The 72,089-nt window shown below is 38.0% G+C and overlaps 1 protein-coding gene across 1 annotated transcript; it reads left to right on the top strand.

Moving 5' to 3' along the window:
* The first annotated feature begins 40,869 nt into the window (after positions 1-40,869).
* On the top strand, positions 40,870-71,578 carry LOC149298443 (protein naked cuticle homolog 1-like). The gene is made up of 11 exons (XM_089487279.1): positions 40,870-40,894; positions 41,020-41,052; positions 43,860-43,975; positions 62,042-62,122; positions 62,191-62,248; positions 65,125-65,225; positions 67,294-67,389; positions 68,507-68,654; positions 69,134-69,218; positions 70,688-70,818; positions 71,001-71,578. The coding sequence occupies exons 1-11, from the start codon at positions 40,870-40,872 to the stop codon at positions 71,576-71,578; spliced, it is 1,452 nt and encodes a 483-aa protein (XP_089343405.1).
* The last annotated feature ends 511 nt before the right edge of the window (positions 71,579-72,089 follow it).

Genomic DNA, 72,089 nt, shown 5'->3' with positions numbered 1-72,089 from the left:
GGCATTTTTTTCTTGGAATTGGATGATCTAAGATATTAGTCATCTTATTTGTACATTAAAGTCATTCATACAGTATCACAATGTCACCATTGATAACAGTCCTGTGCTTTCCTCTACAGGAAAACATCCATATGTAACAATATATACTACTATGTCTGGCTGCATGATGTATGACCAAACATCTACAGGATAAAAAACTTTAACATAATTTGAGGTAAACTAGATCATTTTAATAACATTTTACATATTTGTAAAAATAAATTAATAATTTGTAAATAGAAGAAAATATATTAATTGCGTGCTTAGTCTTATGCTATTATTTTTCCCTACTGCCTTTTCTGGGTTAACACAATAGAGATGAAGAAGAATTGGATGCGCTGCCATATTGCCCTCAGTTTAAGGTAGAGGAAATTGACGGTACTTTCAGTGATTTCCTCTCCCCCAATTGGAGGCTCGGGGAAAATACATCATTGCAGGCGCTGCCATTTTAGTGGACGTTCCAGCCAGGTTATGTCTGCGGACAGGGCCGGCCCGACAATGGAGCCAAGCGAAAGAGAGAAAGGGGCGCCGAGTGGTTTTCGCTTACCAAGCTGTCAGTACCCGCTTGGCGCCCCTCTCTCCTCTGCGGCGAGTCTCCCTGTTCGGTCTCGGTGCCGGCTTGTAATGCTGAGTGCCGGAAGATTTCCCGCGCTCAGCATTACAAGCCGGCACCGAGACCGAACAGGGAGACTCGCCGCAGGACTGCTGAAAGGTAAGTACAAGGGGGGGGGGGGAGGAAGGGTAGATAATGGGGGGGGGGGCGGCAGGGACGGAGGGAGAGGAAGGGTAGATAAGGGGGGGGGCGGCATTTTGCCTTGGGCCGGCCCTGTCTGCGGAGATAGGGACCCAGATATCAGATTGAAGATTGAAGAGAAGGGAGAAGATAAAAGATAGAAGATGAATATGTGGAAGCGGAAGTGGTCAACAGAAACAGAAGTGGTCGGCAGAGAAGGTAGGGAAACATTTGTAGAGAGTAAGAGAGTGAACAAGAATGAGAGAATTTGCCCCATCACACGGAAGCTCAGGGATAAAACCCTGATAGTTCACAGGTATGCTTAAAGCAATTTTGTGCAGTTTGAAAACAAACAGATGGGTCACTTTTTCCTCCTGTTCATAAATAAGCAGCGTGCAAATATGTTAAAATGCCAGTTCTGCTACAGATACAATAACTTTTATTGGAATTTTTTTATTGTTCCTTTGAATACAGGTTATAAGTTCTTACCCTTGCTCAAGTTACAAATGTCTCATTTAGATGTTATTGGCTAGCATTACATGTTTATTTAAAGAAAAAATTGCATGAAGAATTTTGATTTTGTTTCTCCATATGACAACGATCATTTACTCTAGACCTTGTGTTGTTTTTTTTTTTTAAGAGGAAAAAGTATTTAAAGCATGGTAATAAAAAATGCAATAACATTGATGTGGTGAACTCCATGTTTTTTATTTTAAATCTGTTCTCCACCTGTTCTTGTCATTTATTTATAAGGTGCCAAAATAATTTTGTGCTGCATGTAGACAAAATATTTGACCCCTTACTGCCCATGGAAGTCATTGTGTACAAAGAAGGCTTAGAATGTCAGTTTACATAGCGTTAAAAGTGTTAATATATTCTTGGTTTGGAATGCAAGATGAAAAATGTTTTTGTGTATTTATTTTGACATTATTTGATTGTTAGAATATCTAGATGCATTATATATATTCCTTTTGGGGGGTATGATGCTTTTATGAGAGTTTTCATTATACATTTCAAAGTTAAAAGTCGATATATGGCGTGCTTGCTACACCTTTAACCAAACTCTTTTCTAAAATCCCTTTACAGAGAAGGATTTTGGAATTGTAGATACCATACCACTTCATCAAAACGTAGACTGAACCTAGAAGCTAATTATTAAAAAAAATAGAAAGACCTGCTGTATAAAGCTTACAAATTATTTGGTCGTTGTCCTAGAAGGCCAGTCTGGCCTGTCAACTCTCATGCTGAAATGTTGGCCAACAATAGTTCTGACATTTAGAACCAGCGTTGCCTTCTGATGACCTTGGACTGATTCATCCTTAAGTGTAGCACAGGCATGGAACAGGCATAAAGCTACCCTGAATAGAAGACAAGATCAAGGAGGGATGTAAATTATATGGTTTACATCATACTTCTGCTGTACTAATGACTGATGGCTACTGCATGTAATTATATTTCATTGTGACTAGAGACATAGTTGCATGTAGCATATGGACTGAGTAACTGGTTTTCCCAGTAAGGGGAGTGGATTGCACATTATTATTATTAACCATACAAGTAGTATGACCACAAAAGACTGTTGACCTCCATCATAGCACAAAATTATCTCTTACACACCCTGCTTAGCTAATACACAACAGAGCGTGTGTACTAGTCCCAAACTGTTTAACTTTGAGGCTGGCAAGACCTATATATACCATATTGGATCGAGTATAGGCCGCACCCTAAAAGTAAGGTGCTTTTTTAAAGAAAAAATGTAATTTAAAGTGTAATAGATATGCTGCCACTCTGCCCCCCCGAGACATGCTGCCACTCTGTGTCCCAACGAGACATGCTGCCACTCTGTGTGTGTGTCCCTCGAAATATGCTGCCACTCTGTGTCCCCCCTCGAGATATGCTGCCACTCTGTGTCCCCCCCGAGATGTGCCCCCCTCCCCTAGACTTACCAGTGCAGACTCCCGAGATATGCTGCCACTCTGTGTCCCCCCGAGATGTGCCCCTCTCCCATAGACTTACCAGTGCAGACTCCCGGAAGTGCAGGCACCGGAAGTTGTATACCGGTCTGCGTAGAATAGATGTCCCCCGCCGGCCCCGCAAGACACCCGGGACTCCGCACTGGTAAGGAGGATTGTTAAAGCTTACCGCGCAGACGTTCACCGGCGAGCGTAAATAACCTCCGCTGCCGGCACGTCTGCACGATGTGCTTTAACAATCTCCCTTGCCGGGACTCCCCCCGTGGGAATTCCCGGCAAGGGAGATTGTTAAAGCACACAGAGCAGACGTGCCGGCAGCGGAGGTTGTTTACGCGCATCGCCTCTGCCGGTGAATGTCTGCGCGATGCGCTTACACAACCTCCCATGCCGGCACTCCCCCCGTGGAAAGTGCCGGCAGGGGAGGCTGTCTGAGCGTATCAGAGAGTAGGATGCCGGTCCCCTGCACCGCTGTGGGGGATCTGTATCCTAACCCCGCTGCCTGCCCGGCGCCCGGAACTGCATGCCCCGGGCGTTGGGCGCTAGACCCCGAATATAGGCTGCACCCCCACTTTTTGAATAAAGGCTGCAAAAAGTGCGGCCTATATTCGGGAAAATACGGTATATATATATATATATATATATATATACATGTTTTCAGACAGATATAAAAAGTTCCTACAAATGTGTCCTTTTTTGATAGCCAGGCTATTCAAACTTACAATATGCCATCACTGTTTCCAAATCACGTCTTTGGAAGTCATTAGTTACAATTGTAACATTTCTGAGAATTATGTAAAACTCTCTGATTCTATCTTTTCACAATTTGACATATGATTGTCTTTCTCCCGCAACTTCAAAGCCAAAGGACAACTTTTATTTTCTATTTATATTCTATGTCTTGGATTTCTAGAGATAAGCAATATAGGACACTGCTGGATATTGGATATGTAAAGCTATTATGTTTGGAAAAGACAATAGGAGCTAATGAAATATTCAAATACTACAACAAATAATGCTTCTTTCCTTTCCTTGGATATTATTCTGCACGGTCGGGGAGCAAATTAATGATGGTGGCATAGCAAGGCACAGGTCGGGGAAAGAAACTTGCAATTTTGAGATCAAAATTTTCCTTCTTGAGTCTACCTAATGACATGCATCTTAAAAGTTCAGTAAATTCCAAAACAGAACACACACACGGCATCACTTCAAAGCCTAGAGAAAAGATGAAAGTAATAATCTGTCTCTATGGGGATTTTAGTATCATTACTGACATGTCAGGGGTTTGTAGACATATTTTATTTCCGCACGCTTTTGAGATGTGTGGGCGCATTGACCAAACACTATTGTATTACTGGAGCACTGAAGGTCATGAACAAGTTACCGAAGCAGTGACTGTGAAGGGCAAGTGACTCTTATTTTATGTGTCTATTGATGTATTTTTCATAACTAATTTGCAGAAAGAACATATGTTGCAATGTTTCTTGGCCTAGATGATTAACATCAATATGGAAACTAAAATTGATTTGTTGGCTCAAATCAGATGTGAGGAGGACACACGAGTAATCCAGCTCAATACAAGAGGTTCTATTGAGCTGATGACTATTGAGCCAGGAACACTGAAAAAACAGCCTCAGTGAAATAAATAATATGTTTTAGAATTGCCAAAGGTAACTAGAGATAACATGATGTAAACATGCAGACATTAAATGAATGAGAAGATGGCAGAAATAAAAGTGGAAAACCACAAGTGAAGGACAAGGAAAATTACCATCAGATGGGATAAAAATTAGTAAGTGATACTGATGAAAATGAATGGACTAAAATCACATGTCCTTGATACCCCAGCTAAACTATGACTTTGGACTATATGTTTATATGTGTATAGGTGTTTAGAAAACAATTATAATCTCTAGTATACTTAACAAGGAAATCATAACTGATCTGCCATTTTCTTCTTTTTTTCTTATGGTTTACTCGTATACAAACATCACAACGTCAGTTTTTATGGCAACAACCTATGAGTGCCTCCTTTTGTGTGACATGACATTTAAGTACACCCCTGAAGCAATATGAATGATAGAAACTTTTAGCTGGTTAAATAATTAGGGAATCATGGAAGTATTTGGAAATTCGGTTGAACAATGAATGTTTCTAATGCTGCATATAGTTTGAAATTCAAGACGGTAGGTGGAAAAGCATCCTTATGAAGAAACGTGAATCAACACAGCAAAAGCCGTAAAGTCAAATGAAACAAACAGAAAGCCCAGGGTTAAGTGGTGACATTTCTTCTGTCGGAACCTAAAGAGTTAACTGCTAATAATTAAAACACATGGGTTTATATATTTTTTTTTTTATTTTTTTTTAAACTTCAGTGGTTTCATTACAGTCTTTGTTGACTTGATGAAAATATCAGTTCAAAGCAGAAATCACAGGATTATGCGAACAGTTTGTCTGCGTTCCCATGGTCACTTCCTGTGACTTTTCTATCATCTGAATATATTTCCTTTGTGCCGGGGAATCAAAGCATTTTGCGTTTTGACTGTTGATTGTTTTTTTTTTTGAAGCTCCTTAAGAGGAAAAAGAATATGCTATGCACACATGCCTACCTTGGAGTCTGCACACATCCTGTCCCTTTCAACATTCGAGGACACGTTTCCGTATGCTAAATAACAATAAAGTAAGATCAAAGCTTAAGAACTGAATAATACACGAGGTACATCCACATGTACAATATCTCCTTACGGTAAAAATTGGACAGGACTAAAGCTACTTGTGATCTCATTTGTTTTTATGGATCCTTAATGTGCCTACACATTCTACAACTTTTTTTAAGATATATATTATTTCAGACAACCGTGGATCTGAATACCAGAGCACTTGTGTTCTTGCTATGTTACATTGGTGACATCAAAGATGCATAAAAAGCCATGCAATTCCCATGCATTAAGTATGCAATTACCATGCATTAAGTATGCAATTATCATGCATTGCTGAATCTCCTTAGTTCTTAACATCTTAAGAAGCGTTTTCAGTGGTCTGTTATCCTTCAGAGTCAGTAGGCACCTGTCTGCTATATCACAAGAGAAATGCACATATGACTAAGCACCAGACCCAGACTGGCAATCACGAGGCAGCACTTGCACTGTAAGGCCAGCGACTGCCTGATGATGTAAGTACGGCCGGCGGCTGGATATGCACTGCCATGCCAATATTGTAGGTGTTCCTCTTGTGGTGGAAAGGGCACTTGTATTAGGTGTAATTAAAATCACCAGATATCTAAACCTGGGCGGTTCTGATCTAGAATGTGTTCTTGGTGTCTAGACTCACACTCATTATACTGTGCAATCAATAAGTATGTCTAGAAGCTTATACACTGGTATATATATATGTGTAAATATTTATTCTAGAATAAACATATATTGTAGGGGTGTTTCTAATGCGTTACTTCAGCCAACCCATAAAAACAATTCCAAATGGCTGTAGATGGCACTGTTGGTAGTAGTTATGAATGGGCCCCTCGTGTGCCCCCAAAGCCCAAAAAGATAAGGGTATAACTATAAAGCATTGGTTATTAATGGAGGACCTAACGTTATAGTAATCTTTGTATATATAAATATATATATATATATGTTTGAAAACAAGTTTTATAAAATAGCAGCTTACATTTATTGAAGATTTATTATTAATCATAGGGAACTTGGCAATGCATTGCTGGTCTTTCCATATGAACACTGATTTAGTCGATTCGGTTAAATATCCATGTTCTACAAGTTATTTAGGGATAACTGTTTGACAGTCAGAGCTACAGTCCCACTCTAATATGAATTACTTCTGGACAGTGTGCCTAAATATACAATTCATGCTGATACTAAAGCCAGAATAAATAACGTAATGCAGTATAAGTGCTCAGCAACCACTAGATATACATATGGAACTCAACAAAAGATAAGGCCCGCTACTTTGATCTTCGCAGACCACTAGTAGACCAGGGCGGAACCACAGATTTTGAGGCCTACAAACATTTCATGTCTTGTGATCATTAAAAGTTGCAAGACACAGATGTGTACTGTGTACCTACTGAAGTTCCCTTATGTATGCTGGGAAATTACTCAGAAGTTTAAAGAAAGCCGCAGCAGACGTTCTTGGCAACATGGCTTTCTGGCAAAGTGCCCAGAGTTAGCAACATGAGTTTCAAAGAATATGAAAAGGAATCAGGCACAATTCTGCAAAAGAATAAAGACTAAGGGTTATAAATCCTTAAAAAAGTTCATCAACTCCAGGCACAAGCTTGTGGGAGTTTTAAACGGTCGCTGTGTTAGCAGAAACATAGTTTTTTCTTTGATGCCGAAATATAGTTTGTCACGGACACATTAAAAGTGAGAACATTTCTGGCTAGAAGATTTTTTGGCAATCTACTGATGGTAAAATTCCATGTTGATTTCTTTTTGCTTAGACTAACTAATTAGTTTTACATAAACACACAAAAAAAGATATGTTTATTTTGGGTTTATATCTAATCCTTTTCTGATCTACACCGTGGGGATATTTTATAAAGATTGCAGAAATATTTAGCCCTCTTCAATGTTTTCACTTCTTCTTTTCAGCGTACACCATGGGTACACTCATATAACACCTTTTTGTGAAGAATGAACAGGAAATGTATAAATCAGAAGAAACTCATCTAAAATACTTCAAATTAGTTTTGAGAAAGCTGTGTGCATTTTCATTAAACCTACACGGTTAATCACGTACAAATCCACGGTGGAATGTCTGTGAATGGAAAGCAGCCTATATATGTGTTGTGCTAGAACTGTGTAATGTCCATGGATTGACTCTGAGAACCTCTATATATTTGACGTATTTCAAAGTTACTGAAAGTCAAGGTAAGGCTTGAACCTTATGGCCCAGTGATCAGGTAAAGCTCCCAGCATCTTGCCCCTTTTGGTAGCTAACATATGCACCAGCACACACATTCTCACTAATACTTATTTACACATACACTCACTAACACACATTTACATATATATACACTCACACTTACACATGGGCACTAACACTAAAACATACTCAGTCATCTCTATAATCTAAACTACAAGATCCAAGGTATGTAATTAATAATGTAAAGAAAAGCTAGATATTTAGATTTAACTTATGTTCTTTCTGTACTTGCTGTCATTTTTCTTGTTCTTTTTGTTATGTTAAATGTTTCATGCCATGTAATGTTGCAACATATTGTTTATTGTAACTAAGATACATTGTGATTAAGGATGTAATGGGAGAGAAGTGTGGATGTCTTTTCTGTACAGTTGAGATCTGTTTTCCTTTTTTCACTCTGAATTTCAGGAGGTGGCCCCCCCCTTGGAATCAGTCTGGAAAAAAAGGGGGGAAAAGGAACTAATCTTTGCCACATGTGCTGTTCCTAGCTGTTTCATTGTGATAACAACCATAGAAGATTTACAATCACTATTTAGTTAGTGTAATTTGAGTCAGATGTTGTGAAATCATTTTTGGAAATTAACCCTTGAGTATGCTAAAAGTATTGGCAGTATATTATGTCTATTGTTATTTGAACTATTTTGCTTGCATCTCCTTTCAAACTGTTGCACATCATCATATACTTCTACATCAATGATACAAAGAGACAACTCAACAACTGAACTCTGCATTAGACAGAGCCCCCTCAGGCCTTATTCAGAAGAATTTTCCAGGGTTGACCCACGCTAATGCATAGTGTTGGAGGATTGAAACTGCAGGTGAATTTAAATACATTTTTAGGTATAGGCACAAACCGAGACAAAATAATCATATTCATATGTGATGGAGCAGGACTGTAATACAGCCTCCTGCCAGCTATGTATTTATTGGAGTTGCTGCCGTAGTCTGCCTCTTCCAGCCCTACCATAGTCCTTAATCTCTGCTGCTGATCTTGTGCAGAAGGACAGGATATGATGCCATATCCAGACATTAATTTACTAGCAAATGATGCCACGGAGTTCTGCCAATACAGTTGGCCTACAAAAAGTTAGTGTCCTCTAGAGATTGGCACATGATGAAGAGGCTCAGGGGCTGCCGCTCCCAGATCTGCCTCTCTAGGTCTAGGCAAAAATATGTTACTGGCTCCTGTGGCGCAGGAGCCCCAGGCTTGGGGGATCGAAGGCTTCTTTTAGCAAAGATTGGCCCTTTGACATGTTAAACGATATGCATGGATACATACATGAGAGAAACCTCCTTAACACAGGATGCAGGGGGGGGGGTCGTTGCTATGCCAGGAGATAGTTGGCCTTTGGAACATATTGTTTATGGACAATTGCATCAATGGACGCCATTTTTAGATTGTCTCGGTCATGCATCCCTCTCTTCTAGTGATTAAAGTGATTAAAGCCTATGACCCCCCCCTTCAAAACTTAAATATGTGATGTTATTCAAAATCTTATTGGTTGAAAGTGATGAAAGAAGCACTGGATGGAATATTTATTATTCTAGAAATAGCATAACACCCAATATCTCCCTGTCCAACTTCACAGAGATGATCATCAGTTGAATGTTTACAAGGAACAACTAGAATCGATCTAACTGTGAAGAAGATGTCCGTAATAATTATCTTTTTGTTTCTTCACAGCTGGAGTAACATCGTGTTGCATCTCATTCCAAAAGGTTGAAAAGATGAGAACAATTTGATCCATGGAACATATTCGGCTGTGTCAGATTCCTACTAGAAAAAATATATTTCAAGATATAGAAATGAATTTACAGCAACCTAAAGGATTTTTAAATTATGATTAGCTTCAAGAATGAACTTTACTGATGATTAAACTGTGAATGGTGATCAGTCGAAACACGGGAAACATTTAAAATCACACCACGTGTAGAAATTTATTTTTTCCCCAGTGCCAGTGCCAGTGCCAGTGCCCAGAACAGCACCAAAGTTGGCCCTAAGTCAACAATGCTCTTTGCCTCCTCCATGTGCTTGTAACTATAGATAATAACCTAAAGGTGGCACCCTCTACCAGGTGAGACCCCTAGGCAGCGGTCTACTTTGTTTAAAAAGTAGGCAGGGCCTGGATATGTTGGGCTTTTATCTCCTGCTTAGTCTCTAGTAGGCACATACCTTACGAGGGATAGAAAGTTTTATGTCCTTGATTCTCAAATCTTCCTAAATGTGATGGTAACAAAAGGCTATGTAGTGGGATAGCAGTCATTTCAAAAAGGCCTACAAACCTGTTTTCCTTTTCAACCTGTGACCTATAGTTCCATAGGTGGCCACAATCAAGATTCTAGACATAAACCAGTTGTCTTCTACCTAGAGTTTAGTCATATTATAGGTTATTATTCTGACCGGTTCCAGATTACTCCAGTTCCATAGCTTATCAGTGGATGTGGACATCTACACATGGTGCTCCACAACCATAAAGATGCATAAAGTGCCCCTACGCCCACAAATGTATAATAGTACATCTTGTAATATTGTCGTTGATGCAGCCCAAAACAAAGAAACAACAGAATCATTGCTTAGAATATTGTGACCAGGTACCCTCTTTACTTAAAAAAGCAGATCCAGTTGCTAAAATATTCAGATATATTCAAAGGTTGTGGGTGACATGTTTAATAAATTAATATGGTATTGACCTGCTTAATCCCTGTTTGACAAGCATAAAGTACTTGGATACATTTGGCTGTTAAAAGTACCCTTGAAACTAGGCAAATATAGTAAGATGTTTATTAATTCGTTATAATAAGAATGTGCGTTTCTAATATGCTAGTCTATGCAAAATGCTTGGTTCATTCTTTGAAAGTCTTCCAAGACACGTTTTGGCACACACTTGAAGTTAAATCATAACACAAAGGCCTTTGATAATGAAGGGCTAAACTTTCAAGCGTCATTAAATGCAAATGAGGTACGTTTAGCGGCAAATTATTGTTAATTAGAAGCAGTAGCGGAGAAAAGATGGAGTCTGATTTGTATTCAGTTCTCAAATAGTTGATGTTGCAAAACATCTAACAATACAACAGAAATTATCAAAAACTACCAGCAAGCAGTGGGAAAACTAATTAACACATTCAGTTGCAGACACGCAAGAGCAAATATTATATTTCCTTTTTCTTTAAAGGAAATGTCACACTATGACACATGCTACCTTTTTGTGTTCTAGAATTTTAATCTTTGCTATTTCCCTGCACTGTGGCAAAAGTTTCAAATAATATTTATATATGATGATTTATGGTTTAAAATCTATTAGAACATTTTAACTGTGAACGTTTCAGATGAAAACACAATTTCATTCCATATTCATGCTAGTCATGGGCCCTATATTGATAGCAGTATCAGAATTCACGGAAGGGTCTGGGGTTCTACATGCTATCATTTTTTCTCCCATCCTATGGGATAGGAACTGCTACTTTCTGCTTTTTTTGGATATGGGCAAAGTGGAACAGCCTTGCAGTAGGGGAAGTGGGGGCTAATACAGTGAGAAAACGTAAACACACTGTCCTGAATCTAAGCCGAGAATAAGGAAAAATCAGGAAAAATGGATAGACCAGAAGGATGGAATGGCTCTTCTCTGTCATCAAATTTTTATTTCTATTTTTTCCAGGACACACATATATTTCACATATACTGACAACTGGCACATAAAAATTGCTGCTCTGCAGTATATACCAGATATGTAATCTCACAGACAGAAAAGAATGAGTAGATCATTTGTCCTCGTCAGCAAAGAACGACCTAAGATACACTTTGAACATCTCTTGGAGCCACAAGCGATTTTGTAATATATGCAATTCTATTTTATCATTGTGAGAGAATGTTGAGTATCTGGTCCTCATTTCCTTTCTGGCTATTCTTCTAAAACACTAATTACTATTGAGTTTCAATTGTGTCTCGTTAGAACTTCTGTAAAAACTACTGTCAAGTCAATAGAATCTCCAAATTTCAAACCAACTAATGCACTTCCAGATGTTTGGGAGATTATACATTATTAATGGTTAAAATAAAAAGAAGGTGGTATATTCTTTCTCAATCTCTAACATTTTAGGAAGTTTGAGTAATCAGTTATGATAATTGACATATACATACAATTTTCTGGTATTATTATTATTTATTGTTTTATATAGCACCATTATATCCTGCAGCGCTGTACAATGGATAAACAGGACATAACATGTAGTGCATAACAATTCGACTTACAGAAACAAGAGGTAAGGAGGTCAATGACAATCTTTGATAAAAAAAACTCCCAAAAACCTTGTATGGGGAAAAAGGATTTTGATGGCCAATTGGGGGGGAATTCTAAGACTTCTTAAAGAGTATTCCTTGGTATATTTAGAACCTACATATCATAAACCATAGAAGGTATAACTATCTCTCAACAGGTTGAAAGAACATCAGTGTCATGTCACAGTGGCCATGTTCATCTCCCATTAGTCGGGCAAAGTGTATCCATTGTCAAGGTTTGAAGATCAAAGTAAAAGTGAATTAGAAAAATGTATTCTTTTCATGTTTAATGTAGTAAGAAACAAGAAGGTAAAAAATAAGGATTTATAGAATGTCGCAGGCATCTAATCCAAAAATATGCACAAATACATATAACGCTGTATAAGTTAAATTATTGTTTTCACTTCCAAAGTTTTTTGTTTTGTTTTTGTTTAAAGCTTTGCTTGAAATTCTAGACATTTGCTCCTAACCGCTCATTTGCATGTACGCCAACATGTTTAAATGGAATCCAACCTTGGGCAAATTTCAAAGCGAGGCATAATTCCTCTGAAAGAGGTCTTTTGAATGCTTTATTGTGCCCTTTCTCTTTCTGTTAATCCTGGAGCCCCTTAGTCACGTCAAAGCAATCTTTCTAATGTCACATCTTCCAGACATTAGCATGAAAGGGCTTTAAAAGATGATTTGAGGGAAAAATAAATGTTGAATGAAACATTTATTATAGACCCATTTACAGCATATTTGCATTTTGACTATATTATTGGTGTGTGCTGTTTTGGAAACCAGGATAATTTGAAAGTCAATACTCTTAGAACAATATGCAGTACAAGACTATTTACATTGAGCTGCCTCCTTTGTTCATTAATTTGCAGAAATACAATTTATCACACTTATTGCATTTAGGGGAAACTAATAAATTGGTCTTGTTGTTACTTTTACACTCTTAAGGCATTCCTTTTAGACATCATCAAATGTTTCAATTTAAGATGTTCTTCAGAGGGTCGACTATCAGATATGTGTTTTGAATTTTATCTTCAAGTACTTTTCCAGATTCCAAAACCCTTATGGTTTGCTTATCGCAGTTATTAGGATGTATCCTAAAGAACATATTTGCAATTATCATGCAATTGCGTGACCAGGGTTCTCTTTGACTAATACTAGACAAATCCAAGAAGTCAGGTAGCCATGGCTTCTAAACGCTAAATGTATGTGATATTTTATGTTAATCTCTATGCACCTCATAAAATCAAAAGCTGTCTTTTCTCTGGCGTCTAAATTTGACCCAAAATTTGGTATTGCTGAAAGCTAACTTAACTATACGAAAGTTACACCTACTTACATCAGGTGACAAATGCAATTGTCTATGGTACAAAAGGGAGCGCCAAGGTATCCGATTATTTTATGAGCAACATATACAAAACAAAGAACACAGAGGTCTATTCAGTGGTAGGAGTACACCAGCTTCTTGCTATGTAATAAGGCGTAAAAGTATTTTGCCACCTGTTTGAATAAGCTGTTGATGTGTATATTAGTAGTTTTATGAGTTCCATAATATGTTCCTACCATACACAGTTGGCATCCTTTATTCCTACATTGTGGTACATTTTATTTACAGCGCAGCCACACATTCTGTAGCACTATTACAAGGGGAAAATATACATTAAAGAGATATTGCTCTAGAAGTATAAGAGAGCCAAACTCTTGAAAGATTATAATCTACAAGGACATTGTCAGGTAGTATTGCACCTGAGGAAAGTTCAATAAAAAACAGCCAACGGAAAGCAAAGTGAACCTACCACGGATCAGGGATGTAGGAGGACAAGAAGAGATGGATAGAAGTTGTCCCTTAACCAAAAGTAGCTGATCTATCAAAGTCAACGCACTGACTTCACAAAGCTAGTTAGATACCCTCTTCTTTGCTTCCCCAACATGATTCAGTATATTGGTGTCTGAGATTAACGTATTCAGGCCTCAACATGCCAACAAAACATCTATATAACAGGTAACATTTTGTTATCTTAAAAATGGGTTAATAGCTTTGCAACACAAAATGAACCTCAGATTAGTTACATCAAAGAATTTGTTTCAATTCCTATATGTCATATAATTCCAGAGCTCTGCTCTCTAATGGTGTTTTTGCCACATTTAGACCTTTCTAAAAATGCCCCCCTGGTGTTTTAATAAGAAAATAAAAGCCAAAAGCAAATTAATGTATTCTTAAATGACATTTCCAAGGAGGGTTTGATTCATAAACATGGACAACAGTGAGGAAGAAGAAAAGTCAGACATCAAAGCATTTCATCTCTTTAGAAATCTTTGCTGGAATAATATAAAAAGCGAAAAGATTTGCCTTCTAACAAACTATGCTGTTCAAACCGCTTTGAAAGTTTGGTATCCTTTTCTATACAGTTAGAGCTACAAACATAATGAAGACCACAGGTAAAGAAAAAGACAATACCTATAGGCCAATATTTCTGATTTTTCGCTAACTTTGAAGAACGTTACAATCTGACCACATGCTGCGTTCAAAAGGTTTCCTTTGTTGGTTGATCGAAAGATGCCATAACATACGGCAGAAAAGCAAGCGGCGGGAATCTGCCCAATAAGAAAAGATAAAATAACACATCTAGCATTTTTACTCTGTGTGCCGCTCCGTCTTTCATCCAAAGTCTATTTTGGTGTTCCAGACAACGATGGGTGGGTGGTGGTGTGATAAAAAAGTCTATGGTTTCTAAAAGACATACATCTGCTCCATGTTCCACTGCCAAGAAGCAAACGATTGGTGAAACAAGTTCGGAATTTCTGATACAAATGAAAAAAAAACGAAATAAAAAGTATGGTGCTAAAAAAAAACCAGACAAAGTGACTAAAGGACATACATGGTTATGTGGTTGGAGAGATTAGGAACCTATGCAGGTAGTCTGCATCTAGCACTGCCCACTAGTAGAAAACACGACTAGTGGTAGGGTGCACAGGGAGCAGTAACCAGGTAGACAGTAGAGTGCTGAATGCTGGTAGATGGCTGGCAGTCAGGTGGATACTGGACGACTGGGTACAGGACAGATGGTAGGAACCTAGACATAGGCGGATGAACAAGAAAATGAGCTCAAAAGACAAGCTGCAGTCAAACAAGGAGCGCAAAGAGTATCGTGGTTGAGGACAAGTCCAGGGTCAATGCTGAAGGATCAGGTTGGAGGTCACAGGAACAGGGCACGAGAGGAAGGCTGGGAAGGAGGCTGGACACAGAAGCAGATATGGGTACAGGTTAAGGTCTAGGTTCGGGAGGAATCCCAACACCAAGTTGCAGCAGGAACAGCCAAACAACTGAGCATCTAGAGAATATGTGCCAGTTATTTAAATAGGACAGACCAGCCCCCCAGGTAACGTATAAGTAAGGGGAACACGGAGAGATAACCTAGCACACATAAACATAAATGCCAATAAACATACATGCAAATATGTCATTCTGTTATGGATGAGTATTTGAGGGCTGCATGATGATATTGCTATCCAGTATGGTATTGCAACTACAATACTATGGGTAATTCTGGCTACTGATGCACAGGATGCATTCATGGCCATCGTTATTCTCATCAACCTCAAAAAATACATTATATATACATTATTCCTCATTAAAGTGTGTCCCCACGCCAGTTTTGCTAAAACTATCATGGTATTGAAATTCTTCAAACAGTAAACCATTTGGGCCATTTGACATTTTTTCATCTGATTAATGTAAGACATTGTTTAGATGATAAGTCCACTTTAAGAAACAGCTTTTAACAGCAAAGTTCTCCCATCGTACAGGATGCATTAAAGGTCAGGATACCCCATTGCTTTTAAACAGTGAAGAACTAAGTGCTTTTAGGGACTATGCCCAAAACATGTTTTTTTGTGCCTTTTTCAATGTTATTCTTCACCTAAATATTTAATTAGCTGAGTTTACAGGACAATTATTATTACTCAGCAATAAATAAATATGTCTGCCACATTTAACTTAACAAACAGTTTTCTCATATTCATTCCCTTTCTAGAGGAACTGCTTTGCAAATGACAGACACGCAGAGGAGTTCAATAACATGATAAGCTACTTTTCTTTTTGTACTGTTCTTCATCCAAGAACCCCTTGCTGCTCCTCCCAGCATGCAGTGCAGCTCACGTCTTCACATCCAGGAGTAATTAATTGTCTTAGTGTCACAACATTCCCTTTGCTGTCTCTGATCTTGCTTTGCTTTGTTCTGTCTTTAAAGTCGGCTTGCTGGAACCTTTTCCTATCGCCTTTTACATCTGTCCAGTGCACAGGGTACTGTCTCCACACTGTGCCTGAAGTTAAAAGGAACTGGAACAGTCAGATGTCTGCCCCTAAGAGAAACAGAGGGCTCTTTGCTCACCGAAGGAGTTTATGTTGAAATCAGATAGTTAGTGACATACATTTCCTTGCAACAGATTTGTGCCTACATTCATTCTCATTAGTGGTGCTGCCGGACTTGTACAGAAGGGATGCTGATGTTCTACTGACCGTCAATGACACCAAGGCCCAGTCTACAGAAGGGATGTTTCCTGGGTATAGAAAGACTTTTTATGGTCACGAGCTTGGTTAAGAGCAAGGGTTTATGATCTCAATGCATTAAAGTGCCAAGCCCACCAGCAAGATGTGTGGATAAATTCTTGGTAAAGTTGGGTAGTAAATCTCCCTAGTTATAACGCAGAAGACATCTGTGATATCCTTCAGTAAATGGTTATCTTCAATTAGTAATTACTAATGCAGCTAATGGAGCTATGCATCAATGGGGGTATTGACTTCTATCAAGCCCATTATTTCTATTTTGAAGTTTTCCCAGCAAGTATTGCTCCATTTTACATCCTGGATAAACGACACTCTCTCCCAAGAGGCAGCAGAAGTGATCTGTACCACTTGCACAACTACTACAAAAAGAGCACACTAATAGACCGTGATATTGGTTTCCTATCTACGGGAGGCTGCATTATTCCATTGTGTGCATGTAGTCAGGGATATTAGACGACACTGATTAGTGCAATCTTAGCTGTTTACATAGCATTCCATTTCACTGACATATGTTTCAAAGCTCACATGCTTCCTAATTAAGCTGTTTTCCAGATTGCTTTCCTTCTAGGCTGACAGCTCTTTTGATTTTAAAAGATCTCGGACGCTCAAAGACTAAATTACACTTGACCTTATTAAAAGATGAAACAGACACATAAAACGATGCATGACAAAAACATTAATGCTATTAGAATATTCCAAAGTACCCAATATGCAACAATTCACTTTGAAGTCTTGGGCTCTTCTACAGACATTGAGTAATTCTACACGCGTATGTGCAGTATATGTATGGTTTAATCTCCCAAGTCAAAAATATACAATGCTGATATTCTTTGGTTAAAAAAGATCTGGAGATGTTCCAAATGATTACTCAGTAGAAAACTGTCCTCAAATGTCTGAAAGTGTCCTGGTGTAGCAGGATTGTCCTGATATGATCTTGGATTTCTACTTACAATCATAGACTGTGTCTCTTGTGTCCTGGGTCTTCAGGTTACAGAAGAGTTCCTAGCTTTGAAATACACAAGTATGGCTGCATTATGAACAGCTGATGTGTTGTGATAATGGAAAGTGAGCTTGTGCAAAGCAGGCTCACAAAGTCCCCAGGCAATGCAATCGTCCCACATTAAAACTCTGAAGGTTATGAAAGTATTTTCTGAGGATGGAGGGACTCCCTTTTGTAGACTAGGGGAAAATCTAAATAACATATGGAGACAGGGATGTTTGGGGACTAAACATACAATCTTGGTATTGGTATACTAAATAATAAAATCTAGAGTTTTTTATATGGGTCAACTAGATGATCCATTGTTTATTATTAGTTGACAAATTCTGTATATTTCAATATCTTATTAAAAGTGTAACTGCTGAACTTTTTAAAGACCAAACAGATGAACCATGGGACCAATGGTCCAAGAGTCCCAGTTTGAGAACCTCTATGAATAGAAGTATAAAAGCACACTCCACAGTGTCTGCAGTTTCTTCTATGCAGTTCAGCTGATAGTAGCAGCATAATTTATAGCACAAAATTCCTGTGTATGATACATTGAGACTACATATCTAAATAACTTGAAGCCCAATAAATTTTGTGTGGAATTTGGGGTCCCAAGTAATAGATTAGCCATGCACCGCATTTACTAAATGTTTGCTATTCAGATAAGTGTGACATGTGTTGAGTCTTATCTGCTAAGAGAAGCCTTGCCTAATGCAAGCAATAGAACCGATAACCTTTATGTGATGTACAGTCCAGGGATCACATTCCACTATAAATTTTGCTTCTACTCAACAGTTTTGTTAGATTAGCATCCTGTCATCCAGCTTTACATATTTGTAGAAATGCGTGAAAAAAAGCCAAATAGGTAGAACCAAGCACACATTGTATATGGGGGAAAAAGTGTCTTGTGGATGTTTGGCTGGCAAGATGTCATTTAGTTCAGCCTACACACAGCAAGTACTAAACTGACCCTTGCTCTAAAGCCATGTGCTCTCAGTCCCCACTGGGAGCTATGAAATCAGTCCTCTATTTGCCAGTTTGTCTTCACTTCACAAGTATTAAAACACAGCCCGACAGGCGATGCAAAGTGGCCCTGGTACTTTAAGGCCAAAGGCCCCTAAATGACTTATGCACAGCCCTCACCTATACAGATGCAGCTGTGCAACATAGACAAAGCCGCCATCAGAGCGGTACAACTAATATAGTTATAAGGAGACTGGCTGTCCTGGGGGGCTTGCTTGGGTTCTTCGTTTTTGTTTAAAAGAAAAAGCTGCAAACCAGGTAAAGCAAAAAAGAGCTTGTGATGCCATACTACCGGGGCACCAATTAGCGGGAACGGAAGGAGGTACAGTCATTGGAAGAGGTGTCGTTAGTCATGCAATGCTTCAATGATGTTTGCATGCAGGGATCTTACATGATCTTGTGGATGGGATCCACAAGCAGCAGAAAGGTAGTTGAAAAATTGCAATTCAAAAAAGGGAGTGCATTCTGATAACAAATTATAACAATATGTCTGTACCATCTTTGCCTCCAAGCAGCTTGTCTGTTCCATCTTTGTACCAAGAAAGCTTGTCTGTGCCATCTTTGTCCCAGATTGTCTGTGCCATTTTTGCCCCCAAACTGCTTGCTAGTGTCATCTGTGCCCCCAAACAACTTCCCTGTACCATATTTCCCCAAAAATCTAGCATGTGCCATCTTGGACCCCAAATAGATTGTAAGTGCCCCCAAAAGGTTTGTGCCATCTTTTGCCCCAAACAGCTTGTCAGTGCCTCACACTGATGGTCTAGCAGTAAAGGTAACTGTGGCCTGATTAAAAATTGTGGAATTGTAAGTTTGGAGTTTGGTTACAGTGGCTTTAGCTTTGTAATTTTACAGATATGTAGATAATTTTTATGTATACTTTAGCCATTTCATTAGTTTGTTTGCCTTATGTTTCCAGCTAAAGCGGAATATACTTTTAAACAAGTGGCAAAAAAATAATTCTGGCATTTTTTTCCTAATTTCGTTGAGGGTTTTGTGTGCACGGATTCCAGGACTAAATAACTGGATGTGAAATCATTTTATCATGTTAAACAGAGGGTTACCTTCAGATGAGAAGCATTTTCCCATGGATAAGTGGGCAGCGAAAGGCTGGACCTGAGCCAGATGACATCAGTGTGTCCGTATTATAACAAAAGACTTAAGCTGTGTCCTTTTAACTGCAGAGTGAATTTAACAGCAGGTCTGGGAGAAGGGAAATTGTGGGGTATTGCAATAGCTTGCTCTTGCCATTTAACCATTTACTCATTATAAAGACTTGCAATGGATAAAAAGGAACCGCACTGATTAAAAAATGTCTAAATACATATGGTGAGATCATAATGTTCTCACCCTTATCCCTTTTTCAAGCTTTACTTCTCCTGTCTTTAAAGAACAGGAGACCCTCCATTTAATCAGATATCTTATGAAAAGGTCAATCGAGGTTTTTAATATAAACCAAATATAATCAAAATGGATTTCTTGTCAATTAGCTGAAATGTTTACTGAAGATTCTGTGTTAATCCTGCATTTGCTGCCAAGTATAGAGAGAGAGGCCAACCTTTATTTGTGCCCAGGCAGAGTCAAACTGCCCATCAGGCCATATAGACAGAAGGTCGGTTCACTACAGTGGTCTTGCTATAATGCCCCCAATGATGTACATTTTCTGCCAGCTGTTCTAGGTCTTCTTACCTGATTGGTTGCCTTTGCATATTTTGTCACTGGACATTTAAGAATATCAAAGCAAAGGGGGTATGTAGTATGAAGTCAGAATATAAACCATACCATGAGCAAACAGCGTAACCAGATTCCATATTAGAAGGGGCAAATTCTGCGAGACAAGATGTAGGAATCTACTCTGGCGCCTGTGCCCGATGCCTTTCCTGTTGAGTTTGTAGAATGCGGGTGAAATAACTTCTAGAAGGTTTTCTTATTCTGGAAAGCCTTTATAGTAGGTATGAGTGTACATGTTTACTCTTCTGTGAAGAAGTCTGGCAAGAGGAAGTTTGCCGTTTGAGAAAAAATTTTTTTTCACTTTGAACATAGCCTGTTTTCCCACTTGGTCGGCTGATGTGGTAATTGCAACCGTGTGTGGGAAAAAACTGTGTGATGAGAAAAGAAAAACCTCCAACAGCAACATATTTTTGTGGGATCTAAAGCTGCCTTTCACAGGCTCTTCATGTGTGCTTCTTGTTATCATCAGCTTGTCATGAAAAGACACTGACCTATTTTGAAGAAGATATCAAAAAAAAATGGCCACTAATTAGGCCCTTCCCTGCTAACCTAGAACACTGTGTAATAAGTGTGGGTTACACAAATCAGAATATATCCTTGCACTTTCAAGCTGTCTTTAGACAAATGGACACCTAGCACAACTAAAAGGTAAAGTGTCAACTATTATAACTGATGATTAAAAATGAAGGCAAGAAGACATTTTATGATCATATTACAAATCATGACATGGACAGTTAATATCTCCCTGTTCAAATAGAAAATCTGGCTGCACTAAAAAAGTTCAATTAATATATTCTCATAATTTTATAATGGCTTAATTTACATTATGTTAGCCAACTACCTCAAATACATAAGTTTGTTTGTGGAAATAATTATTTATAACATTAAAAATAAGTTAGTCGTACCTAGGAGTGTCTGGCCATTTAAAAAAATATATTTACTCATTAAAAGTACATATTAAAAAAGTTTGCTAAAATGAAGGGCTTTAGACTTGAGGTCTGGCAAAGAAGAGCTTCTAAACAGTTTATGGCTGGGGCTTGTTCCGTACCATGAACCACTGAATGTTGAGCAGGTGGGAGGGGGGGTAGCTTGCATGTAATGATATAGGGTCCAGGAAAAATGTATGCTTCTAGACTTACATGTTGTACATGCCAGACATAGGTAGAAACCTATTAGTAGTGAACATTTCCTCACCAGCTTAAACATCTCTCATTTAAAGGTGATATTTAAAGTGGATCTGTCACGTTTTCCAAGTGTTACATTTAACAGTGCGGTAAACAACACAATATTACGTAATGGTACTTATAGGTAAAAATTATTTATACTTATGCATTGAAAACCCAACTTTACCAGTTGAGCAGCCTTCATAACTTCTTAGGCTCTGCATTATTATTACTCATTATCTACTGCCCCTTGTAGTGGACAGTAGATAATGCTACGTTGCCAGCCTTGTGCCACAGATCTCAGTTTGTCTTTTGTATATAACCCTTTATTAAGTATGCTAATATATTTGTAAATGTTTTCACAATTCTACAGTACATGGCACTGTCAACTCTTCCATTGTAAAGGATATATATATATATATATATATATATATATATATATATATATATATATATATATATAGCCAGACTACTAATTTAATTTATTGTACCACTACAAGCAATGAACCGCTATTTAAATGTTCTTGCTTGGGGCCCCTTTTGGAATGCCATAACAAATCCACAAATATTATTTTATGAAGCTCGGGTATCAAAGTACTTACTAATCCTCCCAGCCTGATCCCAGCCTGATAAGTATGCACTTCATAATGCAGTAAGAATTAAAGAGCATTTCTAAATGGAGAGTTTTCTCACCACATGATAAATTTAGTCCTTGGTTGGTAACCTAATTCCAGCCCTCTGGGGAACAGGCAAAAACGTAGCACTGATTGGCCAGGTACCTGTGGCTAAGGTCCAAAATAAACCAAGCATACTCAGTTTGGTTATAAAACTGCAGTAGATTATGTTACAGTGAGAATGTACAGCTTACTTGGTCTTCTAGAAAGGAAGTATGTTAAAATAGAATTCCAAATCCACCAAACTAAAGCTTGGGTCTCTTTCTAAACCCATGTTGTTCCCTTGTATCATTGATGGAGATCAAAGTGCCAACAAAAGTCCTTATTTCCCCATCTACTGCATTGTATATTGTAATATATTCCTAGTGGTGAAACATTTTTATGCTGTGCTATTTACTAAAGTGCACAAATCTCTCCATGCATCTACCATGCCATACTGTGTATTTTAAGAGCATTTTAAGTTAAAACCAGGATTTAAAAAAAAAAACCCTTTATGTTGATTTGCGTTTATAGGTGGTCTACAGCACTCATGTGTTACTCCACTCTTTATTTACTTAAATTAGTGGAAATTTTCATTAGATTAAATAGCAGTAGTTTACAGTATAATCATGTTTTACAGAAATGTATACTTTTTTTTATTTTACTATTTATATAGTACCAACACTGGTGTAGCTGAGGGGACAGTGACCTTGTCAAAGACAAGAAGATATAAGGGATCAAAAATACTTTTAAAATCATGGTGTTTTTAAAAAAAAAAATCAAGATAATAGTACAAATTTTGTAAAGTTATAGCAAACGCTGGAATGGTCCAATCAGCAGAAGCCTTCCCCCGTGGTTACGATGGACACAGATTTATAAACTGCCTTTTTAAACATTATCCCCAATGTAGTTGGCTTAATGATATTGTGAATATTATTCTATACATATTTCTTTACAAATGTCTTGCCCCAATGCAATATGTGGCATTCAATTTATGCAACATAGGCCTATGTGACATAAAACATCAGGATTACCTCAAAGCTAACATAGACTTTCATTAACAATGTTTCTATGGGTATGGGGGCAATCTATGTTAATTGTAATGTTGGATTGTTGCCACGGCTTGTTCTTTGAGTGATCAGTATGTTGATACATATATTGATACACCCAAAGTAAACACCATTATCCCTTTCATTGTATCACACATAGTCTAAACAAAGACTTGTTGATATAGTAAGTGGCCCATTTACACATGCATAAATATACACATAGTCACTTAGTATTCATTACACACAGACCCAAGCATTTCAAATATGTTTTATGTAGATACACGCAAGCCAAAGAGGACCATAGAAGCCCTGAAATGTTGAATGAGGGGGAATTTGGTTTCCCATTGTGGATTTGAAACTATGGTCTTACTATTGTGAAAGAAAATCTGTTAGAAACAATTATTACTGCAGCAAAGCAGTAATATTTTATTCCTAATGGAATATTTTATAAAACAACGTTATTCATGGAATATAGAGTGTGACAAACCCTATAGCATGAGGGCCATACATGTCACTTTTAGGGGTCCTAAGCACAGTCCTCTAGGGCAATCAGGAACACCAGCTTTGAACAAAACAGCACTTTATTTTACCCGCTTAAACCTCAAAAACCAAATCATAAAAATAAAACCTAGCTCCCAATTGGAGCCCTCTCTAACTGAACTATGCTGGTCCAGACTGACCAGCCTAATCACCCACTGACTCAACCTCCCAGCCAGACCCAGCTACCCCAGGCTCTGGAAAACCTCCCCCAGACAGCACACAAAATGTCCAGGCAGGTATTGCCTCACTTGGCTCAGGGATGGTCTTCTTCAGGGCCTCTCCTTGCCCTGGGAGCACAGGGAACTTCCTCTTCCCCCAACAGTCTCCCTGACTATCAGGCTCCAGGGGTTTTTAATGCTCAGCACCTGTGTCTGATGCCGGCCCCATAGAAATCCCGGACCGGATCCTGTGGACTTCTTGCCTCCTGGAAAACCCGGCATGGAATTTCCACAAAATGGGGAAACGGAGAATTGGCCCACCCTGCTCTCCAATTGCTCCACCCCAGGGACCCATATTTACGATCTGGATAGCACCTGTACCCAAATGCCACACTAAGCATCTCCCTGGGGTTTACACTGTCACAAGAGTTATTTTTATGCCTCTCACTTAAAAGTCCAGGTAAGCGGTACTAAAGATGATTGTTGGAGAACAACAGAGAAGATGCAGAGAACATTGGTCGATGCATAACATTAAGATTACAGTATGTATTTCATTTCCTTTAGGCAGTCTGTTCTTTCCGCTCAGATCTCATTATTACTGGGACCAGGTGCTCTGTGAAGCTTTCAACTTCTGGTCCAAAAAAAGGGAAATTCACGTAAAAATATCGAGCATATGTAAAGACCATTCCAGCTATTCCTTCAAATGAAGTAGCTAAAACTATTTTATGCGGTAGTTGGATAAATGTCTACTTAAATATCGAGTGGGTTTGCAGTCTGACCAAAGGGCACAATATAACCCTTTAAACATTTTACGTAATCTTACTCGTTAGTTTGCAGACGGTGAGTATTATAATTTATATTATCTGACAAATAGCTCAAGACATTATGAGGAATTGTACAGCATACAAAAATCTTCGATTTCAGATAAATCAATTTTTTTCAGGTCAAATATAATCATCAAGTACCATTGTTGGAAATGGTATTCCCATTTCGAATTATATGTGTTAAATATATAGTAAATGTTTGTTATTCTGCATTATTCCAAAACCACAGGATAATTCTTTTTGAATGTAGTATTGATCTGTAATTATTGCTCTGAGAGGTTTGGTTTGCTTAGAGTCATTGCATTGCTTATCTCTTGTGAAAGCACCACACTTGGGATAAAACATTCTCAACACTCAACACTATGAGCTGTAGATAGTGTGTTATCATGCCTTCTTTGCAACACAAATTAAAATGTGAAACTCAAACAAGATTATATTTTGAAAGGGGTAGTAAAGAGATAAGAGAATTATGTGTAAAAATCTAAAGAATAAAAAATTATATAAAACGTATTATTATAAAACCAGATTAAAAGTAATTCCAGACCTTATAAAATACAAGAATCCAGAATATCGACCACCTATAAAGTTACAAGGTGTATGGAAAAATGCCAACCTTTTTGGGTAAAATGTTTAAAGGACAAATGTTTGCAATTGCACACAAAAAGAACGATGTCCCAAATAGGGGCCAAGGATGACAAACTCAACATAATACAAAAATATCACATATGGCAAAAAAGATTAAATACTGCACCAAACTCCTAATCAGTTGTGTAGATGGTATGACACTGGTCACAATAAGAACTCACAGGCCACGTATGTAAAGTGATTATATTTTCATTAATCAGACTGTCTGTGTGGCAGTGCGGATGAAGCAAAGAATAATGAGAACTTTGTGATAGAGTTTTCTGGAAATTTATTTCAGACGCATTGGCAGTATTGAAAAAAAACAAACAAAGTTAACCTTCTTACAGGTTCAACCATCAAGGCAACCTTTACTAGTAACATTTGTAACAATTGCTTTTTTTCTTTCAAACCTGTGAAGGTCAAATTTCTAAGGCTATAAATCGGCTACTGGATTACCATTTTGACACAAAAGGTGAAATGGTTGTTATTCAAAGGCCAGTGAAATGGAATCAGTTGCATGTACTTGTAGCGAGAGTACTGGTCTACCTAAGGGCCAGTAAACGGACTGTCGTAATAATAATGAAGAGATACTGAAGTGTTTGGATGCACAATGGCAATGTCTACCTGCTCTAGGCCTGCAATTCTCAACATTCACGGTGTGTATTTACTTAACCGAGAAGTTGATTGATCTTTTGATTGATACACTTGGCACTTGGATAAGCTTTGTTAGAGTCAAAATCACAATATTTTCATAACAAGAAGAATAAGAAACATAATCAAAAAAAAGGGGTGTGCGTATGGTATGAGTGGCATACAGTAGTTTTATATACTAGTCTAGGTCCAAACACAATCCGTAAGAGACAACGTGAACTGTCTGATCACAAGATTACATTCTCTGAATTCTTTATGAGTGAGATGTAAATCTAACCTCGTATAAAGGCTCCACAAGGAATATATAAAAGGAGGTACCTCTACTCTTAGTGGTGTATAGCACATGGAGAGTCGCAGAGCCGGCCATTCTGCACATTGGCACAACCACCAGATTCAAATTTCTGCCTTTAGGTTGGAGAGAGAAAGAAAATGATGCTTATAGTCAAATCCAGAAGGTTTTCAGGTATGATAACATGCCAGATATGCGATATTAGGGCAAAAAGAAACTAAGCTCGTAAACAAATATGTTATAAATAACATGTTAACAATGTCTATTTCATTATATTATATAATCTGTGTGCTGCAGACCTCTAAGGCTTAGGAGAAATTGGTAAATTGTGGTGGTTCCCAATTATTTTTGTTCATTTGCGTTGTAGAAGCTTATCAGTGCTTCATTGTATTAGGTGGAATTTTTCTAATGCATTCTTGCAGAGTTCAGAATCTTGGCACAAACAGGATTACAACTTTAAATACTCATTTGCCAACCCTGTGTCTACGTGAATTCTTCTGTCGAAAAATATCCTCAGTAAATAAATCTCATTCAAGTGCTTTTGGCAAATAAAGGTTTAATCCTGAAGCATTTACCTATCCTTGTCCTGGCTCATCGTGTTTCTTTGCCGTACGTAATTGTTCATAGACACTTTGATCCTAAACGCTTTTGAACATTTGGAGAAAAAAATAAATATTGTGTTAGATAAAGCCACTTACGCCTCAGGTAGGACAATGAAGATCACTGGTGCGCAAATAATTATCAAACAGGTGCTAAGAACCTCTGACTCGTGCTTTGATGGAAGAAACTGTTTCATTACAAGAATTTAGCACAAAAAAAACCCTGCTGTGTATAATTTTTTTATGTTTTATTGACTATACAATAAATCACAAAGAACATAGTTGTCAACTAGGATCGCAGACAGGTCTCCAATTTCTCCAATTAACAGCTCCAGTTAACTTTGTTTTCTGTAACACTTAGAGATATTTTTAAAGGGGCAGCCATGCGTACATTTTTATTTCAGGGATCAGTAAGACCGGCTGATTTTAGTGAAACCCTCGCAGTGAAATCTGAGCGGAATTTATGCTCATGTATAGTCTTTGGGTGTGGATGTTCACACCAGTGATGAATCTAGCGTTGCTCAATCATGCATCCAGGGTGAGCGAAGAAACATAGTGTGCAAGGATACTAGTTGTTATTATTATTATTATATTTTATTTATATAGCGCCAACAATTTATGTAGCTCTTCTTACAATACATATATTCAAGGGGTCTGACAAGACGAGAATTGACAGACTAAGACAAACCGATACATTAGGTGGAGAGAGCCCGGCTCGCAAGCTTACAATCTTGACATGAAGTGCCAAAAATAGCTGTAAAATTACTGTTTAATGCGTGTTTTTCCTTAACTTTACAACAGGTCTGCATAGTAAGATGGGCATTTATATGATTACTGTACAACGGTCTTAGACAGTAAAGTTGGTGGCTTTACATTTATTTTTGTAAATAAGGTCAAATCACCCAAGTAGAAAGGACTACATGCTTGTTGTTGCCCAGACTCTTTATCTGCTGATATGTAACTTACACAATACCTTCGGATGCATTGAATTGCTTAAAAGTTATTCCCATGTGGATAAATCTGACTAAATCCATGCTTTTTTAAATAATTTTTCTTGAAAATATCAGTTTGGGCGTCCAAAAAAAAAGAATTTATCAGTTCCCTGCGGATTACGACATATGTTATCAAACCATCACTATATGGCTGATATTTGGAGCATTAGGTATAGATTTACCCAATAATTGATTGCCCATGTTAACTCATATACACAACGCAGCCCATGCAATGAAAAGATAGGAAATTGTAGGACGTTCTACAGACATGTCTGATATCAGCACTAAAAGGGTTGCTTCAACTGTTAAACCAGCTCTGCTAGTTTGGGACAACTTTATTTCACAGCAGAGTATAGGGAAGAGGTGACTTATCTCTGATAACACATAGAACTTCGATGGCCACCGCAGTGATAAAACCCGCAATGCAAGTTTAGGACGGGATCAGATATCAGAAGCACTTAATGACAATTAACAACAGACAGAGCCCATCACAGAACAATGAAGGTGGTCCTTAAGGAGAGGATATTCACCAACGTTCTGAGTGCAACTCACCAGCAAAGAGCATGTTTCGAACTGCAAATAAAATAAAAAGATCAGAGACTTTGAGAGAATGTACTATTATACCTGAAAGGGATGTGAGGCGACACCAATCATATGTAGAAACATGACAGAATATAAGATGAAACACTGGATTTTAATTTCAAGTCATGCACTACATCAACGGCAAACTGAATTAATTATAACTCAAATAAAATGTAAGTTCTGGAAAGTGTCTGATCTAGAACCATTATTTTTTAGATAAGCTAGATGCCGTACAGATATCCATGAAGAAATCTCTGGCTTCCAGTCGGGCATGATGCTCGAGGATGTTGGCTTCTCCCAGCGATGTATTGACCTTGGGCTCTGTCCTTAGGTCTGACCCAGGCCAGTGGCCTCTAGTGTCCCCTCTACGGCCGCCATCTTCTCTGCAGAGTGCCAAAGTATGAGGTCATATTCCGGCACTCTGTGACTTAAAGACTTAAAAGGCGCAAAGCAGAGATCTCTCTTGTAACCAACCCACTCAGCATCAGCACACCAGCAGGCCTCATCACCCAAGAGCACAATAAGCCCCACAGTTTTGCTGCGAGGGGACTGTAGTTGTAGGCTGATAGTTACAGTGATTAATTTATGAAACCGGAGCTAACTTCCTTGGACACATGACTAAGCTGGCCCATGTATGAGAGCCCGTTGCTACATACTTACACATAATCTACTTTGCTCAGGTGAGGAGGCATCATCTAGCCTATTAGTGTAGAAGAAAAAACCTTATAGATGTTTCAATACAAATGAACAATCGCACTCCTTCCCAAAAGCCTCTGACGTTGGAATGTCAACACATGACTCCTTTTGGAGCCATGAGGCTGGTTTTACCACGGAGTTCCGGCAACTTATTTTTCTTTTTGTTTTAGCTACAATGGTTAAAAAAAACAGTTGTCTTGTGTCCAAAAGTGTCTTCATGGGTGGCCAGAACCCACAAATTGTAGTGCCTAATTTAGTATATAGAAAGAGTATTCAATTCCATGGTAATCTGAAGCCACAGAGTATAAAGTGCATAGCCATAATTACAGCCTAAGATTTGGGAAACAATAACTTCCAAAGGAATATTGTAGTTTAAGGCAACTATTCTTGGATGAACTGCTTGTAACACAGCACAACTTCGAATAGCCTACAAATCTAAGACCAGAAAGTACTGATAGGAAAGTATTTTATCTTCCTTAAAAGATAAATAAAGGACTTAGATAAAAGGCCAATCTAAATAGTAAAAGGCCATAGTAAAGTCATCCTTCTGATGATTATATAGAAAGGTAGAACTTTTGAGTATTGGCTTACTACCAAATAACTGACGTCAGGGTGGCAGATTTAATTGGCTTTTGATTACCACCCACCAATAAAACTGAAGTTAACTCAACAATTGGTGATCTCAAAAAGACATGGACAATGTTAACACTAACTCTAGTTACAAGCCTGGGGCCAGCGTAAGGGTGTCTGTTTTCTTACTGGTTTGGGTAACTCATTATTTTTATTTTATCCTACAACCATTATTTGTTAGTGCTGGTAGGGCATTTTTTCTCTGATGAGTACATCTTATTTTGGAAGATCCTATAGTTACCTAATACTCTGTGTGTGAATGAGTTCTTTGTGGGTAGAGGTTGAGGCTAAAGAGTTGGGACACAATAATGGTATCCTGTTAAAAACAAGAATAACAGAACCTCTACTAAAAACGTATTCAACCCATGCCACTGAAACCCATTCATGCATAATCAGCACCGATAATACATACAGTATCTCTACCAGAATGGACACTCCTCGTATCCCCCCTTCTTTTTTATCCGCCGTCTAAATATTTGCCGAATGTAGCAGAGTGAGAACAAAACCCAGCAACATATGTACAGTCACACCTATCGAGTGTATTCATGAACCAAAAATTGTGTTAAACCTCCTTCGGTTTTGTAGCCAGTATGAATGTGATTATTGGCAGCAGCTACTATGACAGAATACTCAAATGCAGCTTTGATTTATGCAGTGCTCAGCAAATATGAGTGCGCCCAAGTTATTGTCACCTTTGGCGTGGTCTATTATTGATTGTTTTATTTATGAAATATTTCAAATATGTTCAATTACCAAACCAAAACATAAATGCCAAAAATGTGATTAGCCAAAAACGAAGTGCTCATTTTATTTGTACATATTGAAAAATGAATGAATAAAGATAAAACTTGAGAGATTCAGCCAGTGTTTTAGGATAAATGTACACCATTTTCAAAAATATATTATATATGTATATGGCTCAACAAAGGAGAATTCTGCGAGCCATTTGTGAGTCCAAGGATGATTTTTTCCCCCTTTTTGGGGAAAGACTAGTGATTTTAAAAAAAAAAACAATCAAAGGTAGCAGCAGGGATGTGTGATTGTGTGTCTCTTTTTGCAATGTAACTATGATTTATGTGACTGTTCAAATGTTCCTGACTTACAAAAAAATTCCAGTCTTTGCATTGTTTTCAAACTAGAATTTGATATAATCGTATATATAGTTCTAGATTCTACAAAAAAGAGTGATTTGGGAAAGAAATGGTAGGCTAGAGGGTCTCCTCAAGAAGTGTCTGGAAGTTGTACTGTCATCAGGCAATATCTCTACCACCGGTAACCTCAGGGTGAATTGGCTGGACATTGGTGGATCAGGATTGCAGTCACACAAGTAGCGTGATTTATGTCTTTAATAATCACAAACCCATATATAATTTGTTGGGACGCTTAATGTGGGTAAACGGCAGGACGTGTAGGTGCTGTTGCAGATGTTAAGTAGATTAGGCACAATGAGCTCTTGTAGCAAAACACCTTCATCATCGTTGTCCTCCTTTACTTCAGAAAAGGCTATTTACTCCTCACATACATACACATAGGGTCAAGACTTAGATGGCCACTGGTCCTGGGGCTATTTTTTTTAATTATAGAGAATATTTACTTAACTAATGGGATGATGTGTGTTAACCGACTGGGGCTTTTTTGGGTTTCAGTCTAGCTTTACACATGTACTCACACACTGTATATAAGCTGCTTTTTGTAGTATCGTTTAACTAAATACAACATGCATCATTACTGTATTATTTCAACTCTTCTAAAGTAATCTGACTGTGATCCAAACGTTACAATGGTCCCATCACCAAAATAAGCTTGACCTTAATTACGAGGATATCAAAAATTGCTATTTCATCACAAAAAATGTGAAGGTAAAGTTGTTTCATTTGTGATGCAGGATGTCATTTTAGCCTAAGAGTCAAAGATATCTTTTCTTGGGCCAACACAGAAAAAGATGTAAAGTATGTTTTTACATGTTAGACCATAAGACAGCAAAAAATTGTTGGAAAACCTTGAATAGGAGAGTTTAAGGAAATATAAGGTAACAATGTAACATAGTATAAGGGTTGGAAAGTTTGATATGTTAAAGGACAAAGTAAATACATAATGGGGAGAAGTCAAGTTCAATATGTTCTAAGTGGATTGGGGTAATAATATGTTAACCTTCCTTTCTGTCCACATCTCCAAATCTCTTCCATCTCCTGCTGTTTCCTTCCTTCCCTGTACTCAAAAAAATAAACTTTGGTACCCAGAGTACTGATGTCTGATGTTATCGCCAATGGCTTCTATTTCCTCTGAAAATTTGAAACAGTCATGGAATACGTATGTGTGCCCTCTGTTTAGTCCAGTATGCCATCCACAGAAATAGTGGAAAGGGATTCTGACCACTCCAATCTGAATCTTCCACTGTGACCTTCAACCAAAGCACCTAAGGATAACAAATGAAATGCTCATTCTATATTCACTAATCCCCACACCACAGCCCTCACAATTTCCACTATTAAGAAACCAGAGAACATATTGAACGCATTATGTTTTTCTTATAGTACATTTTGGAACTAGATAGTGCTATAAATCCGGACTTAGGGCTGGGTTTTAATTGAACACTTCTGTGAACACCCATATTGAGTGTAACGCATGCTAACGGCCGCTTATTAGGCATTGTCTTTAGCTAAAAGTGTAATTCAATCGATGACCCTTTTTAACAAATGTAGGACAGGAAGTCTTTGGTCACACAGATGTACTTCATGTTGGTCTTTTTCACTGTAATTAGTTCTGTATCATATCTATGTACATTGCTAAAAACATCTTATTTCCCTAGAGCCCTGCAAATCGCAAATGTATGGTCAGCTCGAATCTCTAATTGAATCTGGACCAAGGCTTCAAATTTGAATCTAACTTTGAATTGAATCTGCCATTAAAAAAATTCATTAAAATATTAGAAAATATAGAATATTGAAGATGTTTACATGCTTCTTTAACATAAGCTACATATCTGTAGATATATCTGTAGATAGGTGTAGGTTTGTGTTCTTTGTTACTGATTGTGACCCCATGCAGTTTATCTCTTTTCACAAAAGTCTTTCCTCGTCGCTTATCAGTTCTTCCTTTTCCCGCTTGCAAGACGTCACTCGTGCTGCCCCTTACCGCTAGGACTCGCTTCCACCGATCCCCAGCTTTCAATCTCCCTCTCAATATTCAAGAAAAACCTCAAAACCCACTTCTTCGGAGAAGCCGTCAAATCTCTGTAGCTAGAACCTACTGACCCCTAATACACCACTAACACTACCTCTCGCCTCCCTCCTACCTTATGTTTCTCCTCACCCCACTCCCTCTAGACTTTAAGCTCGAGCAGGACCTTCTTTATCGGTTTGTCTTAGTCTCTCCCAAATTGATGAAGCTATATAAATAAAAGACAATAATAATAACTATTGTATGCACTATGTATATTCTTTCACAATATCTAGAGGCATATAGGGTCTTCTCATTTGGAAGCGCTGCAAAAAAACATCAAGCCATCCTTTCTGAAGTCTGTAGACACCCAGGAGTTTGTATCGCAGTAGCACGGACCAAGTAACCAAACCTTCATAAACTCCACGGAAACAAGTGTGCGATATGCTATCAACTGCGCACTTTTGATAAGAAGGGTTTCCATTTACATAGCCTTTTTTGAGGGTGTCTGCATTTCCCATATGGGATAACTTCACCCCAGACATTTTGCCTTCCATTACAGTACATATCACATATAATAGTAAAATAAAAAGAAAACCTCTATCCTGGTTCTGTCTTTTTGATCTAACATTTTCTGACACATATTTCAAATCCCTTTAAAAAAAATCACATTTAATAAAAGCCATGTGTCTGGATATTGTCTTTTATTATATAATTGTTTCTGGCATTGAATTAACATTCGGAGAACAATTGTGTTCCCTTTCATGCAATTAAAAACATGTGCAACTTTTAAAAAGATTAAAACTGCCTGAAATGTTTTACAGCATTAAAACTGCGCCCAACATTCTGTGGCTTGAAAACCGTACACGCTATTTCTTGTAAAACCACATGTGCATCTCTCACTGCGATCCCACATCCCGATCTGGCCTTTTCGTCACAGTATTAAAACGTCTCCTCTCCCTGCTGTTAAAACCTGCTGGGTTTGTGTCTTTATATACCGTGAACGGTAAAAATTTGCTTTTTTATGATATCAAATGGCATGCAAGCCCAAGGCTGGATTAACGTGCCACAAACCCACAGATTGCAAATGATGTAAAGAGACCAGCGTGGCTATAAAAAGGTGGAACAACTTGCCACAATTTGTTTTTTTCGCGGTATGGGGTGTATACGCGATACAGCCCTATGCGTAACTTTTTATGATATTACATTTTTATCCAGTGTATCCGATTAGTGACTTTTCATGGCGTCACCTTGTATGCAACATTTCATGGAATTAAAATAACTGCAATTCTTACTGGATAAGAGAATTTGTCTGTCTTTTTTTACAGGATTAAAACGTGTGTTGTGCATTTACATATTCCCCTAAGGGATATCTCAAAGATTTTTAATCCAAATGTAAACTGTATCGTACAGCTTCAGAGAAGCCGCGCACGTGGATTAAAAATATTACATATATTTAATAGTCACTTAAACTTGGATCAGCGAACACAACGTGCCATTGGAACGCAGGAGTGATGGGACAAAGGAGTGATGGGAGAGACAAAGGACCTCTGTACGCCTATGAAGATATTCTTTTAATTCCGTTTCCGGCTACAATAGTCATATATATATATATATATATATATATATAAATATCTCAGTGACCCCAGTCAGTGACTTTTGAATGCTGGTGTAACTCGTGTCCAGTTTGGATTCGGCTCAGTCCACAAGGTGTCCTAAATCAAGGAGAATTGAGCCATGGCCGATTCCAGTTCTAGGTGGGACATACTCTTTCAATGTCCTTCTTTTCCTGCTATTAGAACAACGGTCAGTGTCACAAAGACTCCGTTCTTGTAATTTGGTCCGGTAATACTGTGCGGCTTTGCAGGCAGAATCTCCCCGGGGACAGGTTGGAGAACCCTTTGAAGTCCTTTGTGGAAGCTTCCTAATCTACAGGGAAGGATTAAGTCGCTCTGCCAGAAGCACATGACACTTTGGTAATTAATGAGCATCATAAAATTCTCTTTTTCTATTAGATACCCATTAGTAAACCTGCTCTGCTTGTCATTTTAGACAAAACCATGCATATCCTTTTATATTCCTACATGAAAGGGGATCACTATCTGACTCATCCTCGCTGTCCTAATTGCGTTTGCATTTAGCAGTCGTGTTAAAACCATCTTTAGCCCAAAACTCTTGATCTTTCTTAGAAGAAGCAGATAAAATAATTGACCGGCGATGTATATTATGTTAACCCTTTGATTAATAAATAAATAAACCCAAAACACTGCAGATAAGTAGAGGAAGGAGGGTAAACCTTTGGGGATTCTTCATTAGACCAAGAGTTGTAGGTAAGTTGAAACACTGTATCCCACCGTTTTAAATATGCATTACGAAGGGACCGTCTTGAGGGTTTACACTGGTGGCGAGTTATTCAACTGGATTGGTAAAATTATTTAACCAAATAATGTCAGCTCATCTAGAGCCAGAACCTGTGTTTAGCTCATCCAGCTCATTGAGTAGCATAGGAGTATGTAGTATGCACGTATGTAGTAAAAAGAATACTAAGGATTAATATAAATCCTCTTTATATTAAGCTGGTGCCTCTTTTCTTGGGCCCAACTGGTTTTCTACATCAGCACAAATAAAGCAAAATTAACATAAAACAAAAGTGTTTATTGCAGATTCCTCCACGTTCCTTCGTTGCGTCGAACCCTGTTTATATTAGTAAAATTAATAATAAAATATTACTAAATTAAAGGGCCCAACATAATATTACCACACAACACAGGGGTGGAAAAACTAGGCACTTAACTGACCTCTCAGCGATTCCATTCCATGACTGTCAGCAGCAGGGTACGAGCTCCCGCGCAGCCTGTGACTGGAAACACAAGTCTATTAACAAAATGGCGGGAAAAGAAAGGAACAGCAAATCAGAACACACTCTGTGAGCTAAGTCCCTCCAACAACTTCCTGCCTGGGTCTAGATGGACGCTAGGACAGAGGAGCCGGCTCCTTGTGTCAGTCACGTGGGTTGCTGGGCAACAGCTTCCTGAAAAATATTGCAGTAAGCATATAGATATGGTCACAGCTAAAGGTGCTGTTCCACTTATACATGCATTTCACTCTTTTGTATTAACTTTTAAGAATGTTTCCTCTTTCTAGGGCAACAACCTTACACTGTCTGCTTTTGAGTCACATGACAATTAAGCATTCCTGGTAAAAACACAACGAATGAGGCAATATTTTACAAATTAGGAATAACATATCCCATGATATGCTTAATTACACAATTGTTAAACACAAAATTTTAGTAATGTATTTTTTTTCTCTCACAGTGGGCTTTCTTTTGGAGCTTTGTAGGGTGAGCAAATGTACCCCAGAACATTTTAAATTTACCCCTCAGATATGCACCACCCTCAAGGCTGCTTTTGTTTCCACAAAACCACCTTTATACATCTTCCCCGTCGATATAAACATTGCAACCTGATATAACCATAAAAATATTATTATTTCCTGAGAGAACTGCAATAAAATGCCCATAAATACATACCTGACTGTGTCTAAATTAATTAAAAAAGCAAATTATTTCCAAATGCCATATGGTTCAGCACAGAACAACTTTTCCATAACTATCAAAAAATACTTTAATATTTTGGACCTAAAATGTAAGTTCTCTGCACCGGGGCCAAATGGTTCTTATCTACCATTAAGTTCTGTTTCTATATTTGTTATGTTCTATTGCATGTGGGCACATTTTCATACAATAAAGTAGTCCCTGTTACATTGAGGGAGAACACAGCAAGGTCCATCTCAGCCCATTTTGCCAGAAGTTCACTGGGTTTGATGCCATGAGTTGAAATGTTTATCCCACCTGGAAACTCCTGGTTCTCTGAACGGAATTACTGATTTTTTTTTGTGTTTGGTCCAAGGAGAAATCTGCCTTTTGGAGTCAAGAAGGATTTTTTTCTCCCTAGTTGTCAAAATCGGAAAAACAGGTTTTTTTTTGCCCTTTGGATCAAAACAGACTTTCTTCAACCTAAGTTACTATGTATTACTATGATGCCTCTTAAAAAAGGGGCCAGAATACCCTTAGGCTATATAAACATCAGCAAAAAGCAAAATCATACAAAGTTTCCTTTTGAGTGATTTATCATGGACTTTGTCTTAGATTTAACCCCACCAGCTACCCCATCCTCGTTGCCGTCCTTACTACTGGGCGTCACTGGGTGGAAGAAAACTATGGACTTGGCATAGCCCTCCATGATGTTAATGGGCCAATTGGGGAGATCAAGGGTCTCCCTTTTAACTAGCCCATTCAGAAGTGGCATTAGGGCAACTGGCTTCCTGTTATGCTGCCGGCCCCTGTATCTGCCACCCTAGGCCTGAATGAGCTACTGTCTTGTGAAATTTTGAGTTTTCTTGGCCACTGCTACACCCAAGACTATCCCAATTGAGTTGAAGGTGCATGGCTACACGTGATGAACGTCTGGCTGTGGCACCGCTGTCACTTCCGAGACATGAGAACCTAAAGTATAATTTACACTTTGTCTCTGTCACTCATTGATCCAGCGCAGCATAAGAAAAAGATAATACGAAGGAGGAAAGTCGGCTTGTGATGTGGGCTCACCAGCTGCGTCTTTCCTTTTATCTTTTATTGTTATGTACTGCTATACTGAATATATATATATATATATATATATATACCGGTATATAAAACCTTTCTCCGAAAACCCCTTTTCTAACATCTAAGTGCGTCTGCCCTTTTAAGAAACTCCTATCTTTTTTGTTGTTTTAGAAGCTTTTTAGAGAGAGAGTTTGAATTGGAAAGGTGTGAAACCAGATGATTTTTGAAGAAGCCTCACCCTACAATGAAGGGCTGCTTTTTTAAAATGTGATTCAACATGGATTTACCGTCTCCTTGTCTAGAATTTCAAAGTTGTTTTGTAAAAGGTCAGTGTGCGAGAGCACATACTTGAAATCATTACATGTTATGATATATAGGAACATTCTTTGGATAATCTAACAGGAAGCTAACCAGTTCTAGACGTTATCTCTATTAAAGCTGCAGTAATGTTTTTGTTTTATTATTATTTTTTGGAATTTCTTCCCAACACTGTATGAGCGATTTATTGTTGAGCAATGCTATGGTTTGTTTTATTTCTAAAGACTGGACTTAAAACCCAGATTAATGTGGTCATCACATCACATTAAGGGCATGTTAGGCTGTCTACTAGATTATAGTGCCACTGTCATGGGCCAGAGTGGCAGGGTTCAATTCTAGACCATGGTGGCCTGGAGAGAAACCCTAATGCTTTAGCGCCTGTGCAGAGCAGTGTGTGAGCATGGGCAGTAAGGCCTGCGATAGGTATAGAAAAAGCGAAAATAAATTCGGTAAAGAGGATACATTTATAGCCTAACTGACCTATGATGGATTGCAAGCTCTCCAGGGCATCAGGGCAGAAACACTGAATTAAAAGTGGTCTGCAAACCAGATGCTCTGGATGAAGCATGAATGACGATGCCATTGATGTCTTTCAGTAAAGTATGAAAACTATGTTTCAGTCCAGACATATTAGGAAATCTGGGAACTTGAGGGCTCCGGCTACTCAGAGTATACCCTTGCGGGACGCAGCCAGGACTGCCAACTGATGTCAATGGGCGTTCCCGCTGGCATTAGTGGGCGTTACCACCGATGTCAGTGGGCGTTTCTGCCAATATCATAGGAAACACCCCCCTTTAAAGGTTAAATGGGCGAAGAGGGGGGTGTGCCAGAATCTCTTTCCCCCGAGAGTTCCCAGGTATGCTTATAAATGAACTCCAAATGCCCAAATTAAACAATGATCTTAATTTGAAAAGATAAAAAAATAACAAACCAACAATTAAAATGTTACCTTTTAGTAATATTCCTAAGTAAGAAAATTTTAGAAAGTAAACTTTCTTTTAATTTGATAATATTTAGGCATTTTATACGATTCTACATAAGCACGCAGCAAGACTATATATAGGCAAAATTAATCTGTAACATATTTGTAGGAAACCTACGGAATCTATTAAGTAATCTCTCTCGCGCACACAGCGAGGGTACATATTCAATTCAAAACTCCAGTATTTAAAGAGTTAAGCATGAGGTGTATATAGTATTTAAGAAATAGCCGACAAACGGGTAGATTTGATGTTTTTTTTACAGCTCCCCTTGTTAGCGAATCTGGTTTTCTGCTGGAGCAATGTAAATACATTTTTCTCTGCTAATTTAAATCCATAATTTAAGATCATTATTAGCTGCCTCTTTATTCTCGTCATTGTAGCCCTAATCTTCAGCATCAAAGGAATTTTTCCCCGTCCCTGCCGTGTGTTAGCCACAGTTTACACAACTGAATGCAGTTTAACGGTTTCCCCCTCTCTCCCTCTTTTTTTTTGGTTGTCCCTCCTTGGGTTGATTGCCTGCGAGCATTGTTTTTAGATGCAGACATACACAACTTATTAGAACTGAACATCAAAGCCGATATCCCACAGTCTTTGCTGTCAAAGGCTCCATTGTGTTTCTGTGCAGGAAAAAGCTGCTGGAGAAGAAAAATACTCTGTTCAAAGAGACATCCAGAGGGGGCAGGAAGAGGAGTAGATGAGGTGGGGGGCTTCTGTTGGCAGAGGAGGGGTGCTTAACGTGTACCCCTGAACCTGTTTCTAGATCTACTCTAATAAGGAATGCATCACAGCATTCATGAGTATTCCTTTCAATTTACACTTACAAAGTGCCACTCATTGCCTTTATTTATGTAACAACCTACTACTTATATTCATTTACATACCCAAAGAACCACTTTGCATTCTTTATTAACTCATTTGATGCCAGTAACCTGGGACCGATCAGGGAAAGAAGTAGAAAAGTATTTATTTTCCCTAGTAAAGTTTATTTTGAAAGTGAATTTTCGTTACGCTGTTTTGTGTTTATAATATAAATATTGTTGTGAACTAGAGTACGGCACTTTTTGGTTACATTCATAGACGTAAAGTGAACGCTTATTTTTTTTTAAGGGTGTTGTCTAACTGGCGACCATTGATGCAGTTGTTACCCCGGTTTCTGATTTGTATTGAGTAAAAGGCTAAAGTCTAAAATGTTAAAACAATAATAAAGGGCTGACTTGGCTATGCGTGCCATGAGCTAGTTGGGGTACTGGCCACCCAAGACCCCAATGAGTTCCACTGAAAAGCATTATACTTTCTTTTCTCTAAATTCCGCAGCTATTCCCAATGTCTCCATACCCATCGTTCCCTGATCTTAATCTATGAGTATTGCACTTCTTATACAGTTGCGCTTACTGTACTCAAGTGGCCTCTGTCTACCTCAAAATGCCATAGTTACTGTTTTATGTCACTGATTTCATAGGTGTGATCCATATCTATAGCTATACACCATTTATCTATCAAGTTGTACCATTGTACAGGGTGCCAAATGTCACTTAAGTTATACACCAGACAGCAATAGCTAAGAATTATATATATGAGAGAGAGAGAGAGAGAGAGAGAGAGAGAGAGAGAGAGAGAGAGAGAGAGAGAGAGAGAGAGATAGCACCCATACTTTTTACTCCTCTCTATTATTCATTCTTTTCCCCAACTCCACTGTCTCCACGCTCTTTCTGGATCCCCCACCCCACACACACTTCTGTTACTCTACCCCCTCTCCTCTCTCTCCCCACCCTCTCTGCTCTCCCTGGCTCCTCCTCACTCTCCCCAGCCTCTGTGTGTGTGTCTGCTTGTAGCAGTATGAGCTTCTCCTCTCTGTACTGGATATCACAGGGGACTGTCCTCTGTCCATGAGGTGTCACTTTCTCCAGGGATCTCTCTTCTGCTCACCCTGGTCTCTGGATTTCTTTGGGAGGGCAGACTCATATACTATACTCGCTAAGGAGGATCTGTGGGGTCACAGTCGAATTTATTGGGGTTTACACACATGGAATTTTAAGTAGACACTGGATTGTAATGTATCTCTGATGTCCTGGATCTGGGATCTCCTGCAGAGAGATGGGCAAACTTTATTCCAAACACGGTATGTGTTTTATTCTTCCTCACTATGTTTCTGATCTGTTATTTAGTCATCCTTATTCTTTGTAATCTAATCATGTTTTTTTTTTCTTTTTCTATACTTTTTGGTTATTTTCTCCTGTCTGGCAGCTGCAGTTTGCAAAACCAGAGAGAGCCCTGAAGGTAGGAAATGAAATCCCTTCCAAACATATTTTCCTAGAACTTTCCTGTGCTGGACTTCTGTCTGGAGAAGTTCTTGTCCCAGTCTGTCTTGTTGTGTCCTGAATATTCCAAGCTCTGGTACATATTCATATGTCTGTTATAAATATCTGGTTACATGTCCCCAGTGTGTCATGAAGTCTTGGTCCCATCATTCCTGTGTGTCTTATTGATCTCAGTTTCCAGGCTTCCCTTTATTTCCCATGTGCGTTGTGAAGCTTTGGTGACTTTGTCTGATGTCTCATAAACTTTCAAACACTTGATCTCTCTTGTGTGCTTTAAAGCTGTGGACCTCTGATCCTTCCCACCCCCTTTTTTGGCTGTTGTGTCTAATGCACTTAGTGTGTTTTGTGTATGTTATAAAGCTTTGATCACCTTCTGTCACCTGGGAGTGTTATGGAGCTGTAGTCAAAGTTTGCCACCTCTGTGTTTTGATGGTCCTGGTCACTGATTCCCTTGTTTGTTATGAAATTGTGTTCATAGTTTTTTTTCTCAGTGTCCAGCTTTGATCACAACCTGTCACCTGTGAATGTTGTGAAACACTGGATTAAGTTTTGTCACCTCTGTGTATGAAGTTATGGGGGTAGTTTTTAACATCTACAGCTTACAAGATGTGATCCCAAAATGTTGCTTTCTCATATGGCGAACAGAACACATTTTCGGGTCTGTGTTTGGGTAATGTTTTGTGGCATGCTTGCCACAACATGTACTTTCTGGGTTACTAAACCTGGCTCTCTATTGAGTCTACTGTGTTTTCAAAAGCGACATTTGCATATTGGACCATTCATATGCTACCCCTATGGCCACTTTATCAGGGTGTTTTGGGTAACCTTCATCACAACTTGTGCGAAGTACAAGACTTAATAGTGTTCTGAAACTTCTTATTCCTTCTTTGGGTTTGTGGAGATGAGATGGGTTTGCATGTTTTTTCTTTGGACGGGAAAGTTTTACCAGTTACGCTTAAACTGTGGAGCATTAATGAAATTTAAAAGAAATGTTTTCTATTAGATTTGGATTTCATCTTGTATGTTGGAATGGACCTAGTTGTAGATTTTACTTTGTGTCAGGCAGAATGTGAAATCTATTGGTGTATCAATGAATTTAAGAACAAAAAGGGTCCCTGTGCCCTAATAAATATATAAGCTAATATGTGCAGTGCTTTGGTGTAATGGCTGTAAGTTATGGTGATAAACGTAGTAAACTCTGCTTTTAGAAGGTTGCCTTTAGTAATGTTGGTTGGTAATGGAATGGTTTGACGATTGGACAATATTATCTTAATTGATGTTACTGAGGTCTGGTTTCTTGTTTGTAAATGTATAAAGGGAACATTAATTAAGTGATGGGATATATTTCATTTTGGTAATATTATTGTGCATTTACATCGTTACCTTGAGATTCTCAGTTTTACTTTTGATCTACCAAAGAAATGGTAGACTAAAAAAATCATTGAGTTCCTGGTTATACTGTGGCAGTAAAAAAAAAGGCTTGCTTAAATTGGGTACTGATCAGCCATTATCTCCCAATAATGAATATAAAAAATAAGTTGTGTAAAAAAATCATGTTTTTTCAGCTTGTTTGAGCTGAGAGCCAAAATAACACTTTTATACAAATGCCAAAAAGATTTTGCTTTAAGTTAATAGTTTCTTTGGTGATAATATCTAGGATCTTGGACCTGCCTGTGACCACTGTTTGATATTGTTGTCAGCATGTCAGCATGCACCAACATGTCTTTTGACTTCAAAACTGTTCTGTAAAAAAACACAAAATTCATAACCTTACAATTGTTTATGTTGAATTCCATTTGCAATTGAGTAGCTCGTGTTCAAATTCTATGCAAGACCACTGGAGTCAGCTTGGATTCTGGGAATAATTCAATCCAGTTACTTAGCTACGAAGAACAATTATCTCAGAAACCTTTACATATTTTCTGTGATCATTTTGTTACACACGTTATGTTGGGCTTGTAACCCCTTATATTTACTCATCAAATATTACATTATCTTTCTCTGAGGAACACCAAATTAACAAAAACTCAATTGAAATTTAATTGAGAACATCATTCAAGCACACATGGGGTCAACATAGAACCCATACTGATATCATTATAGACCAAGAATTTTGTGCAACTAGCAAAGAATAAGACCGTTTTCCTTGGAGTCATGGATGACTTTCCGTTTGTTCTGAGTGAGTTTAATAGGCTTTATAGGTGAATGGAGACAGAGACAGAGATTCATGTCTTTCTTGAAAATCACCTTGTAGCCATTGTGAACTTAATAGCTATTTATAAACATATCACCGGTCCATTGCATTCATGTCACAGGCCCTGTTGCAGTTGATCTTCTTGGTTTTGTTTGTTTGATGAAAAATTGACGTATGTATCTGCTAGTACCGCCGGATTTAGTTGGATAAGAGATATTCCTTGGATTGGGTGACATCTAAACTGGCATTTTTGACTATGGGCTCCAAATTGTTGAAAGTAACTTCAACACAAAGTCTATGTGCTTCCTTTTGGGATTCATTGTCATTTAGTATACAAAAGCAGTTTGACTGATATGTAGTAACCCGTTGGCTGTCATATTTCAACTAGTGAAAGATGATTCCCTTTATCTAGTAGTGCCATGCATATGATGTTATGTGACCTTTGTAACAGATGTGGCTGGTGGACCCCCATACAGAAGCGCTCAGGCATCTGTCAGGCTTTGAGTTATGTTTTGTGACCTCTGGTGATCTCCATTTGCACAACCTCACAGCTTGTCTGTCTCTTTTTGTAGGTGACAGCTTTGCAGTCAATGCCTGTTTGGCTCGAAAGGGCATTGAAGACTGGATTGCAAAGCAAAAGTCTCCCACTGCCCCCAATCACAAGGGTGGGTGCAGATTCGCGCAGAGGGTAAGTGACCCGCTCCTACTTTCACAGTTTTTAACACCTGCCACATTTGTGCTGGATATATTAATTCATTTCCCCCACAAATATACATGTTAAGGATTTCCACAGGCATAGAATGTACTGGTTTTTGCCCCTTGTGTTGCCCCTTGGCTTGGGAAGCGATAATATTTCTCATATGTGTTACTAATGTTTGGAGATTTCTTGCCGCCTAAGATGTGGGTTTTGGCATAGTTTCCAGTTTTCTGGCAGAAGTCATGTGTTAACCCATTTGTGGCCATATGGGTTACAGGTTTTTTTTTTTTTTCTTTGAAACATCAGTTCCTGAATCCAGTTTTACTACTTTGTATCTGTTCAGTGTTCAAATATGTGCCACTCTCCTGCGGGAACCTTTATTTCAGCACTTCGGTTACTTCCATTTATCTGCGTGATTAATGACAGGTTTTTAAATACTTTGGAAACCAAAGAAAGAGCAGATACGTTTATATGAGGGCTGGTAAATAGATCAACCGATCAACAAAAGATTCCAAAGGAAGATTGTAAAACAAAAAATAACCTTTGAAAGTGTTTTTTTTTCTTTTCCCCCCACAGCAAAGTGCTCTCTAAAAACACTCTGCTCTGTTTTCTTTTCTCTGTTTTTTTAAAGGTGTCAGACTATAATTACATGTTGGGATGTATGAATTTCTCCGTTTCATGCAATCGCTCACATTCACTATTTGCAAACTCGACCATCTGTTACATTTCAGTTCACAAGTTTCTCTTGGCGGAGCAAATTACAAATATACCCCTTTTTTTTAACCGCAAATGATAAAGACATTTATTTGGCTGATGTATAGCGCATCATTATGTGATGGTTTATATGAGTGTGTGATCAAGAACTGTGGCGTCCTCAGCCTTTTTTTTTATATTAAAGTCAATCTAAGATGACCTAAGGGATCATCTATTTCTAAAACAGCTAATTACACTTTACTTATTTTTATATGTTTTAAGAAAGCCGGGTCTGTAATGATCAGTGAATTTGGGGTTTGAGAACTGTTAGAATGGGAAAGAAGGATGGGAATTCTAACATAGGGGACCCAGAATAAGAATATTTTGGCGGTCCTGTAAATGACAGCTCTGGGATGTAGAGTTATGGTGTATAAAAGGCATGTATTCCCAACTGTTACGATGCAAAGGCAAAAAATACCAAGTAGCTATGCAGACCCAAAGGGTTTCATGCTAGGAATACATTGGCCTTTGACTATAGCCTTAAAGGTTAGGAAAAGCTGTATACATAATGGGTAGAGGGGATATCATTGCTAAATCAAACATTTCTAGAGGAGATAGATCATCTGCAATGACTATATAAAGCAGTATCGCAGCAAAAGTATGTGCTAAAAGCGTTTGCAAACCTGGAATCCTTGGAGGTAATGGCACGTTTTATCTCTAGAGAGTGATAATGTCACTCAACAATCTATCATTGAGCTACACTGAAAAGTGACAGTAAATAGAGGTATATCGATGAGATAAGATTAGCAAACGCAGTGAAAAAATGTTGTATTCTATGAAAACATTTCTACAATGCTACATTGTTTAAACGTTGATTGATCCCCCTTTAAAGTCTTCCACTTCTCGGTATACTTTTACAAAGTATATAACTTTTCCCAAAAGAATAACAAAAGTGATTTTAATTCAAGAGATTTAGCAAACAGCATTTTATACAATTATGGGGATGGGGGTATGTATAAAAAGCTATTATAGTGTCATGTGGTTGTGAATGTTGCACTTTTATGCCTTAGGATCACATAATATCAGGATAAATGATACGAAGGCATAAAGTCAGCCTTGCTTAAATATAAATTATTAATGCTCTTAGGCTGGGAGGAAAATGCAATATAAAGAACTATAAATATTCATACTTTTTTTTTGCCAGGAACGCTGTATTTGTCATATGACAAAAAAGCAGGCAATTATAGGCTGCTGCCATACAAGGCCGACGAAGGTTTCTGAATAGCTTCTGTGTTGTTTTATGTGATTAAACCTTTCGATTAAAGCATGAAATGAAATGACAGTTCTGCTAACGGTTATTTGTTGAACATGAAAAAGTGCAATTAATGTTTTTAGGGCTTTTTTTTTTTTACCGGAGAGCAGGTGAAGGGTTAAATCAGGGCAGTGTCTTTCCCCGGGAGAAAGTTTGTTAGTTGGCGAGAAGCTTGCCGGATATAATTTAAATAATGCTTTCATTAAAATTTAGGGTAAGTACTTATGTCTGTTGGACCTAATGAAATGTCAACAGAATTTGATGTATGTTTAATCAAGTAACTGGAGCACCAGTGAAGCTCGGGAACTGTATGGTGAACTTAAACTGAAGCCGACCTGTTATTTTATTTCCAGGCAGAGAGACTGTTTATGTTTGCGTGTTCTATGGCAGATTCATTGTCGATCATGGTACAAAGATGGTCGTGACAGCTGGGTTTCCTTTTGGCTGTGCATTCGCAATGTGCATTTTGTAGTGAATTGGGATCTGCACATGTGCACTTTGAGTAAGACGTGGGCAGGGTATGACGTGATACTTACCATCACGTAACGTAGTCATGATGTCACAGGCACGGTTCTTTGCAGATGACATATTAGTATAGGCCTAGGGCAACAGTAAGGGCAGTAGATATGCAGAAGTTAAGTGCCTTTCCATAAGGTGCCTGATTTTATGCCCAATTATTTACATGTTCCTTTCTTATGATTTCATAGATTCACTACCTATTGCAAAGAGGATTATTTATATTCTTGTACGCTCCAAGCTTTAATTGTCCTTTATTTGCCTATGACACCTTTATCTTACTGACAGCAAAGTGGTTAAACATGTCACTGTTGTTTACCCACTTTAGTGCTTGGTGGGAATGCCCCTTTAAAAAGACTAAATGCTCTTGTGACATAATGAAAGGGATTAGCCGGGCTGCCAGCTATGTAACAAAGCCGGATTCCAAGGAATTATCTCTGAGCGATACCAGTTGCTTCTTTAAACTTAGTTCAGCCCCATGTACAGAAAGTTTTTGGAGACTGAAGCCCCTGCTCATAAATTCATTATTTTGGGCCCTGAAGTGAAACAGATGCTTTGGCTGAAAGTGTCTTAAGGAACCATCTGGATCTCCAGCTGGTAGAAGCAAAACGGAAGTTTGGCTGCCTCAAAGTAGGGTGTTGGTCCTGCAATATGGAGGCCCCTATATATATAATGATTTAAATCACAAGTGTGCAATAGATGCCTAGCATTACCCGACATAAACAGACTTGATTCCTAATATTTAGTAACTTTTTGATTAAACTCTATGCCAGTAACTTTAAAACAACTTCATAAACTTTAGTGTCCCAAAAATGAATACGTATGAATACATATTAAAGTACTTTGGAAATACTTTAGTATGCATTATTTAACTATGGGGAAAAATAAAGTAGTTCTCTTTAGGAGAAGCTGCAGCACCAGAGCTGCAGAACACTGATATTTCAGTGGACTAATTTTTCACACCACCTGATTGGCTGCTGGCAGGAAAGTGTTCCCATTGGCCACAATACACGCTTGTGGGGGTTCTTGCGCAAGTCAGTGCTGCATCTGCCATTAAAGTGCATACGATGGCTGCCGTGTAACTTTAGCATAACACACCCTGTCCTACATAAGAAAAAAATATGAACCACTGTACATCGCTGCGGAATATGATGGCACTACATAAATCAATAAACAATATAATTGTATGATATTCACGGCACACACTTAAAAGACGAGTCTGGGAGTTGTGCAAATACAATAAAACTTTGGATGGAAACCTAAGAAGGATCACCGTGCAATCTTTGCATGTGGATTTATAAGAATTGCTTGTGGCCCCCGGCATTGAAGGAGTTAATCCAGCCGCTCAAGCACATAAACAGGCCGGGAAGGAAGTAGCTGAATAAATAAAGACTCCCAGGGTGCTTTGAGGTAGTAGCCAATAAAGGCTTGGAAGAGGACTGAGAAGTGGTGGACAATCAGTCGTCTCTTCTATGCCCCGGCTTTCATGTGTGGGTTGTTAGCCGTTTTGGAGGGGGGTCGGGCTTTACCTCTGTGGTCTCCTTCATGTTAAAAAAAATAACATAAGAAGCTCCTGGTGAAATTGCTACACTGTAAAAATAAATAGCAGCGCATATGTATATATATATATATATATATATATATATATATATAATTTTTTTTTTTTACTTTAAAGGGCATTTGTATTACTTCTCTTTCATTTCCACATTCCCCTTCTGGAAGCGCAGGAAGAAAACAACACGGCTTACACGGGCAGATGCAGTGCTAACGTTATTAGGATTCTTCATCAAAGGGATCTGGGACTGAATAGAAAAACAAATATAAAAAAAAAAAATATATATAAAAATGTTTTATTTGTTGCATTATTTCTTTTTGTTTATAAACAGATTATTTTGTGTACATTTCAGGCGTAAACAAAACTTGCAGTTTATAAGAATACGAGTAGACTCAACTCTAAAAGTAAAATAGTAAAAACAGGAGGGAAAAACTCCTTTTTCTTGTAGGTTGGGTAAAGTAATATTATCCTGTCCTGTTGTTGACTCGCTTGGCTTTATTGTAGGACGTTGTATCTGCTTTATACTTCTTTACTGGTCCCTTATTGCCTTGTAACGTCGTTTCTTTCAGCGACAGAGTCGGGTAAACACAGCACTTGTTTGTACAGCAAATATACAATGTTTATATTTCATAAAAATATGAATATCTGCCTTTGAAATAAAAAAAAACATAGGAATTAATCTTTTTAAAAAAGCCAACAAAATAATTAGCACCTTTTCAAGGCAGTCATTAATATTATTATCTTTTATTTATATAGCGCCAACAATTTACGCAGTGCATCTTACAATACATATATTCAAGGGTTATGACAAGACGAGAAGTGATCTGTTAAGGATCGTCAAAGCAAGAGAAACAGTCTACTGTAGATCACAACTTGATCTTACATGCCGAGCGTCACCAAAAGATGATTATTTATCGATTTTCATAGCGCCATCATATTCTTCAGAGCTCTACAACGGGTAAACAAGTAATGCGTAATAAACGGTGAGGAAGCCCTGTTCTAACAACCCATGACGAAGACATTGGCTCACCTAAGGCTTTCTATATAAGGCAGTCTCAGCTTAGGCCGACTAAAAATATTGTTACATTTAGTGGACAGTAACCAGAAACTGACCGGTTCCATCTCTGGCTGGTTGGCGGTGACTAGGATTATCCCAAGATACAGACGTTATGAAGAAGTGCCTAAGCCTCTAGACAGTAGGCTTGCGAGCAGGGTCTTCTTTACCTATCGTATCGGTTCCTCTTAGTCTGTCAATTCTAGTTCTGTTAGACCCTTTGAATGTATAGAAGCTAAGAAGCACTGCGGAAATTGCCGGCAATATGTAAATTAAACATAATAATACGTTCTCTTTAAGGCACTTAGGGGGTTTCGGTTCAGCCCTTGGGTACGCTTCATACGTAGCAATTATTTTAACTCTAGAGTACGGACCGCTTCTGATTATAGATATTTATCACAATCAGGATCCTGATTGACACATAAATAGAGACATTAGTGGATATCTAATGACTATTATTTAGACTAATCAGGGGACAAGGATGTTCTTAATGCCCAGAGTTTGTATCAGCCCCTAGCGGGGTTTTTTTACTGTAACAAAATAACACTGTTCACGGATCCTGTACACAATACTTGTCGATATGTGTGTCCTGGGAACCGGTACGTTCTTGCAATCTCTTTATAGTAATGGAGGGTCCAAAAGGATTTGAACTTCTTGTTCTTTAGATCTCTGCTAGAAATGTGGAAAGTCTTTTGAAATCCTGGCGTTCAACTCAGCCAAATTCTTCTGAAGTCCGCCGTGAATCCTAGCCATATAAAATACTTGTTTTTTTAGCCTGTCTCATTACACAGACGTCAAAAAATGCAGAGTCCTGGACGGAGATCCTCTTTATTTCCTTCATTCAGATGTGAGAAAGTTAATCTTTTTTTTTTTTTTTTTCTCTGGACTCCCTTTGACGTCTATTGTATTTTAGGGAAAACATCCAGCCTCTCTTACACAGACAAACCGCGCACAAAGGCCGCTCTGTTAACATCTTTTAAAGGTTCCGTTTGATGGGATTGAGAGGTTTTTGGCAGACAAGAACAAAGAGATCTTGAACACAAAGTTATTTTCTAACCCTTCAGATTTTATCATAACTTTTATGATTGTTGATTTAATGCTTACAGCAATATACAGATTCATTTTGCAGGGTACGGGTGGAGAGATACAATCATGGGCTCATCCCACTTTTTGAGACACCTAGGACCTTTTCAGAATAAGTCTCCCTCGTCCCTTAAAGGGCCAGTTTGAGATTAAGGCGAAACTGAGCACTTTAAGAGTTTTCCGACCGCGGTTTACCCTGCATTATTTATGTTATGGAGCCTTGAAAACTATAGAGACTGGGGCATTTATTCGGATTTACCCAAAAAACGTGACGGCTCTCTTTTTGTAATAATCACACACATTGCCCTCCCGTCGGCCCTAGATATATATATATATATATATATATATAGAGCCTGAATGATCATAGCATTGTATAGTACTGGGGCATTGGCCAGGCCAGCCGATAAGCATAGGCAGCACTGTGGAGACTTTACATATAGGTTTAGGCGTGTTGGCATTTATGCTAAGTGTGGGACCATGATACTCTACACCATTATATGCTATATCCTTTACACCCTTTGAGTAGGCAGCGCTTTTTTTTTTGTTGAACACCTACTCTTTAGCTGAATGAATACTGCTATTGTAATACATTAAAATCGTCTTACTTTCCATTGGCATTTAAACAAAAAATTTAATTATGTAGGATTTTTGCCTTCAGTTTTTTCCGGCTTGTGGCTCGACTCCCAGGCACAGAACCGACAATGCAGGAGGATGCTGGAATGTTGGAGGGTTGCTAATTAATGTTTATTTAATTAATACAGTTGCAGCGAAACGTAGTCTTTAACCCACACTCTTCTTAAGCATATTTCAATACATTGTGTAGCAACGAGTCGTTATCAGATTAAGTTGTTACCATTGATATCTTCCTCTTCAAATAATAATCATAGGAATAATGGAACGAGCCTCAAGAAAAGATGGTGAAATTATATTCATTACTCTCTTTTTTCCTATAGGGGAGAAACATTCTAAGTTTATTACAATCATTGTCCGGTATTGATAAACTTGAGCCCATATCACAAATAAATCAAGGGTTGAAAGCAATAAATAACAATCATATAATCAGATTTCCATATAATGTATAGCTTACGCTTTGTTAAATGTGGTAGCTAAAAATCCACCATTTTGGACCACAAAAAAATTGTACTTTATTTTCCCCGACCACACATTGAACATATTTTGTAAATCCTATTAAATTAATTGTGAAGGAATCTGGAGTTAATACGAGTGGAATGTGTAGTCTCTGTGGGTCTCTGGTGTCCGCGTGGAATGTACCATGAAAAGAACACTCAGGATCCCACTTCCTCTCTGACATTATTGCAAAAATGCTCTTCTCGCCCCAGCTGTTCTTTTTTTTTTTTTTTTTTTTTACACTATGGTCTGGAGAAAGAAACTATGTCAACGTTTGGGCCTTTGAAGATATAAGAGGATCTCTTATTCTAAATGCAGTAATAAATCAGTAATATGCATGCTAATATACTCTGCTTGATATAATTACATAGTATTGGACCGGTAATGAGGCAGCTGCCAGTATCGGTTAGTCTAGATGACAATACCAAGCCTAACCTTCTGGAGACGTTTAAATGGACAGATTTCGTGGCAACAGGGAACATATAAATATAGAGGCACAGGAAGGGCTGGATTTGATTTTGAATGCCGGCATTGTGAATCTAGTTGCCAAATTTTATACATCAAACATCATTCTGATGCTTTCTTTGAAGTAACAGCAACTAATATGGACACGAAAACAATCGCAAGTACAGTGAGACATAAACAAACAATACTCGAAACATTCTGGTGTCTGTTATTGTAGAGCAGAAGAAGACTTCTAAGTCTGTAGACTTAACAATGGCTACACAGTGGTGACAAAGATAAAAAAAAAACTATTTTGGATTGCGAGACCTTTTATTGTCCCTTGTTTGTTTATATGGCCCTGTTACCTTCTAGGATTCAAAGGTTTTAATATTCCAGGAGATCTTCTTTTGAGATTGTTAAAATGTTTAAGTTCAATACATTGGCTGCTGAACTTGCTCTTCGTAGACACGGAGCCATTTCTTACCTCTTTGGTTTTTTTGTCTAGTGCTAGATAACATGTTTTTTTCTTTCTTTCTGGGTGTGTTAGAGAAAATTACTCTCGGTTTAAACATATAAACCCTTTGATGTTGACAAGGCTATCTCAGTCTCGCAGATACAATAAGGATTTAATGGATTACTACCTTGGGCGTAACTTCCAGGTTCTCAGGTGGGGCTGCATAAGTCAAGACTCAGATGCCTAAGGGGCTATATGATTTCAGTTATAATCTCTCCAAAAGAGAGTCAGTTTATCTCATTGTAGCGTGATCTAGAAAGGTCAGGGGAGATTATGTGGACAGCTTTACCTGTCTACCAGGGATCCAATGTGCCAAGAGGTAGCATTTCTGGAGGCTCAGACCGATGGGTGTGCATGTGAAAAAAGGACAGTGATTGTTAAAATATTTGCAGTATTACATGAATATGTAAGCTCCAACATATACGCTTGTTGGGTAGGTTTTTACAAAATGACGTTAACATGTATACAATGTATTAATTAAACATTTGCCATTTTAATATTATATATAATAGCACTAACATGCTTTCTTTGCCCACTTTGAACCTTTCATTTGAATGATTGTTGCAAGTTGTAGCCTATTAAAATTGTCTCCATTTATTTCACGGTCTTAACGTTTGTCGGTTTAAAAGAGAAATAAAACCAAGGCAATGTTTTTAAGAAAGACTGTGGCAGCCAAGCTAAACAGGGTCTTAGTAGTGAGTAGTTGATCAGCAAGTTGTTCATGACACGGTGGGATTTGGGTTTGCTGTATTGTACAGCGGTGTTGTGCACGTTAATGAGAACTTTGTACCATAACTGGTTTTTATGAGGTGTCCTACTCTTGTTCTTGACTACTACTGATCTTTGCTTGCTGGCGTATGACGACGTGTCCTCTACACACGTACAGCTAAATATTGCTATTATAATTACTGCCTACGTTTAGGGGGCCTAAAAAAATCAGTCCGCACTTCCTGTGGCCCACCTGGCGCTTGCCACTTGTGCCTAATGACTATTTCTAATTGCTTAATTCAGATCTTAATATATTTTACATATTGGGATGATATGGTTTGATGTTATATGATGTTAAAATCCTGGCGTGCTAGACATGAAACCTCGTACTTGAAAGAGTAGTGGATAGTTACGTGTTTTAGTTTCCTAGGCAAAGTTAAGAGTAGACTTTTTCTAGTGCTCAAAATGCATTGCCGGCCTCTCCAGAGGCTAAATAGTTACTCTGATCTTCAAAGCATGTTCACTTTATTGGAATATTTCCATTGCACTGCCCGGGGAGAGTTTATAGAAGTTAGAGAGAGTAAAAGACGTGGTATTATAATCCTCAGAAATGTTCCAGACACAAACTCAAATAAACAACCTTTAGTTCTGGAAGTCACTTGTGAGGCTCCGTTTTAGAAGACCGCTCTGAAATCAGATGAAGCATTGTTTTAGCCGGTAGCGTTTTTTTGTACAGTGATCGGATCATTCAGACTCCTTCCTGTGTCCTGGATAGCAAAGCCTACTCTTATTTATTTTGAATCATGTTGATATTTGTAGCTGGCACTGGCTTCTGATTGCCAAATATTTGTGTGAAGATAATATACGGGTCATGTCCTGATGTTCCATCTGTTTGAGGACCACATAGCCAAATCTGCGCCCATCTTGTCCCAGCAATCACGTGTTTTCGAAGGTCTTATAGAAGAAATGTATTTAAAAAAAAATAGGTGATCAAGTATGCCAATGATAGTGATCAGTTTACTGAATTCCCCAGAATATTTTCATAATATCCTAGGAAATACGAAGTATTGTCCGCAAGATTCTGGTGGCTTTGGTTGAATTGTTGTGGGCAAACGAGCATGGCTGGATTTTACACTCACATTTGCACCTTTGCTCATCTATAGTATTTTGGCCAAGGGATACCTATTATCTTGCCTGGGTTTTAGCTATATAGTCTGATTTGGTATAATAGAACTCTTTGCCACCTCTGTTGCTGAGCTTCTAAAACAATGAATTCTATTTAGAGCTTCTTTTCTACAAGCCATTTAATAACTGTCTGATTTTTGAAGTTTCCACGTTTTTCAATTTTAGTGGAACAAATGAATTGACTATTTTCCTTCTCACTATAGAGGCCCCATTAATCCCATAAACACACACCTGCAACAGTATCATAGCTCCATTCTGGTTGGATCCCAAGTGTACTTTAGTAGATTTCTGATAAGCAGCCAGGTTCTGATACTGAAATAGCCGCTGGGAGTAAGGCCAGTAATTGTTGGCTTTGGATCAATGAAATCAGTCGTTGTGTTTGTGGATTCCCAGTATGTGGCGTTAGATCTTCATAGCATGTCCCAGTTACTGCCACACAGATTTTGAGATTAGTGCTCTATCAACACGTCATCAGTGCATGTTATATTATATTTTCTGGCTATTATTTGGGCTACTAAAAGTGTTACATATTGCAAGAACATGATAAAAACAAATTATTATCAACAGTATTAAGGAGTTCCAAAGTTCACAGATATTTGCAAAATAAATAGCCAATTTTTTTCCCAACCAAAAAAAGCAAAGTTAACGGAGCTGTGGAAAAAAAAAAGGTCCTCCTGACCCACTTTTGCCCCCCAAACTACTGAAAACTGCAATATTGTAACATCTTGTTTTTCCTAATGCTTAATTTTTAGGATGGACTTAAGGGTCAAGTACTTTTATGTAAAAATACTTTGACTTGCTTACCATTTTTGGCTGAGAATTTCTTCGGCATCATCGGCAATACCTTCCTTTCCAAAGATATATACATTTCGAGAGGATCGGAGTGATTTTATCATATTAGTCATGTTATCTAGTTGACAGAAAGTGGCTAAAGGTTGTGGGCCTCAGTCTTATAGTAATAACGGAGAAGGGTGCCTCTTTTGTGGGGAACTTGAATTGGTGTTGTGTTTATAAGATGTGTGGAACACTTAATGGGGTTTATTAAGGGAACACAAAGCAAACAACGGTGCCTTCTGCCTTTGATCAGTGGAGTGGCCCATCCGGGAAGCTTGGAAGCCACAGACAATTCTTTCTTTCATCTGCTTGGCTCTCACTGCTGCCCTGCTGATTACAAACACAGATGCCAGTGTGGAGGAGGATGGGGAGAGTGGGAGGACAAAGGAATTTAGAACAGGAGGGGGGATGGAATTAAAGGTACAGTTCCTTTTATCCGAGCACGTAACTGAATTTAAGTCTCCTCCGTTTGGAAGGACCATCCATTTATCTTGGAAAGCACTCCATGCATGCCAATTGTTTTCGTCAACGCTTTGGATGTTTTGGAAGCGCTTTTTCTATTCTTGATGAATCAGTAACTTTGGAGGAAATATTTCAAATCACCATATTCTGCCTCGTGAATTGTAGACTTAGGTAAACGACGGTTATGTATTTGCTTACAATTATATGTGTGCATACATTATACATCACACGGCTCACCCCGCGGCAACGTTCGGCGTGACCTTGGTGCAAAATTGTCATCTGGTTCTACACATAGATCCTAACTTATAAAATAAATAATGCTGGAGTATACACAGCTATGTTTTTCCCCTTACTTTTGGGAAATTAGACCATTTTGGCATATTATATATATTAAGTATCAAACTACATATGCCTTAACCCAGTATAGGTTAATTCATATACAGTATAAGTATATACTGCAAGGTAATAGAGGCCCATTAGTTTCCTGAATATCTAGAACAGGCTGTTTTAGCTGTCTTTTATTTAATCATCTAGATTGTAAGCTCATTTGAGCCGGACCCTCCTCACCCGTTGTCCTGTCCACCCATTGTACAGGGCTACGGAATTTGATGGTGCTGTATAAAACAATAAATAATAATAATAATAATTGTCAGCTTATGTGGTTCTGCCTTTTACCTTATTTACCAGTTGGTCTTAATTTGTCAATTCTAGTTTTGTCAGACCCTTTGAATGCAAGAAGCTCTGTGGAGAATTGTTGGGGCTATATATAAAGTCTGTATATATATATATATATATATATATACAGATAATAAATATAATCTTATAGAAAACACAACAGAGAAACTGGGTGTTTCACCTATACTCCATGAGCATACAGGACCCGGTTTCATATAATGACTTCCTACGGTGAATAAAAGCAATCCTGTTACGAATAAATCCCTAGGAGTCACTTCATTTGGCTGAAAGGGAGGAAAAACAAAAGCTGATTCTCTGCCCGGCCCCATTGAAGTTGCTGGTTATGAGCTCCCATTGAATTATTTTCACAGTCGCTTTGAGTTTAAAGGTTCTCCGGTCCCTTTAATGTTTATTTTAATGGATAAGGTTGTGCAGATTAACGAACATAGATATTTCACACCTGACTTCAATGTGATGGCTGCAGATGTTTGAAAATACATCAGTCCCCAAACAGATGATCCGTGCTTAAGAATCTAATTTGTTACACATTATCAATTGGTTACTAAATGTTCAAGAATATTACATTAAGGCATAATAAAAAATGTTGTTTTTACAATGTTTATTATATTTGCTTAGCCTTAGAGTATTATGAAAATAAAACACTAATGTTTAGTGTCTCTAATAAACTGTGTGGCCTGTATCACCATGGGGCCATCCTGTCCATCTAGAGGTTCTGCCGTTGTTCTGTCTAGTCTCTCTCTAATTATTATTATTGTTTTATGTAGCACCATCATATTCTACTCTCCCCTTTCTCCATACCTTATGTTTCTCTACACCCCATCCCCTGTAGAGTGTAAGCTTATGAGCAGGACCCTCTTTACCTAATGTTTCGGTTTGTCTGTCGGACCCTTTGTGTGTATATATATATATATATATATATATATATATTGTGAGCAGTGCTGCATAGATTGTTGGCTCTATAGAAATACAAGATAATAATAATAATAATAATAATAAGAGGAAGAATTTGTATAATTTGTATAATTAAGCCATTATTACGGAACCTGACAAGTCAAGCCAGATATGATAAGTGAATAATTATAACATGAGGGGGCAGTGAAAATCTGATAATAGGCAGCAGAAAAGCACAATGGCTTCTTAAGACATCTCTTAAATTTTCTTCTAAATTTCTTGCCCTCTGCCTTGGAATCCTCTCCCTGCCTGTCCATCTGTCTCTCCCCGGGTGATCTCAGGTGGCTGTTTAATTAGCTCTGATTGGTCCACCTGTATTCCCCCCCCCCGAGGAGATCCTGAAACTTGCTGAAAGAGCCAGTTTACACATAATGCCCGACAAACCTCAAATGTGACAGCGCCGCTAGCCCTCGGTTACTGAAAGGGTTAAGCACAGGGCAAATACCTCTGGCCTAGTGTTTGCTAATAAATTCATATTTACCAAAACATCCTTAGAAGTTTTAATAAATAGAACTTTTATGATAAGACGCTCTTAATCGCTGTGCAGCTGTGTAAATTATTAGTTATAACATTTGCTTTTCATGCTGGTGAATTCATTGCCTGGTTAAAATTAACCAGATCCATAAAGCGCAATCAGTAACAGATAAGAATAAAACTACAAAGGAAATAAATGTTTATGTAAGCAGAAACAGAACACAGAAACAAGTCCATACTGTGGAAACTACTTAAAGGGCAGACGTTTCAGGACAAAAAAGATGTGATGTAAGGACTTTTCTGAGAGGGTTGTAGGTAGATGGAACAGTCTCCCAGCAGAAGTGGTAGAGGGTAATACAGTGAGGGAATTTAAACATGCATGGGACAGGCATATGGCTGCTGAATCTAAGAGGAGACAGAGGACTGATAAAGGTCTGTGTCCTTACAGCAGGGAAAAATGGGCAGACCAGATGGGTTTTATCTGCCATCGTGTTCTAGGTTTCTATTTTTCTTTGCGTTTTATACAGTGTTGTATATAGTAATATAGAATAACTCTGGAAAGAAAGGTTTCTTTTCACATTGTTCCAGTTAACCTTGTTTATATGTTTGTATGTTGTTTATTGGATACATTCCAGTGTCCCTTCATCCATAGACATTAAAGGAGTAGTGGAAGCCCCACTCATTTCACCTCCTGCTTCTCCCCTAAAAACATGAGGTCATCAGGAAGAAGAAACTGTCCTATCCTAGCGTGACACAGTATTACATCACCGTAGTGTAATTATTCACATGACTTGTAGGTAAATAAGTCACTTGCTTACATTAAAAGCGACACATTCTATATCGTGTACCTTAAACTAAAAACTAGAACCATCACTTTCTTACCTTCTGCGTTTTTTCCCACTTTTTCCCACTTTTTCCCACTTTTGTTTATAGCTCTTTGCTTACTGTCTTCAGGATAGGAAAATCACCCGAATTGTGGTTTACTGATTTTTGGGTAAAAGCCTTTTACAGTTTATATAACTATTCAACTTATTATAAAACAGAAAGCCATAGCTGTCCTGTTCTACATGCATATCATTTAAAGGTACCAACCCAACAAATTTTAATTGAGTTTGTTCGCTTTTGGCCCTTTAAATCCCTCGCCCAATTCCAGCTGTTTTATTCCTTAGCAAAGGACCCTACATCTGTTGAATTTCAGTCTCCCTCCCCCATCCTGGCTTCTAAACCAATTAAGAAATTATTTAAAGTCAGGAAGTGTGTTACAGGCTTGGACTCCAGGAGGACATAGAGGAGCAGGAGGAGATCTGTGGAATAAAGCGGCTCTGGTGAGGTATCAGTGCCAGATAAAAATACTTAACAAGAATCCAAAGAATGTTGATTCCCATTAAAGCGTCTTTGTGGTATGCAAGAAAGAAAGAGGGAAAAAAATCCTTGAGAATGGGACTGAGGCTAAGGGATTAAGGCATTGTGCCTTGTGTGGCACGTTCTGCACGCTCCCGTACCAAGAGGAGTTAAAGGGCAAGAAAACCCACATGGGACATCCCCCAATATTTTTGCCCTTTGGCATGCACCATAATTATGTCGAGGCGCAGTACAAATAAAAAACGGTTTAAAATGTGGAAAGGGCTGATTAACGTGCTTAAAAAGAATACCTTTTATTCTTTGATTGAGATAAAAAAAAAAATTATCCAGTTTTTTAGTGAAAGACCAGTGCCATCATTTTTTAGTGACATCATCCCATAGAAACATAGTTTCTCAGATGTTTTTTTAATTAAAAAAAAATCACCTCTCTATGTGTGCTTTTTTAGATATTAGTGGTATAGACTGTGTAGGTCTTTTCACTATACACAATGGTCTTCAGTTGGACAGAAGTTTAGCATTATTAATGGGGAGAAAATGGCTGATCTGCTAAGAGTTTACTTAATGTTTTGTCCAAGAGTAAACTCTTAGCAGATCAGCCATTTTCTTTTTTTGAAGATTTAATCATATATAACACAGACACTTTTATGATGGCCTTTTCAAGTTCTATGTCTACAACCTTTAATTCCCTATTTTCCAAATGGTCCTGGCAACAAACTTGAACAAGGCGAAATATTTACAAGGTTAAGGAATCATTTCTTGGAATGTTTTGGGATGACGAGTTGGTGGAACAGCATCTTTAATACAGCTGATTTCAATAACATTTTCCATCTACGCACGTACTCAAGAAAACAGATGTCGCGTTTATTCAATTTATCATGAAATATTTCAAAGCAATAATATTTATGGCTCAGAAGTAGAGAGACAGAGGGTGTTATGATAAAAACTTAAAATATGTCAAGGAATTTAATAAAGTTCAGGAAGTGACATTATTCTAAGAAAAATAGTCAAAAAAAGAAACTATATTCTTAGGATGGAAAGTGGATAACTAAGGGAAATGGGAAAAATAACTTAAGGGACGGGATGAATGAAAAATACAAAGTTTATGTGGATGGAGCATATTAATAGTGGGGAATTGGTGGTGGATCTGCCAGAGAGAGTAAGGTAGTTTAATACAATGAACATTGTTAGAATAGAGAGGGGGCAGGACGTGGTATGAGAAGACACATAGGTCATTAACAGATGGATCCTTTTGGAATGTGTAGAAATGGAGGTAACGAAAGACAGATGAGACTCAAAGACAATCCCCAGGAAGCTGAGTTGAAAGGTTAGAAGGGTTGAGGCATAGCAAAGTTTTTACGTGTAGAGGTCGGATTGCAAAGTTTGGTTACATTGGTTGTCTTGGGCAACTCATAATAACTGGACTGTGGAAAGGCTATGAGTAAAACTTCAACCCATTGATGGCCAGTCTTGTGGAAACTGAAGTTGAGATAAGGAACAGGGCAGTATCATTGAGGGTAAAGAAAATGATGGAGGAGCCCAAAGAAGAAATCCATAAGAATTTAGATGTAATCATCACATTATATAAAAAAAAAGTCTCAATACACCTTATTCCCAAAGTATACCACTGGTGATGTGATCAACTGCTATTTGAGATATTAATGAAGTTCTTAGATGGCAATCATCTGGAACGTCACTGAACACAGTCTACCTCTGTTGTATTTTATTAGGGCATTTACCGTATTATGTTGGCATAACCGTATTGACAATTGTTATTATTTAAAAAATATTGTAAATTATTTAAAAAATATAAAAAACTAATATTTTTCCTAATAGGCATATCATATTCAAGAACAACACTTTAAGTTTATACTTTTCACAAAGAATTAATATAATTGTGGACAGAAAACTATATTTTCAAGTATATATCTCATATTTGTCCTTTCATTCTTATTTTCCATTTTTTTTTATAAAAAAATGGATTTTAAGTAAATTAATTAAGATGTGTTTATTTAGGGAAACATCAGAATTTCAAGTACAACATGAATATTTGTATTTTTTTTTTCTTCAACTTCATTGTCTACACATTTCCAACACATGAAATATATACATATATGTACTTTTTTTTTTTACAACACAACACTACCCTACTGTTTGCGGCTCAAGGTTTAAAGGGCCTTTTAGGAAGAAGGTCAAGAGGGTAAATAACAGAGTGGGAGGATGAGAGAAAAGACAAAGACCTTGTCTCCATCACAGTGGTAAATTTTGTGTGAGGAGTGGGTTAGAGTAATTATGTCAAAATACAGTTTATCTGATTATGTCAAAGTTTTGCCTTTGAAGTATGTGCTTGGTCCCTGGGTGGAAAAGTGGAGTAGGTTAAAACATTCAACATGTCCCCTTAAACGTTGAATTTTAACATTGGCCCTGTAATTTGGAACTCCTAGTGGAATTATTATACAACATTTCATCAATTTCATTGAGACCTTAAAGAAGATATACTATTTTCCCCAAAATACTTCACATTGAGTGAACATATATATATATATATGTTATACTTAGAAACCACCTTATGTATATCAGGAAGCAGCCATAGTAACTTCCTGCTTTGGATCTGAACGATTGTCCCTCCCCGTTAGTTGTTATCTCGCCCCTATTGTTAAGTGTCTGAATGCTGTTAATGGTGTAGTGAGGAGAAGAACATTATAGAATATGAAATTGATTTGGTAATGCTGTCTCCCACCAGTTCCATTTTCCACGTAAGTGATGTTTTCTGCTAGATATCTCTGAAACACTTACAGGGATTGGCAAAAGCTGCTGTTGGACTCTAATTACTGTACTTGAAAAAGGAATACAACTGGGAATCCGTCCCTGACGTTGGCAGGCATAGCATAGTGAAGTCAGTGTTGAAATCCCAACTGTCGGCCAACTACCTCTTTAGTGAATAGATATGAAGTGCCGTCAAATTAATGGGGTCCTCACATCACCTTGTAATAGCCCCTGTGGAAAGACAGATATCACATCTAGACTGACAGAGGGTTTGCCAGGTTCCATGTACAGCATGTATTTTGGTAACACGTGTTTTCATACAGGTGGATAGTCAAGAGCTAAAAGCAGATCACGCTTTGATAATGATGAGCCTGTGCGTTGTAAAAAACTCAAGTACCACTCATGTAGGTTTTGTAGAACCCTACCGACATGTTTATATGTTTAAACTTATCAGTATGTCCTCTTTTGGCAGGAACCATCGGGTGAGATTTGCAAAGAAAACATTGGCGATGAACATTTCCGACTGGAGGGTAAGTGGTTCAGCTATTTAGTCTACGTATATTCTGTATATTTTCACAAATAATGCTCCGTTTGTATTTTTAAGATAGTCTTTACCCCAGGGGTAAGTGACAGATTGGCCATTTAAAACAGGACACCAATACCTGAGACCAAGTGTGCAGAATGTGAAATCAAAACACTAACATTGTTATTTAACTGCATACATTTAATAAATCTATTGGAGGATTACAGCATGTATTAAAATACCATTTTATTGTCCTATTAACCTTAAATAAGATCTGAAATCTTACAAATTGATTAAATTAAAAAGATTTTGGCATTTTAATATACTGATGTTATTGTGTCATTTAGCTTGGTGCACTGTATACATCTACAAGCTTGTTGAAGATCCCAGTATTAGATTTAAGCCACTTTTACGTGGAATGCGGATTAAATCATTACTGGACGTCTTCTGCTGCCCCGTTAAGCATCTGTGTATCGTTACAATGTATTCTGGCCCCCAGCTCTACTGACCCACTCAGCTCGTGGATGATGTTCAGTTATTTCCTTCCTTTGAGTGTCTGCTTTTTTGACACTGAAAAGAAAATCCAATTTTGCTTGACCCCGGCTGCGTAATTGTAAGCTGGTCTCCCACAAAAATTGCTCTCTCCTTCATCTGTTTAGTTAAAAGCTAATGATCACAGCATAATTACATCTCTCCCTGTAATCAAGAATAGGAATATGACTCATATACGTTCACTGTGAAATGGATTGTATCTATAATCATAATGGTTAATAGGGAATAAATGTATTAAAGGTGCTGTTCCACCGACTGTGGAATTGAAGAACCATCTTTTAACGTAGAATCTCAGAAAGAAAAATGTTTAGCTGGTATTCTTTCTCTCTAAATTGTACAGCTCAAAATCATCTTTTTTTGTAGAGGTAAACTCATTAATTAAAGTACTGTCCTTCAAAAGCTATCTTTTTTATATATGTGAAAATCACTTTTTTAGCACTTTTGTGACTATTTAATGATTTTAAGTTTACCAGATGGGAGCTACATTCACAGAAAGTGGTCAGTGCTCCAAAATAAAGTCTTAATGTTGGCAGTAGGCATTCTGATTGGGTTTTAAATAATCAGGACCCAGAGCCATTTCTGCACCATCACCATTGTAAATAGTTGCCCGGACCCAGTGCCTCCTGGAACGGAGATCCCGTCCCAGCTGCATATGTCATAACAGAGGTTATGATTTAACCACCTGTTCCCAATGGCAGCAAGCCCTACTAGCGTCCTTTCAAGTAAGCGCCGCAAGATTTATTTACTTTTTATTAACTTTTATACGGTATCCTCTTTTGTATCCAGTTGAATCTTCCGAGATGTAAATAATGCTGGTATTAAGTTATCATCCATCGTTACGTTAAACACTAGCCTGGTCGTTTTCAGCAACTTACAAAGACTGTGCCTTAAAATATTGCAGTCCTAGCATATTGTAGCATTCCACAAAAAAAAAAAAAAAAAAGTCCACATCCACGCTGATCAAAAGCAAATCTTGCTGCTATTTGTACATAGAATCCCAGCTAAAGCTGATAAGATCCCACATCTTTTTATAGTTGGTGGAGAAGAAAGTCCTTTGATGTTTCCAGGGAGAGGTGGGGAGGGGTAAGATTTTCCGTATGGGTGTTTGGCTAGCACAACAAACACTGTTTAAAAATGTAACTTTGCTTAATTAATTAGCGATTCTGTTTAATGCCTGTCTGATCTCCGTCCAACAAGGTATTTTGAGCCTTGAGAAAAGGAACTTCAAAGTGGTGGTTAAGATGGTCAGAATAAGGGTTTTAACCTCTTCCTTGATGGAAAATGGCCAGCATCTTACCAGGCGAAAAAAAACAAAAAACAAGTTACTAGACGGCAAGAATCATCAATGTTCGGCTGACAAATTTGCATTCAAAAAAGTTCATTAACAGCAAATGCATATGTCAACATTTTTTAAATAATGGCAGTGAGCTATTTAAAAGCATCCCATAAAACTATTTTATCTTCAAAACCGAGCACAGCTTCTTATTTGTGGGTCGTTGATGCTCATCGTGTTAAGAGATCTGTATTTAGCAGGCAAGCAACCTATTAACTATCATTAAATAGTGTTTTAGATTATTTTCTGCAATTCTTACGTATTTTTCCATTGATTTCTTCGGTATAGTGGTAGCTGTGTGTGATTACATCGGTTCCATAGCTCGAGCGTATTCAGTGCTCATGAAGCATAAGTTAGTTTATTGTGTTATATGAACTAATCGAATAGGATCCAGATCCCACACGATACGGGCAGTCACATTAAACAGTGGGATTATAAAGAGTAGTAAAGATAATAAAGTATTCGGAGCTCCAAGCTCCGCTAGGACCTTAGCATTGAGGTTTCCTTTTGTTGTTAATGTAATTAATATGTTGCCATCATCAGCTACAGACACTTAGTAGCCATGGAATTTCCACCTGTATAGAAAATACTTGAGCTCCCTAGCTCTTCTTATATTATAGAGATCGATGGGTAAATGGAATAGCCTTTAGGTATGAGATAGGCGTAGGAAATTTCTATATATATTAGACAATTCTTTTGGGATCAAAAGCAAGTGAACAAATATGCGGAGGATAGAAGAAACAATTGGTTCTTATCGGGCATTAAAATTCTACGGTTAAGGTCGTCATCAAATTGCAACTGATCGAGGAATAATTCCAGCTTTCCTTGGAATCATAAGCTTAAACAGGTTAAACTTAATGGGTTTATATATTTTTTAAGCCTATGTAACCATGTAATTCTCTGCTATACGTTTATGGTGTACATTATTCTTGTTTTAGTATCACAGATAATAATCCAGAGTCTGTGTATTGGTAACACTCTTTCCGTTCTATTTCCAGTAGGTTTATCATCTTTGAAAAGTGATGGTCTTTTTACCAGCGATGAAAAGAAAGCAGATAAAGACACAGACGGCCGAGTTAAGAAACAGCTGAAATTTGAAGTATGTTTTCCACCTTTTTTTTTTCCTATTGCAGAGAACTTCTGTTAAATTTCACATAAATGTTCTCATATGTATGTTTAATCCAAGCTGAACAAGCCTTCTGTGAAATTCCGAACACTTAGAATAATATTATCGTACAGAGCTATACAGAGCTGGTTTTCCTAAAGGTCCTGCCTTTAAAACGGAGTTTAGTGACCTTAAGTTTTTTTCCAACCTGTAATCAAAGTCTAGCAGTCTTACTTTATTTCCTATACTATATTCGACAGCCCATAACTGTGTTTCCATAAGGACATCAAAGGGATCTGTCATACAAGCTGCCTAATGTTGGGCTCCTTATACAAGATTCTTTAGCGTCATCTGGGTTGAATTCCAGTCAGTTCTTGAATATTATAATGCCATTAGATGGGAGCTGCAAGGCATTTTGTGAGCATACACAACCCATATTTTGCCGGGATCACTTAACCTTATAAAATCCTCAGCAGCGTATTCTTGTCAAAATAATAAAAATATTAAATATATATGTAAAAGCACAAGAGTAGAACTATATTTAAGGGTACTCACGCAACGTGAAAGTAATATTCCCAAACAAGTGAACAAGAAGAGAACTGTTGCCCAAGAATTATTGAAAAGGGCTTAGTTTGGTCTTTCAGATAAAATTTGAAAAGAAATTTTTCCTGTTGCTGTTTTTTTTTTTTTTTTTTTTTAGAATAAATTCAATAAAAATATTTTTTTCCTGAAAATCTGTATAATCAATGTCTGTAAACAATCTATGAACAATTGAATACTATCGACAGAAATATAAAATGGACCGTACAAGCGTTCAGAAGCAAAAACCGGTAATCCTATGGATTAACATGCCAGTTTCCATGTCGTATGTGATCCGTTTACTTCTTAGAGGTCAGTGTACCTTTAAGACATGTTTTATCTGTAGTCCAGACCTCCCAAGCTCCTTTCAGTTCTCGCTTCAGTTTGGTATCCTTGAAGAGAAACAGTTTCCTAACAAGTACCGTGTAATGTGAGACTGGTACCGTTTGCAAAATCTCAGGCTGGCTTATTACAGGCAGGAGTCTTTGAACTCAGTAGGGGACACGGGATCTTTAACTGCCAGAGGGAATGGATTTCCCCGTCAGCAAATCTAGCAGGTAACCGGGCTACATGTAGCCCAAGGTTATTTTCAGCAGTTTGATTTTGCTAGTTTCATCTCTATGACTTTAAGTCACTTTTTCCACCAACATTTTAATAGCAGGTATTGATGCAGAAAAGGAGAATTCTGCTCTGGATCTTCAGAGAGCACCATTTTCGTGAGCCACACATTTCAGGGTCTTTATGAACCGCAGTTGGCAATTTGTGTTACGTTATTGTGTCATTGTGTTACATAACTGCCAACTTTTCTGTCCTGGACTGTTAGATAGTATAATTTTGTGTCATCCTCTTGCCACATTATACCTAACATAACTTTGTAAAACATATTATTGATACAAAATATATTGACTGGTGACGGTTATATTATATTATTATAAGGATGCTGACTATAGTAGATATGGTATTAAAAGTAATAGACTAGGATATTTGTGAAATATGTCTTATAAAACCATGTATTTATGAAAATGTGCCAGTCGCCGTGGCACTTCTAAAGATGAACATGTCCTTGCCTACCTAGCTTGGCACCGGCAATATATGTCGGATGGAAGGTTCCAGGTTGGGTATTAAGTGTAATAGCATATGGCAAAAGTAAGTAAACGGTAACAAATGGCCACTGAGGAAAGGGGGAAGGGTCTCGATTTCACCTTGACCTTATATTGAATTATTCAACGCAGCTGTGCCTGCAAGGCCCCGGCATTTCTGCTCCGTCTGTGCCAAAGCATTAGCCAAACATCAAACAATGACATCTCTAAATAGCTTAAGATGTACAAAAACAGCCACAAAAAAGGAAAGAATGATGAAAAAATGAAAATGTCATAGGTCAATGTGAAAAATAAAAATATTGATCTAGTTCTGAAATATCGTGAATATTTGGGTACATATGGGTTCTATGGTTGTTAACAATGTGCTCTAATTTTTTGGTAAGGAGCTGCAGTGCGATGTTTCGGTGGAAGAAGACAACAGACAGGAATGGACCTTCACATTGTACGATTTTGATAATAGTGGAAGAGTTAGTCGAGAGGTAAGAAGTCAAAATGAATTATTGTTTATAAAGAGACCACTTATGCGGAGGTCCCGTCCCAAAGATTAGCACCTTTATTTCTTGTGCAACAGACCTTCAACTCCTTTCTCAAGCAGGGTTCTCCTTACCTTTTAGTAGTAGTGACCTGAAGTGGCGAGCAGATTCAGTAAGCCATGTGCCTTGTGTGTCAACGTTGGTATCAGCAGGTTATACCTAAGGAAAAAGCAAAAACATGGTTCATATTGAGATAAAAAAAAACAGTTTCCTACATGCAGAGGACCATAAAAATATCACTCTGAATGGTTTTAGTTGCTTGAATGCTTTGGTTGCATTAATGCATCTCTGTCTTTTTACACGGGTCATGGTGATCAGTACAGTTTGGGTCCACCAAAGCCATGACTCTTTGTTAATAACAGTGGAAAGGTTACAACCACTAACACATTTTAAGGGCTGTTTCACTTGGATTGACCTTTAAAATGTCTTTGCCTCTGATCTATATATTACGGTCATCAAAATTCTGTATTCCGAATAGTTTGTCACGGAAGTGACAGGTTTTGTGACTGTCTTGCCAAATCTCTGTATAAAACATTCTGCTTCTAACGGCTTTGATGGGCCGTTCATCGCTGGCTTTGTGCGTGCGTGCGTTAAGATAACAGCGCGACTTTAATACTCATGTTGAAAAGAATTAGCTAATAGAGTGTTTTCCTCCATTGACAGTCCAATTTATTTTGCTCTTGAGGTCTTTCTACAACTGACAGCCTGCCCTGTAATTATCTTCATAGGGAAAATAGCTAATCGGACTTCAGACTCGTATAATTGAACTAATGTGTTGTGATCCGTGAAGTGTTGTAAGTGCGATTGAGGTTTAAAATACCCAGATCATCCTTTTCTCTTGCGACCTTTTCTCCATTTCTTTTTTTTCTTTATGTTTTAACCCCTTTTGCCACTGCGGTGAACAAGGACAGATTTGCATGTTTATAGTTTACATTTTTAGAATTGGCGCTTATTTATATAGACATGGGGTATGTAGCAAAATGTGAGTACCAAAAACGTTAAGGCATTTTTATTGATTACCATAAAAATGACTCAAATTATTATTTCTGGTTTTTTTTTTTAGGATATAACAAGTTTACTGCAAACAATATATGAAGTATTTGATGCATCAGTGAATCATTCCTCAAGCTCCAGCAAAACTTTGCGAGTAAAGCTGTCTGTGGCCCCTGATGCTACTCTGAAGAAGAGGAATGCTGTTCTCAACCAAGCAGGTAAAACAAGGAGTTCACACTTTAAAGTACCTAAATATTCCGGTATCAGAATAGTGGCATCTCGTCTTTCTTAATTATATACACCAGCAATGACATGCTCTTTTCCAGAAGTAAAAAGTAAATATTTCAGGAAGCTGCACTTTTGGTTGGAGTTTAGTTTCAAAATTATTTGACGACTCTTCTTACGTTTTAGGAGCCATCATCGGAACACTTTGTTCAGATACAATTCTTACTGTTTTAAATTAGAGAACCATGTGCAATCTCAGAAATTGTGCCTCCTCCTGGATGCTCGTGGTCTTGTACTTTCTTTCTCTCATCAGAGATTGAATAATTTTGCTTATGGGTTTATCGTTACTGTTGGAAAAGAAGCATATTATAGGCAATAACCTTGTCTGCTTTTCCTCTGAATAATTATTTAATTTAACTGCATTCCCACAACTTTTTTTTCTTCCTGAAGCTGACAATTTGTCTCTTTTCAGAAATGCAGAGTGGAAGACACAGGAGTGAGAGCAAAGTCAACGAAGATTTGCGGACTTCCGAGAAGAAACAACGTTGTACCGGGAGGTAAAAATGACTACTAATAGTGTGAATTTAGGGAAAGCCCCTATAGCCTATTACAAATACCTGTGTAGATTAAGCAGTAAACATCAAAGTAGAAGCCCAGGGCTTCCTCTCACTGATTTTTGAAGAGGCTTAAAACAGCAATCAACGAAAAAGTGCTTTTGCTGTTGGGAATTCTAAATCTTTTGCATAAACTTTTGAGAATAGTTCTTAAAAGCTCTCATAGACATAGTAATTCTCTTGGAGAAAAAAGGACACAGGAAAAAGGGAAAGCAAAAACAAAAGCTTTCACACCTGAATGTTAAATTACTATATAATATCGACTAACAATCAATGGCCTAATTGCATGGCCTAAGATTTTGGGGCAATAAACCTGTCCGCAGGGGTTTTCGACTTTAAACTTTTGGTTGTGGGATAAAACAACCTGATGGTTCCTTGAGATTGGCAATGTTTCTTTAGGCTTATTTTTGTTGGCAGCTGAAGCCTCCTCTCCCACCCAAACCTCATAGTCCTGCATTCCAAGGATGGCTGTAGCCCTTGTCTCTGAACTGACTCTTGGAAAGATCAGGGCTGGATTAGTGCTTTGCTTGTGAGAGTTAAAAAAAAAATCCGACAGCCTCCAACAGGCAAACTGTTTGGCAGTTCTAAGGTCTGCTGTGTAGAGGATATATGGGAGGTGTAGACAGACAGAGAAAAAGATAAAAGGGAGTGCTATGTCTCAGGATTAAAAATGTCATACACATAGTGATACTGGTGCCAGGAGAGGCATTAGGAATACGTTGTTAAGAGTCAGTTTACTGCAATTCCTCAATCATTTTGTCCCAGAAGAGCTACGCAATTTAAGAAGTACTTAAGTTTAACTGGGGGGGGGGGGTGAATACAAGTTGCTGTTAAGAAGGTAGTTTAATGTGGAAAAAAATATTAGTATTGTGTGCTGTTTAATTAGCTTCAGCTCCTTTACTGCCAAAGCTAATTCTCAGAGATGAACTGTATAGTCTGCGTGGTATTCTAGGAAATGCAACCAGGTGGCCCCTTATGAAAACTAGGCTCCACAATGGAAGAATAAATTACCACTGAACGGCACATAATGAGTGAAGCAGGCGAAACTGAAACATTTTCATGTAGGATGAGACATTTTCTGGGAATTCTGCAGATTAAAACCATTCATTCCATCTAGTCTGCCCATTTTTTCCTGCTATAAAAGCCTCAAATGTTATGAGGTCCTTGGCTTTGTCTCTTGTTCTGGATATCATTATGTCTGCCCCATGGTATGATAAAGACTCTTTGATATTGCAAATTGTATTTGTCAATCTGGTTAAAAATTAAAGACCCGCCATTAGACTGGTGATGGTCAAACAACATGTGGTGAAAGATGTGCTATAGATGTTTTATAGAACATGAACAACTAAACATAATGTAATCTCTTGTGTACGGGCTTCCAAACATATCTTGTTTTTTCTTTTTTCTTCCAGACATACCTCAGCTGAGAATGAAACCGAACAGACAAAATGTCTCAGACAATGTGTAGATGAGAATATTGAACGAAGAAACCACTATTTGGATCTTGCAGGAATAGAAAATTACACCTCGAGATTTGGTCCAGGTGTGTTACCATTTTCAGCATTAACAAAGTGACTTTAGTATCCTGACAGCATCTTAATTCTTATACATCATCTGTATTATCTAAAACATATACATTGAAGATTTCTTCCATAACCAGTACTGCCTCTATGTATAGGTTTGTCTTTTTTAGTTATTTAAGTATATTATGCTTGCCTTTCCTAGGCTCCCCTGCTACGGGTGAACAGCAAGAATCGCAAACCAGAGCTTCTAATCAGATGAGGTCTCGTTCACATGAACCAGAGACCATCCATGTACACCATCGGAGATCACAGGCTTTAGATCCTGGCCATTTCAATATGGCTGATTTTTCTTACTCCAGAATGCCAGATGTTCAGCAAAGGCATCGAGGTCCAGAGTTTGGCAAGCACTCTGTCAGATCTCCCAAGATCTCAACTAAAAATGCAGCCTTTACAGCTAGCCAGCCTGGAAGAACAAGGAACAAACCCAGCCACGCTGTGTCCATTCCAGTTACTTCTCCGACTGCACTTATGGGTCAGAGCTACCCCTACCACCCCATACCACCTCAACAACCTTATAGGAAGAGCAAGCAAAAGATGAAGGAAGGTCATCAGATGTGCAAAGCTTTCCAGTCTCCTGTGAATGTAGTAGAGAAAGAGCATGTAAGGGATCTGCCCAGCATGGTATTGTATGAAGGTCACGCTGGACACATGGTACAAAGACACGAGCACCACCACCATCATGAACATCACCACCACTATCACCATTTCTACCAAACATAGATGAAAAATGTGCATCGCAAGCCTGGGCGGACAGTTTGAGCGATGGGAGCCTTTCATATAAAGGAAGGTGTTATCACTAACAGTAGCTAACTTTGGAAACCTGTTGATGCCTAACGTAGTATGCAGTGGATCTATAGAAGGAACCCAAGTGCACATTTTTTTTGGATACAGTTATAGATTTGGAACTCCAATAAAAGCCACCAAGCACTTCTTTTAAACCAAGACCTATGGATGGATAGATTTCTATCAAGTGTTCTATATACATTTGACAAACAAACTTATTGCACAGGAACCTTTTTCAGGGCAAACAGTTGTGAACAATTTGGACACCATAAAATGTTAAATACATTTTACTAATGGAAAACAAAACCCCCACAAACAGCGTGCTACCTCTAGTATTATTCAGACATTATTTTCTTTTACTGATGTAATCATCTATTGGACTTATAATTTTCATATAGTATTGTGCTGTATATTAATAACCTAAAATACCATCTTAATGAACACAAAG

This window comes from Sceloporus occidentalis, unplaced genomic scaffold (genome assembly GCF_023333645.1).
Source record: "Sceloporus occidentalis isolate IW3139 unplaced genomic scaffold, rSceOcc1.0.p SCAF_32, whole genome shotgun sequence".
Taxonomy (NCBI): Eukaryota; Metazoa; Chordata; class Lepidosauria; order Squamata; family Phrynosomatidae; genus Sceloporus; species Sceloporus occidentalis.
This window is presented reverse-complemented; position numbering and strand designations above follow the sequence as displayed.

Excerpts from the sequence above, each read along its gene's own strand:
- LOC149298443 (XM_089487279.1), top strand. The coding sequence starts at position 40,870 with ATGGGCAAACTTTATTCCAAACACG. Across the intron at positions 40,895-41,019 it reads CAAACTTTATTCCAAACACG|CTGCAGTTTGCAAAACCAGA; the intron begins GTATGTGTTTTA and ends CCTGTCTGGCAG. Across the intron at positions 68,655-69,133 it reads TGCTGTTCTCAACCAAGCAG|AAATGCAGAGTGGAAGACAC; the intron begins GTAAAACAAGGA and ends GTCTCTTTTCAG.